At 41.2% G+C, this 72,089-nt stretch overlaps 1 long non-coding RNA gene across 1 annotated transcript; it reads left to right on the top strand.

Moving 5' to 3' along the window:
- The first annotated feature begins 26,126 nt into the window (after positions 1 to 26,126).
- On the top strand, positions 26,127 to 46,546 carry LOC117501207. The gene is made up of 3 exons (XR_004557963.1): positions 26,127 to 26,329; positions 34,285 to 34,290; positions 46,511 to 46,546. It is a non-coding gene; the product is annotated as an uncharacterized LOC117501207 (long non-coding RNA).
- Positions 46,547 to 72,089: the final 25,543 nt, after the last annotated feature.

Here is a 72,089-nt window from a genome sequence, read left to right as displayed (position 1 = left end):
CCAGTGGTGGATCTAGAGGGGGGGGCCTTGAGCCATTGATCAAAGGTGTAATAAAATATGGAAAAAGTATTGCATAAACAAATGCTGATTGATGAACATTGCTGCATGCAGAATTAGTTACTACAGTGCAGATCTCAGCTCATTTTACTGAAATCGCTGCCTCAGAAGATTTTCAGTGTTTAAATAAAAGTTATTATTATAAAAGTAAAAACCACAACGACAGAGTCAGTATTTAGTTTTCCAGATTGCTTTAGAATGCAGAAAAAAGGCAATGGAGTTTTAAAATACTTGGGGAGTGGAGGGGGTTATGTGCACCAAGTTGCCAACCAAGTCATGCCCCTTAACTTACCCCCCCCCCCCCCCACCTCCACACAGACACATGGCTCCGTAGGGTGGTGGATGCGGCACTGTACAGTACAAGTTCAACAAGGGTTATTCTTGGGTGGAGAAAAACCAAATGACATTGTTTGTTAGGATGGACTCCATATTGGAATATGGAGTCCATCCTACATGTTTCAAGAAACAAGTTGATGACAATGAAATTAAATTACAGGTTAAAACCACAGGCTGTATATATTCTGGACAAACCCTGCATGATGTCATCTATAGGTTTTATATACAGATCCAAAGAGCTATGTTGAAGATCCAAAACTTGCTAATCTGGGTGTGACCATGTTGTCAGCACTCACTCTGTCTATGTCACGATCAACCCATAAATGAGTGAAAAGGCTGAGCGTTGAACTGTGAGGATGACTGAAGCCCACACAGGCCCTCGTTTTCCATTCTGGACATGCTAAGCTAACAGGCTAAGGTTGGTTCAGATGTTTAGGAAATTATATTTTTGAGGACTGGGAGGTCCTTCTCATAACTGTTTGCTTTGGTGTGGGCATTAAAAATTTTGACCCGCTTATTTCCTCAATAATCGTGGATTAAGTGGACCTTATGTCACCAAGCTACCGATAGCTGCTAAAAATGCTAACAACATTGGCATACAACATTAAATGACAATTTCATTCAACGTCAATACTGGAGCACAGATGTCTTTGATGATCTGTCAAGAGAATTAACAACACACCTAGCCATATTATTAAAGATATTTGTAAGAACATGCTCAAATAATAATAATTTTAAAAAGACAGACACTGTCCTCCACTGTAGCTAGCAGCCTTAGGTAATTGCTTTGAGTGACTGGCGCTCTGAATCTGAACTCTCACCTCAGTGACAACACACGAACTGTTATTTCAAGTGGACACACCCAAATGTTGCACAACTTTATGGCTTAAAACCAAGCAGCAACACTCGAGCCTGAATTTTGGCCCAAAAGCAGAAGCCATTTTCTTGTAGTTCTTTCACTGGCCACTAAGACGTCCCTGTTGCAATATTGATGCTGCATAAAACTGGTCTTATTTAATGTTATGTGCTAATGGTGTTAGCACTTTTAGCAGCTGTAAAGGGGGGGGGGGGGGGATTTATGAATGAGTATGTTTCATCCATGAAAAGGGGGAGCATGTCCCTGTGTTAGCTTACAGTTTGGACTTTGACACAGAGACTTGTTCAGGCTTTTTTTTGTCACAGACGGATCCACCCATGCTCCGCCCCTTTATGCATGAATGAGTCCACTGTGAATCAGTGTAGGCGGGGCTCTCAACATGGCAATGCCCAGGAAAGGGAGTCATTTGGGCTGCTTCGCATCTCTATAGAAAACCAATGGATGATATCACGCAGGCTTTGTCCAATATATATATATATATATATATATATATATATATATATATATATATATATATATATATATATATATATATATATATATATATATATATATATATATATTTAAAATTATTAAAATTATTAAAATTATTATTATTATTTAAAATTACTGTCATGTCTGAAGTTTTATAAAGTGAAAATATCAGATGTGTTTTCGTTTTAAAGTAATGTAATGTGCTACTTTTTAAGGTTTTGTGAGCACATGCTGTGCCCGGCAGCAATGCATTATAGGTAGCATAGGGTAATCTCAGATGTTCACGACAGGACAAATGCATTTCAGAGTCTGTTCAGGCTCCACGGACAACAGCATTAAACTCTAGTGCCTAAAACTCTTGTGAATATATTCTCTGGGTTTATAGATGTTATTGTATTTGCGTTTAAATTCCACGCATCTTAAATGTAGCAGACGGATTATCTGGAATTTTGTGTGGCAAGTTTTCAAGGCCTCCATTGCCATCTACTGGCCAGTAGTGTTCATGGCAGTATTCGCCCCAAGTACTAAGCACCTGGGCACCAGTAGATGGCAGTGTTCTATTTATTTTGACCTGGTTATATCAGATGGTGGTCAAACCAACTTTTTGGCTTTGCAAATGGCTTTTTTTTTTTTTTTACAAATTAAGTTTAAAAACAAAACAACAACAACAACAACAAAAACATTACAAGACAGCTCTGCGGTTGGATGCATGAAGCTCTTCAGCAGCAGTAGGTGGTTGTGAGATGTTAAAGCTTGTTACTCCACTACACGATGCAGGACGCGCGATTAACCTGAAACTCGGTCCAAAAAATTCTCGCACAAATGAAAAATCATCTGAAAAATGGCCAAAACATGCACAGTGTAAAGCCAACATTTATGTGTCAAGATAAGACTTTTCAGAACTGACCAATTGTTAACATTGTCCTTTGTTTTATCTATGTTTTTATTATTTATTATTGTATTTTAACCTGTGAAGTGCTTTGTGACTTATGTCTGTGAAAGGCACTATATAAATAAATTAACTTACTTACTTACTAATATTGAGTGCACGTTTTACAACATCATAAAACGTGCGCACATCATCAAACATTCTCTCCACATGCAAAACATTTTGCCATGACACTTCCAGGGCTCCGTAAAAATGTTTTTACAAATAAAAATGGAATATTTTACAAAAGCACATTTATCTTTAAACCAACACACGACACACATCACATTAATGTGTTGGTTTACATAATGAATGACTGAACCAATCAATGTTTAGCAGAGGCACTTTTACCCAGAATGCTTTGCAGTCTGTGTTTGTTACAAAACCTCAGAATTAGTGCATTATTCAACATTAAAAGATATATGTTATATTTTAACTTTGTAAAAATGACAGAATTGACATTAATGGAGTTATTCTATCAGTATTTTCACAAAACCATAAGTTAGTATGACTTTATTTTTCAAGACCTCCGCCTGACCGGAACATTATGATTACTAGAGAGCTCATTTTGTGGGTGCTCTCAGGATTCGTCTGTGCAGTTTCCTACAGGGGGCAGCATGGTCAAACATGGAAATACTGGCTCAGTCTTTTGTCACTTTTGATGCTTTCAAAAGCGATTGTGTTAAAAGTCAATTTCAGCTTCTTAGTAAATGCAAATGTACCAGAGCCAATAGTGGAATTTATCGGTTATTGATTATCTGTAACTTCCGATACATTTTTGGGTGGTTTATCGGTTTATCTTTATCAAAGATAACTTTTCAGTTATCTGATTATCTGTTATCAAAGTTAATTTTTTGGTTATCTGTGCCCACCACTGCAGAAAACTGATTCGTCGTGGTGCGCAGTGAAATGTGACGCCGCGTTACAGGTCGCGTCAAACCTTGACAGTTTCGGTGTCACTTCATAATAACGTGTGACAGTTTGGGCTCCAAGAACCATCACAGGAACCACTACGAACGTTGTCACGTTCTATTAAGGATCACTACTCATCAAGACGGATCAATATGCTCAGTTGCAACCTCCACGACGTGAGACGAAATGAGGATGGTGTGTGACATTCGTGGAAGATTTTTTGACAGACAAAAACATGCTCCACGAATATCAAGAATATCACGCACCAACACGCACTATTACGAAACCTATTCAGATGCGTTAAGTCACATTAAGAATGTCAGGAATGTGTCACGAATGACAGAAAAATGACATTCGTAACGCGACTTGCTTAAATATGATCAATCTATCGTTATTAGTTGGCTATGTACCACAGGCTTTTAAGGTGGCGGTAACTAAACCATTACTTAAAAAGCCATCACTTGACCCAGCTATCTTAGCTAATTATAGGCCAATCTCCAACCTTCCTTTTCTCTCAAAAATTCTTGAAAGGGTAGTTGTAAAACAGCTAACTGATCATCTGCAGAGGAATGGTCTATTTGAAGAGTTTCAGTCAGGTTTTAGAATTCATCATAGTACAGAAACAGCATTAGTGAAGGTTACAAATGATCTTCTTATGGCCTCAGACAGTGGACTCATCTCTGTGCTTGTTCTATTAGACCTCAGTGCTGCTTTTGATACTGTTGACCATAAAATTTTATTACAGAGATTAGAGCATGCCATAGGTATTAAAGGCACTGTGCTGCGGTGGTTTGAATCATATTTATCTAATAGATTACAATTTGTTCATGTAAATGGGGAATCTTCTTCACAGACTAAGGTTAATTATGGAGTTCCACAAGGTTCTGTGCTAGGACCAATTTTATTCACTTTATACATGCTTCCCTTTTTTTTTGCCAGCTTGCACTCGACCGAGACGGACGCACTTTTCTCTTCTCCCTCCCTCCTTATCTTTCCTGCTTTTGTGGCATGTTGTCTGTGAGGCTGCAGCTTTGCTCTTCTGGAAACAACAAAAATGGATCTGTTAAAGTGGTCTCTGAACGCAATTGACACTATTTTTTCTACAAAACGTTCGGGAGCGGAGGACCCGACCTGTCCTGCTGGGACGCATGTGATGGGTTACGTGATGGACTCGTGGAGGAGATGGCAGGTCATGTGCCTTTATATGCTTTCTGTGGAGGACGTTGAAGATGTGTACATATTCGGCTTGGCGGTGACCGGCTTTCTGATGTGTGGTGCGGGCACTCTGCTGGTTTACCGGAAAATCAAGAAAGTGGAAGCAGCTTTGATTGGTCGTTCCAAGCTGCCCTATATGATTGATTCGATTGGGAAGGCAGTGGCTGCGCAGTCGGCAGGGGTTAACCACGCGTTGGATGACATCTCGAGGAAGATTGCAGCCCTGGAAACCCGCTATGACCGTCTGTGAAGACCACATTCTACATTTCAGATGCATTGAGAGCCACTCTGTTCTCAGAACTGTGGAATCTTTCAGGCGTTTGTTAATCTGGCTATTCATTTGGCTTCCCCAAATACAGCTGCACTTCAAGGTCGCTGTGATAAGAAACCTCCTCAGAAGATTAACACCTAAGCCTCGCTCCCTGGTCTTCCCCCCTCCCCTCAGCTTCTCCAGCTCTGACGTGAACTGTGAACTGTCCAGGACTTTCTCAGCCTGCGCAGGGCTGTTCCCTTCCCCCCCCCAGACTGTCAGACAAGGCCGTTGACGGCGCCGAACTGGCTGCCTTCCGGTGTGTTCTGATAAATTGGTCCTTTCAAATCTCGGTTGTCGTCCTGTGTCCTTGTTTTGTCTCTGTGATTATTGTTTTTTGTGCTGATGGGATTTTTTTTCCCTCATTGCCGCTGTGTAATGCAGCGGCTACGAGGGTTTTTTTTTCTTCTCCTTTTCCCTAGTGTTTTGCTTTCATATATATGTTTTATGTACTGGGCCGGCCTATGTGTTGTGTGTTATGTGTGTTGTTTGTTATGGGTCGGTGTTGGTTTGCTCAGCCCTGCTGTTGACCAAGGCAGGGATGTACATCTGGAGCTGGTCCCCGGGCGCCTAATGGCGACCTCTGCTCCTACTGGCAAATAGGATGGGTTAAATGCAGTAGCCACATTTCATTGTGCAGGAAAGTTCTTCTGTTCTGTGCATATGACAATAAAATTTCCTTGATTCCTTGATTCCTTAGGCAGTATTATTAGAAAGCATTGCTTAAATTTTCATTGTTACGCAGATGATACCCAGCTTTATCTATCCATGAAGCCAGAGGACACACAACAATTAGCTAAACTGCAGGATTGTCTTACAGACATAAAGACATGGATGACCTCTAATTTCCTGCTTTTAAACTCAGATAAAACTGAAGTTATTGTACTTGGCCCCACAAATCTTAGAAACATGGTGTCTAACCAGATCCTTACTCTGGATGGCATTACCCTGACCTCTAGTAATACTGTGAGAAATCTTGGAGTCATTTTTGATCAGGATATGTCATTCAATGCGCATGTTAAACAAATATGTAAGACTGCTTTTTTGCATTTGTGCAATATCTCTAAAATCAGAAAGGTCTTGTCTCAGAGTGATGCTGAAAAACTAATTCATGCATTTATTTCCTCTAGGCTGGACTATTGTAATTCATTATTATCAGGTTGTCCTAAAAGTTCCCTAAAAAGCCTTCAGTTAATTCAAAATGCTGCAGCTAGAGTACTGACGGGGACTAGAAGGAGAGAGCATATCTCACCCATATTGGCCTCTCTTCACTGGCTTCCTGTTAATTCTAGAATAGAATTTATGACCCTGAACCATCCCTTAGTTATGCTGCTATAGACTTAGACTGCTGGGGGGTTCCCATGATGCACTGAGTGTTTCTTTCTCTTTTTGCTCTGTATGCACCACTCTGCATTTAATCATTAGTGATTGATCTCTGCTCCCCTCCACAGCATGTCTTTTTCCTGGTTCTCTCCCTCAGCCCCAACCAGTCCCAGCAGAAGACTGCCCCTCCCTGAGCCTGGTTCTGCTGGAGGTTTCTTCCTGTTAAAAGGGAGTTTTTCCTTCCCACTGTCGCCAAGTGCTTGCTCACAGGGGGTCGTTTTGACCGTTGGGGTTTTTCTGTAATTATTGTATGGCTTTTGCCTTCCAATATAAAGCGCCTTGGGGCAACTGTTTGTTGTGATTTGGCGCTATATAAATAAAATTGATTATATATATATATATATATATATATATATATATATGGATGGACCTGGACCTAATGTCACCAAGCTACCAATAGCTGCTAAAAATGCTAACAACATTAAATGATAATTTCATTCAGTGTCAACACTGGAGCGCGCGCACACACACACACACACACACACACACACACACACACACACACACACACACACACACACACACACACACACACACACACACATATATAGAGAGAGAGAAAGAGAGAGAGAGAGAGAGGAGAGAGAGAGAGAGAGAGAGAGAGAGAGAGAGAGAGAGAGAGAGAGATGCTTAAAACATCTTAAACTATCAATCAATCAATCAATCAATCAATTTTATTTATATAGCGCCAAATCACAACAAACAGTTGCCCCAAGGCGCTTTATATTGTAAGGCAAGGCCATACAATAATTATGTAAAACCCCAACGGTCAAAACGACCCCCTGTGAGCAAAGCACTTGGCTACAGTGGGAAGGAAAAACTCCCTTTTAACAGGAAGAAACCTCCAGCAGAACCAGGCTCAGGGAGGGGCAGTCTTCTGCTGGGACTGGTTGGGGCTGAGGGAGAGAATCAGGAAAATGACATGCTGTGGAGGGGAGCAGAGATCGATCACTAATGATTAAATGCAGAGTGGTGCATACAGAGCAAAAAGAGAAAGAAACAGTGCATCATGGGAACCCCCCAGCAGTCTAAGTCTATAGCAGCATAACTAAGGGATGGTTCAGGGTCACCTGATCCAGCCCTAACTATAAGCTTTAGCAAAAAGGAAAGTTTTAAGCCTAATCTTAAAAGTAGAGAGGGTGTCTGTCTCCCTGATCTGAATTGGGAGCTGGTTCCACAGGAGAGGAGCCTGAAAGCTGAAGGCTCTGCCTCCCATTCTACTCTTACAAACCCTAGGAACTACAAGTAAGCCTGCAGTCTGAGAGCGAAGCGCTCTATTGGGGGTGATATGGTACTACGAGGTCCCTAAGATAAGATGGGACCTGATTATTCAAAACCTTATAAGTAAGAAGAAGAATTTTAAATTCTATTCTAGAATTAACAGGAAGCCAATGAAGAGAGGCCAATATGGGTGAGATATGCTCTCTCCTTCTAGTCCCCGTCAGTACTCTAGCTGCAGCATTTTGAATTAACTGAAGGCTTTTTAGGGAACTTTTAGGACAACCTGATAATAATGAATTACAATAGTCCAGCCTAGAGGAAATAAATGCATGAATTAGTTTTTCAGCATCACTCTGAGACAAGACCTTTCTGATTTTAGAGATATTGCGTAAATGCAAAAAAGCAGTCCTACATATTTGTTTAATATGCGCTTTGAAGGACATATCCTGATCAAAAATGACTCCAAGATTTCTCACAGTATTACTAGAGGTCAGGGTAATGCCATCCAACTATGGATCTCGAAAAAAAAAAAAAAAGTCATCCCTTTGCAGTTGTCAACAAGGTCTAAACTTGCTATCAAGACCAAAACTTTTTTTTTGGTAACACACTGTAAAAATCTTTATTTCTGCTCTAAAGTTGGGCATTTTAACATGAGTTGCTATGGGAATCTGCTCTTTTCTGGAGCCAGCCTCAAGTGGCCAGTCAAGGAACTGCAACTTTTTCTTATTCCAGGTGTGCTTCATTGAGGACCATTGCCCCTTACAGCTTGGTAGTAACAGCAAACATGCAAAATGTCCAGTACTGGTCCGATTAACTCCGGCAAACCTGGCGGCAAACCTCTGCTTCTTCTTCATCATCGAGATGCTGAAAGGCTGTCAAACTGCAGCTGCTGTTAAGCACATGAAGTGTCTTCTAACAATCCAAGCATGAGACCGTGTGTTGAAAATCATCCAGTGTGATGTGAGAGGGATGTGCGCGTGTGATCTCTGCCGTACTCGAGACGACAGGCTGTGTGAAGTGCGCCGCTGCCTGCTTACACACGGCTTTGATTGCCAGTTTGTTCTGTTCCTCGCCCATAGCTTTGAACTGCACCAGAAGATGAAAGCCAACCTTGTCCACAGTGTGTCCATTGGAGAGCGATGCTGCTTATTTGCTTCAGGCACGATCAAGTGCTTCAGGAGCGACCCCCCCCCCCCACACACACACACTTACAGCAGGGATTAGAATTATGTATAATTTATCCCACAGTGCATTCAGAGAGCTTGCTCCCCAATTGTAACTCCATTTCTAATTAATGCACCTTCTTCTCCTCGTGTCTTTTTTTACTGACTGACCGTGTTTTGACCATGTTCAATGGACCAATAAGGTGCATCTTTGCCATGTCTGGCGGATGGACTTTGATGTTATTTTGTGAGGGTACAATCCCTCTTTGCTCGCTGTACTTGCTCTCCTTTTCCCCTCCTCTCAATCGTTCTTTTCCCTTTCTGGTGCCTGACTCCTTGAGATCAGACGACCTTGTTCTCCACATGCCAGCTGCTCATCTATAAGAAGAAAGTGTGTTATAAAGCAAATAAAAATGCCTTTCCTCCCGACAGCCCCACTGTGAATATATGGCCTCTTATTTCACTGGATATATTGCATAATTATGTATGCTTATGAATATTACATGGAGCCTCACACTGAGTGCATGGTAAAATGCCTAATTGCAGAGTTTAATTATTAAGAAGCAAAGGTCCTCAGCGAGTTTTGTGAGAAGCACTTTTGATCAATTATTTTTTGCATTTTTCTGATGAATTATTTTGGGGGCTTGTGTCTAATCAGCAGGCATAGTGGACGATGTAACTGCTCTTGAGAGAGACTTATCTTCCCATGGAGAGAAATTACTATGCTGATTAAATCCACGGAAATCAACTAATAACTTAATGATATTGGAGTGGATCAGAATGAATCATTCCTGCTTGCAGTGAGGAACACAGGGGCACTGTGATGGGGAGAATGAGGGCTGTCGCTGCTGACCTCAGGGCACAGTTTTAATATTTCTGGACCACAAGGGAGAGAAACATAGAGAGTGCATGTGATGGCAGGTACCACAGCAAAACCAAAGTACCGCATATTAAACACAGTGAAGTGGTGCTTTACTTTATTACACCACCAGTCATGTCAATGCCGTGACATGTGACGGCACACGCTTATTCGGAAAAATGAAAAGTACCCCCTTTGAAGGAGATTTTGCTGAAATATCCCCCTTTTTCACCAAATCAAGAGGATTTTGGGGTCTAAAAACAGCCCCCCCCCCTTTTTTTTTTTGCAAAACAATAAAGTTAACAAACCTTAAAATAACGCAATGCTAAAATACCTTTGGCCATATGGGCATTTTGTTCTTTACAATTTACAGTTGCTTAATTATTAAGATCCTATTGTCCAGTGGTGGCACCAAGGGGGAGCTTGGGGGGGGCTTAAGCCCACCCAATACTGAGCCAAGCTCCCTCAGCTCCCCCCCAATAATTCTGCCAATAATGTGAATAGCGACTGACATATTTGTGGATCTCAACTGCAGTTTTGCGCTGAGAATGTCTCAATATTGCGTAACTGAGCAAAGTGATGAATGTGTGTGTTCAGTGATCCACCAATGCTGAATCACCCTTCACAAACAGAATTTTCAGCTTTGCACATAAACATTTATTTGTAAAAACCCACACACAAGTTCCAAATCAGACATTTGTGTTTGTGGATCACAAAGCACGTGTACAAATCAAAGGATATTTGTAAATCACCCTCTGTGCATTTGCAAGTATTAATGAGACAAATTTAACTCCATACCCCAAAAATTTAGGTTTCCTATATATTTATTACAGCCACTCTTAAAACTTCACTTATCTTTATTTATACCTATGTGCAAGTTTACTGAACTTGCAATCATTCTAAGTGATGTGTGTGTGCATTGATACCACATTTTAGAGGAGCACGGGTGACTAAAACATATACCTTGGTATTTATGAAGCAATTTACTATATATTGTTCATTTCAACGACATTTTGTGAAGCCCCTCCAATGTTTACCCCTGCTCCCTCTCAGCCCCCCCAACAAAAATTTCCTGGCGCTGCCACTGTTATTGTCTTATTTACCATTTGTAAAAGTTAAATAAAGCCCCACTATCAATCAATGAATCAGTCATAAACAATATTTAGGGAATAACCCTGTTATGTCTGATGATTTTCAGACATTCATGCTGGTTATACGGTCACAAATTGAGCTTTACCTTTTTAGCAGAGCCGTAAAACACCTATTTGCGACCCTCCCTGAGGTCAATCATTTGGGTGAAGGCAAGATCATTGTGTTCAAATATCTCTTGCTGCCTTCATGCCCACAGGTACTATTACCTAGTCTGAACAATTCTTCTGTGTTGTCACATCAACGTTTGAGCTCTGGATGTAAGGCAGAAGCATGTCAGGTGTGGTTTAGCTGTTTTGTGTTGTGAGCTCCCCCAGAGGTCGCTGTGTATTTACCACACAGAATCCGGTTGAAAATGACATGAAATGAGCAGGACATCAGTCATCACAGGGTGATTTTTTATCTCTGGAAGAAGGTATTGTGGTGCAGAATAGACAATGATAGCTCAGTTTGGGCACATAGTGGGTGTTGACAGACTTCATACTATAAATGCAGGTTGAATCAAACAAGCGTTGTAAACTGTGGAAGATAATGCCATGCCTTCAGACCTGTACTGGGCCTCTTTGCACAGAAACTGTGGCGGTGATGGTGTGCTGACATCACTCAGAACCACCATGAGGCCACTTTTCCACTGTCTGTGTTCAAGCCTAACAGTTATGCACTACCCAAAGCTAATGGTTGGGTGGAAACACAGCTAAAAGCTCCCAGTGTGATCAGGTATTATGGCGCCAGAGTGAGTGCCACATCAGTGGAGCCGTATATACTGATTACAGTGATGAGGAAATGCTCGACAAATAAATTAAAATGGAACATGCTCGATGATCTCACTGCACCCAGACTGCAGAATGCGGAGCAGCTATATCCAGATGGTTTTGGAGCAAGGCCAATGACGTCCTGCTGTCCTCTCGACCGAGCTTCCTGATGTCAGAGTTAATCAAAGTACACTTTAAAATGAAGTCAGTTCTGTGGTATAGGAGCTGGACTACCAATTTGTACACTGTAAGTTACACATATTGCATTTTCCGGAGAAGAAGCTGCTGTTTTTTTAAGATAAGATAAGATGAGATAAGATCAACGTCATTTATTCTGAAGTACCGAAAGAGTAAACAGTCAACAATGTTTTTTTTGTTTGTTTGTTTGTTTGTTTTTACAGTAAGTACAACAAATTTATATGAAATGAGTGGAAGACCTTTGCGCAAGATGTTCAGTAATATTTCACATAACTCTGAGTAAATGAATAACTGAATAACTCTGTTCATTATGTATTCATCCTGCAGAAGGAGGAGGAGTTATACAGTCTGATTGCCACAGGTAGAAAAGACCTCCGGTGGTGTTCTGTGGTACACCTTTGTGGTCTCAGTCTACGGCTGTAGATGCTGTGAAAGGACGTCAGTGCGGCATGCAGGGAGTGGGAGCTGCCACCCAGGATGCTGAGCAGTTTCCTCAGCATCCTCTTCTCTGACACCTCCACCACAGACTCCAGCTCAACCCCCAGGACAGAGCCAGCTCTCCCCATGAGCTTTACTAGCTTGTGAGGTGCTTTGACTTATCATCCAATGCAACTTATATACCAAAAATAATACGACTATTTATGTTGGGCTTTCCCAGGAAGCAAAATGAGAAACAAAATAAACTCCAATAAAAAAACTAAAATAAATAAATGCCAGCATTAAAACTCTAACCCCAACCATGAACAAAAATCCCAAATTCAAGAGCTAATAATACAGAAAAAAAATGTTTTTCCTCTTCAAGAGGGATTTTTTTTTTTACAGGTGCTACGTATATACCAAAAAACCCAAACAAACAAACAAAAAAAATCATTAATGTAGCACTCATATTTTGAGCAACAACAACAACAACAACAACAAAAAAACAAAGTACTACTTGTAAGGGCCCAGTCACATGGTGATAGCTGAATGAAGGATAAAAAGTCAAAAAGTCACAAATCTTTGAGAAAAGGTGGACGAATGATCCTACACCTTTCCCATCACTGAAAAGCTTGTGAATCAAGAGCGCAAAACGGAATGAAACAAAACCAAAACTAACAGAAGAAAAACTAAGTTTCTGTATGACAATGTTGCTTTTCATCCCAAACATGGATGATTCATTAGCAATACAAGGCTGTTTTGTTCACCTCATTGAAGCTAGTTATTGACCCGTTCAGATATTGTCAATGTTTGTGCATTACTTTGGACTTAGGAGATTGATCGCTGTTGGACAACAGTCAAACAGAACATTGGTGTCATGGAAACTACGCAAATGATAAGAAACCATCAAGACAGAAAGCAAATGAAATACAAATGAATTGAGGTTGTCGTCGGGATTCGTTCACATTTTTCAACAGTTTGAAAATTCTGACATAGCGACAGCTGCAGGAACGAAGCTGGACAACCGTTAAACAATGCCTCTGAACGTCAACGTAAGTCCAGATTTCTTGTTTCATTTGAGCTTCATTGTCCTTCGTTAGCACCGTGTGACTGGGGCTTAAGACGGATACAAACCTGAAACTGAACTTTTATTCTGTTTTCGTCTCATTTTCAACAGTATAGTGATCTCAATATTCAATGGAAGGCATGGAGGGACGGTGTTTATCCCCTCGCATGCACATAATACAGCGCTATATCATATTATGGGACATGTTATCATAACTTCGCTCATTCAATTTGATTAAAACTGATTTACCATTTCATATATGCTTGACATCATCTCTCTAGCTCTATTGGCTACAGAGATATCCTGGAAAATGTTTTATCAGTCACCTTGACTTTTGACTAATTTCCTCGAAAACTATAGGTGGGCAGATCGATCCTAATATCGATAATATCAATACAGAATAATAGTAGTGCTATGTGACTAAAAAGATTAATCCAGGTTTTGAGTATATTTCTTATTGTTACATGGAAAACAAGCAGGGCCACCTTAACCTGCCTAGAGGCCCTGGGGCTGAGTGATGTTTGTAGGCCCCCCTACTGCACATGATGAACATACCACATGGTTATATTAGATTGTATTATTCTCCTAACACATATTTTGCACAAACAATGGTGAAATTTTAACAAACTCACTTTAATAACCAAATACAAGCAAAAGATTACAATCAAACAATCAACATGTACATTTGTTTAGAATATTGCACTTGTGGCCATTAATACTATATATCAAAGTGCCATTTAGCGATGGAATATAGAACTATTAAAATATTACACTCAGTTAAAATAAAAAACCCCAATAGCTAAATATAAATATAAATATTTCTAACCACCAAACTGCAATAGGTGAAATGTAAAGTATTATTCTAATAAGTAAACTTATAGTATTGAAATCAGTTATGAACATTTTAAAGCTACGAACAACACTTAACAACATAAACCAAAGAGCCATTTATAAATAAAATATCCATCCATCCATCCATCCATTTTCTTCCGCTTTATCCGGAGTCGGGTCGCGGGGGCCTGACTCCGGATTTGTAATATAAAACTACAAAAAATTGCACTCAAAAGTAAATACCTCAATAACTATACACAGCATATATTAAAATTGAAATTGATTGTAAACTGTCAAAACTATAAATACTTCAAAATACAAAAGGATTATACAATAAACGAGGAACAGTAGAATTACTTAGATATTGCACTGGTCTACACACCTTAAATCACCAACTATAGATAAAATAAAAACAATTGTCAGAAAAAAACATACTTTTCAAACATAAAATAAAGCAGCCTGAATGAAGAAAAGCAAATGCACAGCAATCACCACCAATCAATAATAATAATTAAAAGCACACACCATATAGGCCTTCTTACTAAGGACCATGGAAAGAGCCACAGCTTCAGCACCATTAGGAGGGACAGCTCTTAATCCTGTTAAATACATAAAAAGACAAAATTGTGCAAACAGCTAAAAATCAGTGATAAAAAAAAATAGATGAGATATTTAAACATTATACAAGAAATAAAAATATTATAAATCAAATCAAATCAAATCATTTTTATTTATATAGCGCCAAATCACAACAAACAATTGCCCCAAGGTGCTTTATATTGTAAGGCAAAGCCATACAATAATTACAGAAAAACCAAAAACGACCCCCTGTGAGCAAGCACTTGGCTACAGTGGGAAGGAAAAACTCCCTTTTAACAGGAAGAAACCTCCAGCAGAACCAGGCTCAGGGAGGGGCAGTCTTCTGCTGGGACTGCTTGGGGCTGAGAGAGAGAACCAGGAAAAAGACATGCTGTGGAAGAGAGCAGAGATCGATCACTAATGATTAAATGCAGAGTGGTGCATACAGAGCAAAAAGAGAAAGAAACACTCAGTGCATCATGGGAACCCCCCAGCAGTCTAAGTCTATAGCAGCATAACTAAGGGATGGTTCAGGGTCACCTGATCCAGCCCTAACTATAAGCTTTAGCAAAAAGGAAAGTTTTAAGCCTAATCTTAAAAGTAGAGAGGGTGTCTGTCTCCCTGATCTGAATTGGGAGCTGGTTCCACAGGAGAGGAGCCTGAAAGCTGAAGGCTCTGCCTCCCATTCTACTCTTACAAACCCTAGGAACTACAAGTAAGCCTGCAGTCTGAGAGCGAAGCGCTCTATTGGGGTGATATGGTACTATGAGGTCCCTAAGATAAGATGGGACCTGATTATTCAAAACCTTATAGGTAAGAAGAAGAATTTTAAATTCTATTCTAGAATTAACAGGAAGCCAATGAAGAGAGGCCAATATGGGTGAGATATGCTCTCTCCTTCTAGTCCCTGTCAGTACTCTAGCTGCAGCATTTTGAATTAACTGAAGGCTTTTTAGGGAACTTTTAGGACAACCTGATAATAATGTTGATGGTATTATAGAGCAAGCAACTATAAAATTGGTTTAAAAGATGCATATACAATCGCAATTTCTATTTAAAACCCAAAATAAACCAGTGGAGTCTTACCTTCTCAGAAATGCCTTTTTCTTGACTTTCTGGTAGAGAAGTCTTTGATGATGTTTTTAAAATCTAGCCTCCAAAGGATGTCGTGCTCTATAGACATGAGTGAAAGATGGCTGAGTCTGTCCTGGTGCATGCTTGATCGTAGCCAGGATTTAACAATGGACAGTTTAGAAAACGAGCGTTCACCAGCAGCATTTGTAACTGGCAGTGTCAAATATAACCTTAATGCAATGTTTGTGTTTGGAAATACTGTCTGGAGTTGTTTTTTCAGAATTTCTTTAAGCAAGTCTATGGCTGAGTTGTTGCTCCCTGTTTGTTTTTTTATGAAATCATGAAAATGTACAACCTCTTCAACAAAGTCAACAAAATCAGTTTTATGTTTGTTCTATAGCTTGGTTGCAGCAATGCGAAGGCTTTCGGATGAAATTGATTTCAAATTATTTAAAAATCCAAAGATTTCACACAGACCGTTGTAGGACTCATACCTTCTGTCAAGCTCTGACACAAGGTGATCAATGACAGTGAGATAAACAAATGTATGGAACCATTGTTGACCCCGTCAGTTGTACATCAGGTTCAGCTGATTCATCCTCATGTCTTTTTCTTTTTCTTTGTCTCTGTGTGTCTGCCCTGTACTCAGCTGACACAGTGGGGGACATGTTTTTAGCAGCAGTTTCAAACAAATGAAATTTGTCCCTCAGTCCAGATACATAGTCCCGTAATGATTTCAATAAATCTACTGCACAGATCTACGTTGACTGCCTGAAGAGCAGTACTGACATTTTGGACCCGTCTTAGAATGGTATTCCACATATTGCGTAGCAGAGCAATTTCGATTCTGTCCATTTTTTGACTTTCATTAGGTTGCAGCACTGCTGTGATTATCTGCCAACGTGAAGTGCTTTTTGAAATAAAGTTGTACAGCGTTTGAACAAAACTAAAAAACTGTTCAATTTCTTCACATCAGTTTACAGTGTTTACCCCCACAAGGTTTAGTGTGTGAGCTGCACATGGTACACATTCAGCCAATGGATTGACCTGCCTTATGTGTTCTTGTACACCTTTATACAACCCCTGGCAGTAATTATGGAATCACCGGCCTCGGAGGATGTTCATTCAGTTGTTTAATTTTGTAGAAAAAAAGCAGATCACAGACATGACACAAAACTAAAGTCATTTCAAATGGCAACTTTCTGGCTTTAAGAAACACTATAACAAATCAGGAAAAAAATTGTGGGAGTCAGTAACGGTTACTTTTTTAGACCAAGCAGAGGAAAAAAATATGGACTCACTCAATTCTGAGGAATAAATTATGGAATCACCCTGTAAATTTTTATCCCCAAAACTAACACCTGCATCAAATCAGATCTGCTCGTTGACATTGACCCTATGTGTCTTTTTGCAAGGAATGTTTTCACAGTTTTTGCTCTATGGCAAGATGCATTATCATCTTGAAAAATGATTTCATCATCCCCAAACATCCTTTCAATTGTCCAAAATATCAACGTAAACTTGTGCATTTATTGATGATGTAATGACAGCCATCTCCCCAGTGCCTTTACCTGACATGCAGCCCCATATCATCAATGACTGTGGAAATTTACATGTTCTCTTCAGGCAGTCATCTTTATAAATCTCATTGGAACGGCACCAAACAAAAGTTCCAGCATCATCACCTTGCCCAATGCAGATTTGAGATTCATCACTGAATATGACTTTCATCCAGTCATCCACAGTCCACGATTGCTTTTCCTTAGCCCATTGTAACCTTGTTTTTTTCTGTTTAGGTGTTAATGATGGCTTTCGTTTAGCTTTTCTGTATGTAAATCCCATTTCCTTTAGGCGGTTTCTTACAGTTCGGTCACAGACGTTGACTCCAGTTTCCTCCCATTCGTTCCTCATTTATTTTGTTGTGCATTTTCGATTTTTGAGACATATTGCTTTAAGTTTCTGTCTTGACGCTTTGATGTCTTCCTTGGTCTACCAGTATGTTTGCCTTTAACAACCTTCCCATGTTGTTTGTATTTGGTCCAGAGTTTAGACACAGCTAACTGTGAACAACCAACATCTTTTGCAACATTGCGTGATGATTTACCCTCTTTTAAGAGTTTGATAATCCTCTCCTTTGTTTTAATTGACATCTCTCGTGTTGGAGCCATGATTCATGTCAGTCCACTTGGTGCAACAGCTCTCCAAGGTGTGATCACTCCTTTTTAGATGCAGACTAACGAGCAGATCTGATTTGATGCAGGTGTTAGTTTTGGGGATGAAAATTTACAGGGTGATTCCATAATTTATTCCTCAGAATTGAGTGATTCCATATTTTTTCCCTCTGCTTGGTCTAAAAAAGTAACCGTTACTGACTGCCACAATTATTTTTCCTGATTTCTTATAGTGTTTCTTAAAGCCAGAAAGTTGTCATTTGAAATGATTTTAGTTTTGTGTCATGTCTGTGATCTGCTTTTTTCCTACAAAATTAAACAACTGAATGAACATCCTCCGAGGCCGGTGATTCCATAATTATTGCCAGGGGTTGTATGTCCCAGACATGTTGCTTGCATTATCATAGCACAGCCCCCTGCCGTTGTTGATGTCTATTCCCATGTCCTCTAATGCCTTGGTAACTGTTTGGAATAGTGTATCTCCACTGTGGCTAGAAATGGGTATAAATTTCACAAAGCGCTCTTCAATATCTCCTTCTGGTGAAACATATCTGAGTATAAATGTAAGCTGATCGACATGAGTAATGTCTGGGGTTGAGTCTACACTAACAGAAAAATATTTGGCTATTTTTACCCTGCTTATGATTTCACTGAGCACTCTTTCTCCCATTAAGTGAATGAACTCGTCTCAAATGTTTAATGACAGATATGAGGGTGTTCCTTTTCCTGCATTCCCATATTTCTCAATGTGAGCTTTTAAAAAGGGGTCAAACTGGCTGATAAGTTCCATACATCCCAGGTAGTTCCCATTGTCTTTATCACCAAATCTGTGACTGCTTCCTCTACAAGCCAGCCCTCGCTCTGATAAAAATGCCACAACACTCACTACTCTTTGTAGAACATTTGTCCAATATTCACATTCCTCATTGAATTGTTTAATGAGCTCTGTGTCCACAGTCCCACGTTCAGCTGATTGATTAATGTATGCTGCCATGGCTGTTCTCATGCTCTACAATTCTTTCTGTGGCATGCTTCCAATGTGAGAAGCTCAAGTTGGAAAAGGGGGACAGTTCTCTGCTCGTACTAAATATTTTGCATGCAAAGCAAAATACATTTCCCTGTCGTGGTGAGTAACACAGCCAATCTCTGTGCACATTTTCTCCATTGACCAATTTGCAATTAAAATGGGCTTTGGAAAAAAATCTACGCTGGTGCTTGTATGTGCGTTTAGAGGCAGACACATCAGACTCTCTATTTTGACACGAAGTGGGTCCCATTTTAGCCCAATAGGTGCGTACCTGTTCATCTGCAGGCAGTCCCCATAGAGCAGGATCAGTGCTGTAAGGGTCGTGCCCCCTTGTCTGTCCTCCTGCTCTGGCACCGCTGGCGCTGCTGCTTGCCTCAGTAGCAGCAGGTGTTGTTGATGACTCCTCCTGATGTAAAGTTGCTAAAGTCCCAGGACATCATGAGGCCTCTTCTTCCTCTCCTTCGCTCAGTTCACTGAGACCCCCGTCCTCCTCCTCCGCTCCACAACCGTCGCAGGTTCCAGTCTGACCGCCGACACCATCCCCGCCATTATCAGCAGTGACAGCGGCGGGAGAAACACCTTCATCTTCGCTTGTGGCATTTGCGCTTACAGGTTTAAAATACCCGGTTAACTTGGGCATCTGCTTTAATAGCTCTTTGCCACGGGCCTTCTTTTCTTTAAGGGCCTTTCTTTTCAGCGCCCCACTCTCAGACTTTCTCTTCCCTGGAGCCTGCTGTCCCGACATGTTGTTCTTGCAGGGTCGCATTCAGCGTATTGACACACACCTGCCATTCACGAGTGAACGTTCTCCAATACGATTCGCTGTTGCTTGGCAACCTAATGGGTGGGCAGTTTTTTTGTCATGGGTTCAACCGGACGCCACAATTTAAAGTGACTGACAGATTAATCAACAAATTACATATTAACTGCACATTTTTTCGCATCGTGATAGGCCCCTGGGCTTCAGCCCAGCCTAGCCTCTGCGTTAAGGCGACTATGGTCACATAGCACTACTATTATTCTGAACACTACTGTACCTGTTAAAAGCTGCAACTAATCAGTGCTGGTGAAAGTGTGCCCTTTTTATTTTCTGCTCTCTACTCAACCTCTTGGATCCATCACACAACCCCCTTCCATTTCACCTAGCTTACATTTTCTTTTCTTTTTCTGTTCGCAGACTTGCCGTGCTTAGTAAGATGGATGTTTGTGTTCCCAGGGCAAATGGTCATGTTGTTACTTTGTGTACTCGGCTCACACTTTAACACCCGGCATGCTTGTCTGGTGTGATGGGCCATTGCCTGGGGAAAGGGCTCGACAACATTGTGCAGCAAACCTGTGTTGTGCAGCAAACCTGTGTTGTGCAGCTAACCGCATGGGTTCTCACACCTTTTTAGTGAGGGGCTACACACTTTGTGCCAAACAAACAGATGGTTTCAGGTTTTGTTGCAGGGAAGCAGTCATATAAAGTGACATTTTTAGCACTTATTTATGCAATGAATATTGATTCATTGGTAACACTTTCTTTCTTTTATACAATAAATGTATTTAACTAAAACTGTAGTTCCATGCAGGATGTTTAATGAATCATAGCAGGTGTTTACTTCCATTTTGCAGACAAGACATTCTCTAAACAATCAAGTTAATGAGAGAACAGAATCTCCTTGATGTGCAGATGATTTTCAGTGCTGGCATCACAACATGACTGATGGCCATTTTGGGCCCTGAGGCCCATTGGTGCGAATGCTTACCTTTGGATACCACAGTGGAAAGCAGATGAGAGTGTGCGACTTCACACAACGTGCATGACCCTGAAATGAACCCAGGTCCAAGTCCTATCCAACTAATCTCCTTGCTCTGCATTATACAACCTAACTGCTAACATTTCATATTACGCAATAACAAATAGCAACTGACTACAGCGGAAATGGCTGATGTAGACCAAGATCCTGGTTTTGTGTTTTGATTGCCAACCTTACAGGCATAGTTAGTTTTACTTGCATATATGCCATGATGACACATGACTACAATGGAAAAATTGTTGTGTGGGCCGCTGAAGAGGAGGTACTGCTGGCCCACCACCACCAGATGGCGTCCTGCTTGGAGTGCGGGCTTCAAGCACGAGAGGGCGCCGGAGCCACTGGGAGTGACAGCTGTCACTCTTCATCAGCACCAGCTGTCACTCAGTCAACTCATCACCATCTCCATAAAGGCCGGACTGCGACTCCACCTCCTCGCCGAGAAATCAGCTACCATTCAGGTAATTTTCTCTGCTGACTTAAAACATTGAGTAATAATCTGAACTTCTTTGCAGCCGTTTTCCTGGTGTTTGCCTTATCTGTGGGATTGGTGTTTGGTGTGATCAGCGACGGCTTCGCTTCACACTCCAACCAGATAAGTGGTTAGACAGGAGCTGCACGAGTGTGTGATTGGAGGTGAAGGTTCTCCCTCTTTATTGTATACAGACTGTGGGATTACTGAGTGTGCGAACTCACACTCATCAGGACTGTTTCTGTTCTCTGCCAGCAGTACCGGGTCTGACTGCTGAAGACAGCGGCCACCTGGGGCGCAGGGCTTGGCGGCTCCGGTGTTCTTCAGCTCCGTTGGCGGTGGAAGCTGTGTGGGATCCGGCTCTTCTCTCGCCAGGCGTCTTCTATCGTCGAGCCTGCCCACATGTCACCTGGTGTATGATTGACAGTCACCATATTGTTATTGTCTGTACGTCGTTGTGCGATTCACAACATTAAATTGTTACTTTTGGCTTATCCATTGTCCGTTCATTAACGCCCCCTGTTGTGGGTCCGTGTCACGACACTTTCACAACAAAAATGGTGTTTTGTGAGCTAGTCTGATACAATGAGACATTCTAAGTTTTTCGGATGTTAATTGTCCCTTTTTACTTTTCTATATTTATAGACCATCAAAATGTCACTGTTTTCAAAACTGAGGAGTGACAGTTACTACGTGCCAAACCAACGTGCTAACAAAAACGAAATAAAGTTGAGTAGAATAAATTTATAATGACAATTCTCAAGGTTGGCATAACAATGAGACTTGTGACCATTTCAGATCCTATGGAGGTCCTGAGGTTCATTGGTGCCAGTGCTTATCCTTGGATTCTGTAGAGTGAAATGAATGAGGGTTTATGACTGGTAACTTCCCGGTTGGTCTATTCCCATTTCATCTACTTCCAATTTGGTCTACTCCCAGTTCGTCTACTCTCAGAAATGTAGAGTAGTGCCATTTCATCTACTCTCGTATTTTCCTGATTTATCTTAATTATTTACAAGATTTTGACTTATAAGAGGTTGTAATGGTTAGATAAATGAAAAATACACCCAATTTTCAATTTTTTTCAGCATTTTTTATTCAGGGTTAGGGTTAGGTGTTAGGGTTAGGGGTTAGGGTTCAGGTTAGCTTGGAGTTTCTTTTGTATTTGTATCTTTTGTATTTGTATTGTATTTAAAGACAAAAATAAGTCATTAATATTACTCTTTTAGTTTAGTTTAGTTAATTTCCTTAATTTCATGCAAAAAATAAGAACTATCAACTAAAAGTTGAATTTTAAGTTTCGTTTGCATAAAAATCCAAAACGAAATGGGAGTAGAAAAAATGGGACTTATGTACTTTCCTAAGAGTAGACCAAATGGGAGTAGACCAATCGGGAATAAACCCTACAACTCCCCATGAATGGAACGCCGCTCCATCGCAGATTACTTCCCCAACAAGTGCCACATTTACTGCTGGGTGGACTGGGAATCGAACCCTGGTCAACACATTGCTAGTCCAATGTCTATCCCACTAGGTGTGAGATAATCAAATTATTATTTTGATTAAATTTATATTCCACTTCAGTGCTGTGGCAAACATTTCCTTAAAAAAAACCCTGAAAACAAACAAACAAACAAACAGGTATCATGTATAGGCAGCATTTGTGGTCCATTTTCAAAGACCTGTGCTATAGTGTAGGATCTAGCTAGAGGCAAAGAGGGTGGAGGTGGTTGGGTGTGCCAATTAAACATCTGTAGCATTTTTCTTGTATGCATTCTGGGAAGCTTGTCATCAGTTTTGACACAGTTTTTATTTGAAACACTGAACACCTTCCAAGTCTGTATGCCTCACCAATCAGCCTTTGTTTATGCAAGAACTTTTCCACATCATATCACATGATTGGTCACTAACTCAGGGGTTTTGTGTGTGTGTGTGTGTGTGGGGGGGGGGGGGGGGGTGCATCCCCTCCAAACTCTCTCTGGATCCGCCACGGTCAAAGAATGCTAATCACCCATAAAGCAGTACTATAGCCTTCTTGTGTCTGTCTACGCAAATTCGCAAATACGCAAATTCCTCCTCAAAGTTCAGAGGGGTCACATTCCAGGCGTTGTCTACCCTCCAACTATACTATATACTACAAACTCAGTATGCAATCAGAATATTGTCCTTTCACTGCTTCTGTGAATGTGCTGCCCCAAAGGTGAGAGCTTTAACTGATTAAAAACCATAATGTTGGACCACACCTCAGCGGAACTTTGCTCTCTGATGCGTCTTGGTCCTGTATGTTGTAACCGTTAAGTCTGTGCAGACCGGACATTAATGCACAGTGGGGTTTTATCTCACTGAGCCCCGTGAAGAAGGCGAGCTTCTGGGTCACAGTGGGTAAGTGCACGGCAACGGTCACTTGAAAGCGGAGATAATGACGGATTAAGCCTAATTCATGGCCGTGCTTTCATTGCTGTCTCACCATCTATGCATGTCGCTTTCCATTTTAACAAATCATCGCAATAGGATCTGGTTAAAACGTGTCCGCTTTAATTTTCCTCGTCCATCTCGTTGCACACAAATCATCCACGTCCAGATTAGTGGCTCGTGGTGGGCCTTTCATAAACCCTTGATGGTGGTGAAATCTCCTTCATTAGCATCCATATATTCATATTTTAATGCACTGTTCTGCAGTTCTTTATTGCTTTGTGTTGTGTCCGTGACAGTGATACAGCTTTTCATTTATGGCAGCCCCATAGATTATGGTTACATATTACGTCCTTGCCTAGTGCTATTCTGCATTCCAAATGAACTCACGCAGCCCGTGGCCTTCGCTGTCAGTAGATGAACATGTGAAATATCTCAGCATAAAGAGGTGTGCAGGTGTCATAACACTCCAACCAACCAAACGTATGAGAACGACAAATGGCTTTGAGAAGGATGATGCTCAAAGATTATCGAGCTGTTAGCACTCGCGTATAGAGGTTGGGACATGTATATACTGTTTCTGTACCTTTGTACCAGTGCAGAATCCTCCCAATCTTTGACCTCTGACCTGCTGATCCTGCAGGTTACAGTTATATAGGAAGCACTCAGGAGGTCTAATTGCTGCCAGATTGATTTATCCTCATGCAGGCTCTCCACTAGTACTCAATACTCAAATCCCCTCATCACATCTGAGCAATTGCAATCAAGAACAGCCACGGCAGGAACCCGCAAGGCTTGTTTACGATTTAGAGGTGCAGTGTCTTGCAGTATTTGATCAATTTTATTGATAATGGCATGGTAATGCTCAAGGTCTAAGTGTGCCGTATTCCAAGGTCAAGATCTTTGGGGCTTTCTCTTCCACCCAGTTGCAACACTAACACAAATGTCATTTGTAGCTTCCAAGAGAGGCATTAGGGTTTTTCATGCCCACAGCCCACGTTGTGCAAATCACAAGTATGATTGTGTCCCCATGGGTGTGTTGTTGGAAAATGAGGTATGGTTAGGTGCGGTGCTGGTGCACTGGTACCATCTGGCCACAAAATGCAATAGCGTCATAGACTGACACAAATTTGGTCAAAAGTTGAGTGAAGTGTATCTGTAGCATCAACACAGACATGCCATGCATATGTGGGTTCACACAATGCGTACACCCTGCTTGGATACACAATTAAACAACTATATATTGAAAACAATCATTAAACAAGACAAAAGTAAGGCAATTTGGTGGCAATTGTGCACTGGCACATTCTGACTAGTTGGCGCAGGTCTCTAAGCTCGCCAGAAAACCTCTCAATTGAGTGCACTCACTCTCAATAGCAGCAGGCTGGCCTAAAGAGGATGATAGATGACACTGTGATTGGTCATTTGGAATGAGATTTGGTGGAGGGGGGTGTGTGATGGAGTCGCTGTGCATGTGGTACACTGCAAAAACTGATATCTAAGAAAGTAAAAAAAAAGACTTGTTTAAAGAGAATTTGACTTAATTTTGGTCTAAATAGAAAAATAATCTTGTCAAGCATTTTTTACATAAGAAAAAAATTACTTTTTTGGGGGGGAAAATGTATCTCACTCTGTCTGAATACATTTTCCAGCTGATACCACGCTGTATTTAACCAGTAACAAGGAAAGGCAATGGATTTCAAATCATCCAAGCAAAGGAAAACGATTGTTTTCCGTATTTTAATACAGAGGCTAATCTTAAAATAAGAATTCTGTCTAGTTTTAATGCACATTTTGATTATTCGATGCCTCAACATTTCGCTAGTTTTGAGAATTCTAACCAAGTAAATTTTCTTACCCCACTGGCAGAATTTTTTTGCTTAATACAAGACAGTCTGGCTAGATTTTGAATTATTTGGCTTATTTTGAGATGGACAGTTTTTGCAGTGTAGTCAAAAGACCCTCACTCTCCTCAACAGCTAACAGATACTCCGGTCACTCAGGCCAGAACCCCAGTGTTATGTGGGCCGCCCGAAGAGGAGGTACTGCTGGCCAACGCCAGAGGGCGCCCTGCCTATTGTCGGGTTTCAGGCACCAGAGGGCGCAGTCACCACCCAGGAGCCAGGACTAACAGCTGTCGGAAATCATCTCATCACCATCCCATCCCATAAAAGACTAGAGGAGACACCACATCTCTGCCGAGATATCAGCTTAGCTCTCAGGTAAACTCTCAGCCGTTTGACTGTGCCGTACGCACGTGATCTTTTTCTGAGTGTTTGCAGGAGATCCTGTTGACTGCTTTCAGCTGGTGCTGAGTTTTGTGGTCCGTGTAGGAGTGACGTTCTTCACCCCTCATGCCAAAACGGATAAGTAGCTCTCAGGCTCTGCACAACTGTGTTACTGTGTTTGAAGTGGAGGTGTTTTTTCCCACCTGGAGAAAAACTGCTTACTGGGTGTCCACACACCCACCCTTAACCTGTTTTTGTTCCTGCCAGCAGTACCGGATCTGACAGCTGGAAGCAGAGACCACCTGGGGATTTGGGACTTGGTGGCTTCAGTATACTGGAGGTCTTCGTTGGCGGCGGAACCTGGTGGGCCCCAGCTCTTCTCTGGATAGGCGTCTCCTACCCTTGGGCCTGCCCACACGTCAGTCATTGTATCTTGTGATTGACTAATTGATACTAAAACAGTATCTGACCTGTTGTGCACTTTTGCTGCAATAAACTGTATTTATTGGATTATCTATTGACCGTTCATTTGCGCCCCCTTGTTGTGGGTCCGTGCATTACACTTTCCCCAACACCAGGTTTTAGTCGACTGGTCAGAGCGTCTGCTTCCCATGCTGGAGATCATGAGTTTGCGTCCAAGGGCAGTGAGTGGGAAGGAGTCAAAAACACAACACAGAGCAAGCCACTACACCTATGACACTAACAGGTTTCTACTGGTCTGAAGTAAAGTTGTTGTAGTTGCTTTAATCCCATTTTAATTAAAGTTGTTGTTGATTTTGACATCACACAAGCCAAGAGCTCCAAACGTGCATCAACCGTCCTCGAGCAACAACCAACGTAGTACAACTGACCACCCTCGCAAGAAGGGTAAGCCACAGAAGGTCATTGCTAATAGTACTGGCTGCTCAGAGAGCTGGATCAAAGCATATCCATGCAAAGTTGACTGGAAGGAAAAAATCTGGTAGGAAAAGAAGTACAAGCAACAGGGATGACTGCAGTATTGAAAAGATTGTCAAGCAAAGCCGATTCATTTATATCATTTATATTTTTAAAAAGTAGTTTCTGGCCTGAGTATCTAGAGGAGTGCGGTAGCTGTGATGCTGGGCTCACATGTGGGATGCCTCCCTCGTGAAGATGGTGTACACGCTACTACCTGTTAATAAGATGTGCAGCCACCCACACACCCGCAGCACTGTGATATATATACGCAGAACAAAATTTAAATGCAACACTTTTGTTGCAACATTTTAGAGTGGCCTTTTATTGTGGCCAGCCTAAGGCACACCTGTGCAATAATCATACTGTCAAATCAGCATCTTGATATGGCACACCTGTGAGGTGGTATGGATTATCTCAGCAAACGAGAAGTGCTCACTAACGCAGATTTAGACAGATTTTTGAACAATGTTTGAGAGAAATAGGTCTTTAAGTTGAGCTTGTGAAAATGGGAGCAAAACAAAAGTGTTGCGTTTATATTTTTGTAATATGCTAAATAAAGTACAGCTACTGCCAAAGTCTTCCCTCACCACCCCAAAGTCTGCATTTTTCTGTCATTATCAACAGCTCTGTATTGCAATATTGTGTTTTCAGTACCCCTCGTCATTTAGGTGAGATATTCCTGATCAGTGTTCACTCTGGCTTTCTTGTTGCTTTAAAATAATTATATCGCCAGAAGAGGTACAAGAAATGCTTACCGACCTGACTTTTTATCATTTTTCTTGCAAACTCTTAAGTTCAGTCTAAAACCTGACTATCAATCAGACCCACTTCCTAATAAGACTTGCAGGGAATACTTACACAGTGGAGGATTACTGGAGCCTAGACCAGCTGAAACCATCTACTCCCTGAGAATCAGTGGAGCTGCCACAGAGCGTCCAACAAATGAGGCTCTGTGGCAGCTCCCATTTCACCTGGGTTCTCCTATGTTTAATTGGCCTCATTATGTGATTAACTTCGCAAATTTACCTCTTACCCTCAAGGCAGAGCTTTGAACACTGGCAGACCGCAGACCTTCTCAAAGTCACTCCATCACTGAAACCACAATGTCAGCATTCAGGCTGGTCATCAAATTCCTCTGGGAAGTTTGCTTTTCCAGCAGAGATGCCGATCTGATTACATTAACCTCTACCCCATTTCAAACTGTAATTTCCTCATGGGATGGTAGCATGGTGAGACAGTGGGCAGAACCCATGTCTCTCTGCAAAAAGGTCTTGGGTTTGATTTCCGACCTAAGCAATGTTCTTTTCTGTGTCTAGTTTATACATTTTCATGTTTCAGGGTTTCTTGGCACAGTGTCCCAATATTAAAAGATACACATTAGGTTCATGCTCTTTTTCTTTATCTCTCAACACTGCAATGTGACCACTGCTCCCTGTGGTTGGAGTGTGCCTCCTTTGGGATTAAGATTAGTTCATTGCACAAGACAAATCTTCCAGTGGTAGAGATTGCCTACCTTGCTCCTGGAGATCACCTTCCCTGCATGTTTTTCACATACTAGGTAATAGTATATGTGGGCATGAAGGCAGTGAGGGCTATAGAAATCTACCCATTTAACCCCAATGGCCTTGACCTTCGCCCAAATGATTGTCCTCTAGTTGACCTGGGTAGAATATTAATGATAATAATAATAATATATTAAGAAACATGATTCATGTCTGGTCACTTTATTTACATATTTTGTTTCATTAAATAAAAAATTGGAGGGGATGGCTTGAAAATATCTACTGGGGGGACAGAATAAGTTTTGGGATCCATTGCCTTATCTGATCAGCGTGCTTGTTTTGTATATTGGTTAGCAGATTGCATATTCTTATGATTATGCCCCAGTCTGTGCTGCTATATCAGAGTTACAGTGGTGGTGATGGAAGTGTCACAGTAAAGTGGTTTTATTTCAGCATAAAGAAACCTTTTTATCTTCAGGGCATTCGGTCTTGATTTTTCCTCCGAATCCAACCCAACGATGATTTATTGAAAAGACACAGTCGGCTACCCAATTCAACACACAAAATCTAATATTTGGAAAGCTCCAGCTATTTGTGTATAGGTTCCTAGATATTGGTTTCATTTTTTTTTTTTTTTTTTTTTTTGATGTCCACAGAGAACACTACGGAAAATGAAAGCAAGATGAAAACAAAAGTCCGTGATCTAATATATCCTATCATCCTGGAAGTCCCTGAGCCGTCTCCAGGTTCCCCGACAGTCAGACGAAATGACCAGTGAAGTGCCAGTTCCACCAGATCTGCAGTGACTGGCCGGCGAAGTCATAGATTTTCTTCCCTTGCTTAATAACCAGAGGTAGAGGAGGTGATGAAAGGGAGTGGGGTGGGAAGGGGGTGTTGCATGTATCTATGTGCAGGGGTGTAGATGACGAGAGGAGGGGCGGCTTGGTAGCAGAGTTTACAAACGGGATCCATCATTTTTGTTGTGCAGGGGTGACATCTCTCCTTCAGCCACTTTCACTCTGATAGGACGGCCCCTTAGATCATTGATATCTACATTAGGGACCTTTGTTAAAGGTCTCATCTAAATGCATTGAAAAACGGCTGGCTCCTACTGTTGACAGCGTGCATGTGAATGCTGCATGCTGCATGCTGACTTGGCTTTGTCTACATTATTAGGTGTAGTCTTTCAAACAAAGTGGCACTCACAGGCCCTATTGTGTTTTCTAAGAAAAGCCGAAATAAGAGGCAGGCAAATCAAACCAAACAACCCCTACACACTTGGGTACAAGCATTTTCCACTTTTTAGTCATTGAGAAACTCTTCGGTGACTATTTACATTCGTTATGTAATAGCTTTAATAAATCTAGCACAAATATTGCGGCCTGTGCACTTGTTTCAAGAACAGGGCAGAAGGCACTATGAAGGATGTTGTTCAAATTAATAGAAATACAGCAATGCCTTCTCGATGACTTTGGTTGAGTACGACTATTAACCAAACACTTCAGAAGCACTTCATTTTAATCCCCTACAACCCCCACAACCCACATGCTTTGCTGGAACAGTTTTGTTGTTCAAAGTGACCGGCCTCTGCTCTGCATCCATACGTTAGAACAGTTTCATTTGCCTTTCCGTTGGAGTTTCAAGCGGTCTCATCGCATACTCAAATCAGAATTGCGCCAACCGCTCGCGTTCCAGTAATTACACAACACCTTGGTTGTAAAGCACAGTGTTGCACTTGGATATGAGCCAAATCATGAACCTTTCAGAAAAAGGTGATCTGCACACGCAGCCAGTCTAGCACTTCATTATCGTATCAGATACAAATGTATGCTATGTAGTTCACTCGCTGCCTTTGGCTAGTTGGGCTATATTTCCCCAAACTCTTCTAAGATATATTAAGAATTACAATTAATACATTTGATCATCTGACATGGGCTAATTATTTGCTTCTTCAGGACATCCCTGCAGCATGGGTGCACTGGGATTCCATTAAAAGACCTGCCGACTCCAATATGACGTTCTGATGGTTAAACATGTTGCCCTTGCAACAATACTTAAATACACATTCAACTGACTTTGGAATGTTTCATTTACAGACTTTGGCGAACATGCATGAATGGCAGCGTCGTCAAGATGTTTATGAGGCACTGGAACATCAGTAATGTCTGTCACGAGTTTGAAGAGAAATGACAGCGTTTAACACGTAATTACTGTTTTGTTGCCATCCCATCTTCAGATGTGGTCAAAGGAAGTGTGGGCTACTTGCTTCTTTAATCAGATTAAATGGGTAAAAGGACTGTTTAAAGCAGTGGTTCCCAACCTTTTTTCTTCAGAGCCCCCTATACCTGTACCAAAGGAAGGCTTGAGAAAAATGGAATTAATCACTTTATTCTTTTTTGAGTGGTGGTGGTGGTGCTGTGTGTGTGTGTGTGTGTGTGTGTGTGTGTGTGTGTGTGTGTGTGGTGTGTGTGTGTGTGTGTGTGTGTGTGTGTGTGTGTGTGGTGTGTGTGTTGTGTGTGTGTTGGGGGGTCACTTTGATTCAACCCCCCAAAAAGACGAAAACAAAAATAATCTTTTTAGGGCTTGGACCCCAAAGTGGGAACCAGGGGGTTTAAAGTATCATTCTAATCCCAATTACATTTTTTCCACGAATCTGATTGGTTATTGCATGAGATTTCAGACTGTATAATATCGTGGTAACGGTGGCAAAATATTCGACCATTTCACGTTTGGATGTATTACTCCGTGACTTGACCAGTGTTCTGATGAGATGTCATTCCTGTCAAATATCATTCCTGTCTTCTGCGCAACTGCATGTTCAGTTGCATGGAGAACGCAACTGCGCACACATGTGCATGCTTACTCAATATTGTCGGGACGTGGAACTGTTTATTTATGTGACGAGACACATAATTTGACAGAACACCAGCCGGGTGTGTGCTGCCAGCTGTTAGCACTGTTAGCTGAGAGCGAGGAGAGAAGTCGCATACCGCCGCCGAAATGGGTGAATTTAAGCTACCATACGAAGTATCAATGTGGATTCTGATACAGAATTCCCGTTTCATATTTGACTTGACATTGGACTTTCACGTTTGATGGATTACTTTTACGCGTTGCCATAAAAGTTCAATTTGCAACTGTATACCCAGAATGAACATCCACAAATCATCAGACACAACAGAGTTATTCCCTAATTAATGTGCCATCAATAATGTTGACTACAATCTCAATGAGCGTCGTGATGTTTCTAGTGGTTGAGCGTGGGGCTTGAGACCAGAGGATCCTCGGTTCAAACTCCAGTCTGACTGGAAAATCACTAAGGGTCCTTGGGCAAGGTCCTTAATCCCCAAGTTGCTCCCAGTGTGTAGTGAGCACCTTGCATGGCAACACACTGACGTCGGTGTGCGAGTGTGTCTGTGTGAATGGGTGAATGTGAGGCATAATTGTAAAGTGCTTGAGCGTCTGATGCAGATGAAAAAGCGCTATATAAATGCAATCATTTACCATTTTAGCCATGCCAAATCTTCGTGCTCATTGTTGTGGGGTGCCATTTGTAAATGAACACATATTGAAATTGCTATTTCAGGTTTTTCCCGTTTTGACATTGTGACAGTGAAAACATATTTTTTAATCAATATTTACTGCAGTTTGAAAACTGAAAACCTTCATCCAAAAATATGGAAGTTAATGCATCTAAATATGTACAAGTGCAAACAGTGACAGTGCTCCTTTGCAGCTTATGTTAATTTTCACAAAGCATTTGACTCTATCATCTGCGCTGTTGTCTAGACAGGTCTGACAACATGCAACGCAACATGTAGTGGTGCCGTGCGGTCACTACCTTGCATCCTGGTTGGCAACTACCCAAGCGAACAACGGGTCCATCCCCACCTCTCAATAGTAGCTATCTATTTGTTGCACCAGGTGAAACGTTGCCGTCCCATTGGCCTTCTTCAGCCACTACGGTCCTCAACTCTGGGGCACTTGCATCCTGGATCATGCACAGAGAAATTTGCCATGTGGTCCAAAAGTTGTAAAAGACTTTCCCTCACAACACAAATGATACTCTTCATCTGAATAAACCTGAGTAACTGTTTGACTCACAGTCTTTCCAGCAATACCCAAGGATCCTGCAAAGAGACCTAGTCCCAAAGACATCCCATCATCACCTTAGGTTACTGGTTAGCATCCAAGTCTCACAAACATAAAGCAAAACAGGTAGCACCAGGACCCTAAACACTGGAACCTTCATTCTGCTGCAAAGGTATCAGCATCACCAAACACCTCTGTCCAGTGATCTAAAGCTCTTCCCAGGCATCTCCCGATTTCAATGGCCAAAGACACTCTGATTCTTCACTCAGCTTCTTAAGTGCTGCAATCAGACCATCTATTGATTCTGCAAAGATCACAGCATTGGTCAAGGTCAATAAACATTTCCACCACCAAAGACACCTAAGTGGCCAGTCACACAGAGACAAGAATGTCGGCAATTTGGGAGCATCACCGACGGTCTCCATTACGGTGCATCCAGAAAGTATTCACAGCACTTCACTTTCCATATTTTGTTATGTTGCAGCCTTATTCCAGAATGGATGAAATTCATTTCTTTCTCTCAAAATTCTACACACAATGCCCCATAATGACAATGTGAAAAAAGTGTTTTTTTTTTTAGATTTTTGCAAGTTTTATAAAAACAAACAACAAACAAACAAGGAAATCACATGGACATAAGTATTTACAGCCCTCAAAATTGAGCTTTAGATCCCACAGTTGACAGTGCATGTCAAAGCAGAAACCAAGCATGAAGTCAAAGGAATTGTCTGTAGACCTCCAAGACAGGATTGTCTCAAGGCACAAATCTGGAGAAAGGTACAGAAACATTTCTGCTTCTTTGAAAGTTCCAATGAGCACAGTGGCCTCCATCATCCATAAATAGAAAAAGTTTGGATCCACCAGGACTCTTCCTTTAGCTGGCAGGTCTAAACTGAGCATCATTGGAGAAGGGCCTTAGTCAGGGAGGTGACCAAGAACCCAATGGTCACTCTGTCAGAACTCCAGCATTCCTCTGTGGAGAGAGGAGAACCTTCCAGAAGGACGACCATCTCTGCAGCAATCCACCAATCAGGCCTGTATGATAGAGTGGCCAGACAGAAGCCACTCCTTAGTAAAAGGCACATGGCAGCCCACCTGGAGTTTGACAAACGGCACCCGAAAGACTCTCAGACCATGAAAAACAAAATTCTCTGGTCTGATGAGACAAAGATTGAACTCTGGCATGAATGCCAGGCGTGATGTTTGGAGGAAACCAGGTTACCATCCCTGCAGCGAAGCATGGTGGTTGGCAGCATCATGCTGTGGGGATGTTTTGCAGTGGCAGGAATTGTGAGACGAGTCAGGATTGAGGGAAAGCTGAATGCAGCAATGTACAGAGACATCCTGGTTGAAAACCTGCTCCAGAGTGCCCTTGACCTCAGACTGTGGCGACAGTTCATCTTTCAGCAGGAGAATGACCCTAAGCACACAGCCAAGGTATCAAAGGAGTGGCTTCAGGACAACTCTGTGAATGGCCCAGCCAGAGCCCAGATCTGAATCCTTTATTCATGTTGTCATTATAGGGTTTTGTGAGGAGAAGTTTGAGGGAAAAAAATTAATTTGTTCCATTTTGGAATAAGACTGTAACAAAACAAAATGTGGAAAAAGTGAAGTGCTGTGAAAACTTTCTGGATGCACTTTATAGCCTCCTCATGAATATGCTTGCCAATCTTTTGGCCAAAAAGTAAAGTTCCAGTGTCATATATAAGACTGTTTGGAGATGACTGCAAAGGCACTGTGCCACAATATATGCACAAAATTGTTGTGGGATGGGCGTGTGTATGTGGCATCAATATATGAGACTATTTTCTTAAATCATATGACTGTGTTAGGACTGTGGCAAGACTGTTGTGCACATTATGTATATGTTGCAAAACTGTTTTTCCCTTCAAAGTCATTGCGACAGTTGGGGACGTATACAGGTTTGCCTCTACTGGTGGTTGGCTCTCACTGCGGTATTGTATCACTTCCTGTTCTGGAGCACAGCGGTGTTTTGCTGTATCTGTTAGCTGTTTAATCTGCGCAGTTAGATTGATCTAGTTACCTAGATAATGATTTGTTTCACAGTGTAATCTTCACGTGCCTTAACTAAAGCACTCCCTCTGCTGAATCACCTCTAAATTATTACACATTATTCACTTTGTGTGTTTTTAGGAATCCGCTAGCTTAGCACAGCTACTAGCTCTTAGCCGGTTTAGCATGGCGGCTTCTCCTGTCTCTCCCGCACTTTTCTGCTCTGGGTGTGAAATGTTTAGTTATTCCTCGGCCTCCTTTAGCAGTAACGGTACTTGTAATAAGTGTAGATTATTCGTAGCTTTGGAGGCCAGGCTGGGCGAATTGGAGCCTCGGCTCCGCACCGTGGAAAATTCTACAGCTAGCCAGGCCCCTGTAGTCGGTGCGGACCAAGGTAGTTTAGCCGCCGTTAGTTTCCCTCTGGCAGATCCCGAGCAGCCGGGAAAGCAGGCCGACTGGGTGACTGTGAGGAGGAAGCGTAGTTCTAAACAGAAGCCCCGTGTACACCGCCAACCCGTTCACATTTCTAACCGTTTTTCCCCACTCGACGACACACCCACTGAGGATCAAACTCTGGTTATTGGCGACTCTGTTTTGAGAAATGTGAAGTTAGCGACACCAGCAACCATAGTCAATTGTCTTCCAGGGGCCAGAGCAGGCGACATTGAAGGAAATTTGAAACTGCTGGCTAAGGCTAAGCGTAAATTTGGTAAGATTGTAATTCACGTCGGCAGTAATGACACCCGGTTACACCAATCAGAGGTCACTAAAATTAACATTGAATTGGTGTGTAACTTTGCAAAAACAATGTCGGACTCTGTAGTTTTCTCTGGGCCCCTCCCCAATCGGACCAGGAGTGACATGTTTAGCCGCATGTTCTCCTTGAATTGCTAGCTGTCTGAGTGGTGTCCAAAAAATGAGGTGGGCTTCATAGATAATTGGCAAAGCTTCTGGAGAAAACCTGGTCTTGTTAGGAGAGACGGCATCCATCCCACTTTGGATGGAGCAGCTCTCATTTCTAGAAATCTGGCCAATTTTCTTAAATCCTCCAAACCGTGACTATCCAGGGTTGGGACCAGGAAGCAGAGTTGTAGTCTACACACCTCTCTGCAGCTTCTCTCCCCCTGCCATCCCCTCATTACCCCATCCCCGTAGAGACGGTGCCTGCTCCCAGACTACCAATAACCAGCAAAAATCTATTTAAGCATAAAAATTCAAAAAGAAAAAATAATATAGCACCTTCAACTGCACCACAGACTAAACAGTTAAATGTGGTCTATTAAACATTAGGTCTCTCTCTTCTAAGTCCCTGTTAGTAAATGATATAATAATTGATCAACATATTGATTTATTCTGCCTTACAGAAACCTGGTTACAGCAGGATGAATATGTTAGTTTAAATGAGTCAACACCCCCGAGTCACACTAACTGTCAGAATGCTCGTAGCACGGGCCGAGGCGGAGGATTAGCAGCAATCTTCCATTCCAGCTTATTAAATCAAAAACCCAGACAGAGCTTTAATTCATTTGAAAGCTTGACTCTTAGTCTTGTCCATCCAAATTGGAAGTCCCAAAATCCAGTTTTATTTGTTATTATCTATCGTCCACCTGGTCGTTACTGTGAGTTTCTCTGTGAATTTTCAGACCTTTTGTCTGACTTAGTGCTTAGCTCAGATAAGATAATTATAGTGGGCGATTTTAACATCCACACTGATGCTGAGAATGACAGCCTCAACACTGCATTTAATCTATTATTAGACTCTATTGGCTTTGCTCAAAATGTAAATGAGTCCACCCACCACTTTAATCATACTTTAGATCTTGTTCTGACTTATGGTATGGAAATTGAAGACTTAACAGTATTCCCTGAAAACTCCCTTCTGTCTGATCATTTCTTAATAACATTTACATTTACTCTGATGGACTACCCAGCAGTGGGGAATAAGTTTCATTACACTAGAAGTCTTTCAGAAAGCGCTGTAACTAGGTTTAAGGATATGATTCCTTCTTTATGTTCTCTAATGCCATATACCAACACAGTGCAGAGTAGCTACCTAAACTCTGTAAGTGAGATAGAGTATCTCGTCAATAGTTTTACATCCTCATTGAAGACAACTTTGGATGCTGTAGCTCCTCTGAAAAAGAGAGCTTTAAATCAGAAGTGCCTGACTCCGTGGTATAACTCACAAACTCGCAGCTTAAAGCAGATAACCCGTAAGTTGGAGAGGAAATGGCATGTCACTAATTTAAAAGATCTTCACTTAGCCTGGAAAAAGAGTCTGTTGCTCTATAAAAAAGCCCTCCGTAAAGCTAGGACATCTTACTACTCATCACTAATTGAAGAAAATAAGAACCCCAGGTTTCTTTTCAGCACTGTAGCCAGGCTGACAAAGAGTCAGAGCTCTATTGAGCCAAGTATTCCTTTAACTTTAACTAGTAATGACTTCATGACTTTCTTTGCTAATAAAATTTTAACAGAGAAAAAAATACTCAGAACCATCCCAAAGACGTATCGTTATCTTTGGCTGCTTTCAGTGATGCCGGTATTTGGTTAGACTCTTTCTCTCAGATTATTCTGTCTGAGTTATTTTCATTAGTTACTTCATCCAAACCATCAACATGTCTATTAGACCCCATTCCTACCAGGCTGCTCAAGGAAGCCCTACCATTATTTAATGCTTTGATCTTAAATATGATCAATCTATCTTTATTAGTTGGCTATGTACCACAGGCTTTTAAGGTGGCAGTAATTAAATCATTACTTAAAAAGCCATCACTTGACCCAGCTATCTTAGCTAATTATAGGCCAATCTCCAACCTTCCTTTTCTCTCAAAAATTCTTGAAAGGGTAGTTGTAAAACAGCTAACTGGTCATCTGCAGAGGAATGGTCTATTTGAAGAGTTTCAGTCAGGTTTTAGAATTCATCATAGTACAGAAACAGCATTAGTGAAGGTTACAAATGATCTTCTTATGGCCTCGGACAGTGGACTCATCTCTGTGCTTGTTCTGTTAGACCTCACTGCAGCTTTTGATACTGTTGACCATAAAATTTTATTACAGAGATTAGAGCATGTCATAGGTATTAAAGGCACTGTGCTGCAGTGGTTTGAATCATATTTATCCAATAGATTACAATTTGTTCATGTAAATGGGGAATCTTCTTCACAGACTAAGGTTAATTATGGAGATCCACAAGGTTCTGTGCTAGGACCAATTTTATTCACTTTATACATGTTTCCCTTAGGCAGTATTATTAGACGGTATTGCTTAAATTTTCATTGTTACGCAGATGATGCCCAGCTTTATCTATCCATGAAGCCAGAGGACACACACCAATTAGCTAAACTGCAGGATTGTCTTACAGACATAAAGACATGGATGACCTCTAATTTCCTGCTTTTAAACTCAGATAAAACTGAAGTTATTGTACTTGGCCCCACAAATCTTAGAAGCATGGTGTCTAACCAGATTGTTACTCTGGATGGCATTACCCTGACCTCTAGTAATACTGTGAGAAATCTTGGAGTCATTTTTGATCAGGATATGTCCTTCAATGCGCATATTAAACAAATATGTAGGACTGCTTTTTTGCATTTACGCAATATCTCTAAAATTAGAAAGGTCTTGTCTCAGAGTGATGCTGAAAAACTAATTCATGCATTTATTTCCTCTAGGCTGGACTATTGTAATTCATTATTATCAGGTTGTCCTAAAAGTTCCCTAAAAAGCCTTCAGTTAATTCACAATGCTGCAGCTAGAGTACTGACGGGGACTAGAAGGAGAGAGCATATCTAACCCATATTGGCCTCTCTTCATTGGCTTCCTGTTAATTCTAGAATAGAATTTAAAATTCTTCTTCTTACTTATAAGGTTTTGAATAATCAGGTCCCATCTTATCTTAGTGACCTCATAGTACCATATCACCCCAATAGAGCGCTTCGCTCTCAGACTGCAGGCTTACTTGTAGTTCCTAGGGTTTGTAAGAGTAGAATGGGAGGCACAGCCTTCAGCTTTCAGGCTCCTCTCCTGTGGAACCAGCTCCCAATTCAGATCAGGGAGACAGACACCCTCTCTACTTTTAAGATTAGGCTTAAAACTTTCCTTTTTGCTAAAGCTTATAGTTAGGGCTGGATCAGGTGACCCTGAACCATGCCTTAGTTATGCTGCTATAGACTTAGACTGCTGGGGGGTTCCCATGATGCACCCAGTGTTTCTTTCTCTTTTTGCTCTTTATGCACCACTCTGCATTTAATCATTAGTGATTGATCTCTGCTCCCCTCCACAGCATGTCTTTTTCCTGGTTCTCTCCCTCAGCCCCAACCAGTCCAGCAGAAGACTGCCCCTCCCTGAGCCTGGTTCTGCTGGAGGTTTCTTCCTGTTAAAAGGGAGTTTTTCCTTCCCACTGTCGCCAAGTGCTTGCTCACAGGGGGTCGTTTTGACCGTTGGGGTTTTTCTGTAATTATTGTATGGCCTTGCCTTACAATATAAAGCGCCTTGGGGCAACTGTTTGTTGTGATTTGGCGCTATATAAATAAAATTGATTGATTGATTGATTGATTGGTTTGTGGCCCACAGTGGCGCCACTGTGGTAGATGTCTTAAAAACAAGTTGCTGCATTTTAGATTGACAAAACCCAAGTCTACAAGCATGTGCTGGTGCTGGACTTAGCTGCATCTGCGGCACCATGGAACAGCCTTGGGTCCTGCATGGGAAACACCAAAGGACCCAACCAGTCCAGGAGTCACGGATGGTGTTGTCAACATGTTTAATTTACGCTTTGTGATTGATTTTGTATGAAAGTCCAAAGAATGTGGCTGTCCATCTGTGACATTTTGTTTTGAACCTGTGGCAGGGTGGTCGAAATCCCCCGGTGTGACTGGGTCCTCAGTTGCTGGTTTTCACACGACTACTAATTCTGGCTCCTATTTTTTACCATACTTGCACATGCTGGGTGTTGTGCAGAGTCTATATATGTATAGGTCAGTTTTTCATGACTTAAATGTCATGAAAATTTGAGGGTATATAGGGAGAAGGATGCTGAGGATGGAACCACTAGACAGGACAAGACAAGTGAGACCAAGGAGGAGGTGTATGGATGCAGGACATGCAGGTGGTTGGTAAGACAGAACAAAGATGCAGAGGACAGGGTGACATGGAGACGAATGATCTGTGGTGGCGCCCCCTAATGGGAGCAGCTGAGAGAAGAACAAGATGAAGAAAAAAATAATTTTGAGTCCCATTATGAATACATGTGAATAAAGTAAACAGTTAATTGAGAGATGCATGTTTACGAGCTGCACATGGTGGTGTGCTGTTAAATTATTTATACTACAGTCATACCAAGTGATGTAGAAATGGCAGAGCCGCCTCCAAGAGGGCGGAGTTAAATCTTTGCAGACATGGTGAGATTGGATTTGAAATCAGCACAAAGGTTGCTGACAAAAGGAATTGGGGTTTATGCAGAGTGTGTCTCAATACACAAGACTCCAAAAGCAAAGGAAAAATCAAAGGCCTAACCGACTATTTCTGACCCATCATTATTTCTCATAAATCCCAAACTGGCCGAGACCATTGCCTTTGACAGCATGACTGATGAGTTTTCCATCATGAATGTCAAGAGAAATGGTCTCCTGCACCTTATCTCCCTTATTTCTCTTTGTGAGTGAGACTTAGGGGTTTTTATGGAGAAAAGGCACAGCCATTGTGATGAACATTACTGGGTGATAATGAAGGGCACGCCGATGTACTGTCAACCCCCAGACAGGCAGGGAAGCAAACCTGGAGAGACATGTCCATTCATGCATTTATGTGCCCTTATTTTATACATAGCAGGAGAAATGAGTTTATTTCTTTATTTCCCTGATGTCAGTGTACTGATTGCCTTATCTACTGCAGCCTTCATACAAGAAGGAAAATGTCAAGAGGTAATCAAATCAAATATGCCTTTTGTTGTGCCATTTATGGACTTCATATTACATAGAGAAGGATTTGGAGCTCTAGGTTACTGTGGCTGTAAAATATTTTTTCCTAAAACATATTTATTTCAATTGTTGACACTTTCATGTAGTTTTGTTATTCATAACAACACATATAGATGTGCCTATTTAAAGGTGCACTTCCTTTCACCTTTTTACCATTTAAGTCATAAAAAGGGTTTTATTTGACACCACTATAATTCAGTTACTTAGTAGTCAAATAAAGGATTCACGGGCTTAACTGGTCAATATTATCAAAATTGGCTTTTTCTGGGGGTGAATTTACAATTTTGACCCACCTGGATTAAAATATGGCTCCATGACACACTGGGAATTCTCAGCATGTTGAAGGTCAAATGGCAATGCTATGCTACATATGCTAGTGTTAGCACTAGCATTTTTTGTCACTGAAAGTGTCAAAAACTGACAGAAAATGGGAACAGTTTCTCAAAATTACAGCTAATTTCATGGTCATTAAAGTATTTAATTTGGGGGCATTCTACGTTAAATATAGTGAGTTTGCTCCATGAGACATTTCAGACAAGACAAAGGAGGAAGTGTACAGACAAGTTTCAAATTTCAAGCTACAGTCACTGAAAACTGGAAACCAAGAAAACACATATAACCTATTTTCTGGAGTGTAAGTCAACTTTTTTTTTACTCACCTGGGAGATCCTGTGACTTATTTTCCATGTGACTTATACGAGGTCTATTAGAAAAGTATCCGACCTTATTATTTTTTTCAAAAACCATATGGATTTGAATCACGTGTGATTACATCAGACATGCTTGAACCCTCGTGGGCATGCGAGAGTTTTTTCACGCCTGTCGGTTACGTCATTCGCCTGTGGGCAGTCTTTGAGTGAGGAGTCGTCCACCCGCTCGTCGATTTTTTTCATTGTTTAGGAATGGCTCAGAGACTGTTGCTTTGTTTGATAAAAAATTTTTCAAAACTGTAAGGCACAACTGAGTGGACACCATTCAATAAATTCAGCTGGTTTTCGGTAAAAATTTTAACGGCTGATGAGAGATTTTGGTCTGGTAGTGTCGCTTTAAGGACGGTCCACGGCGCCTGACGGCGATCTGCGCTTCGAGGCGGCAGCGTCTCGCCGTTTCAAGTTGAAAACTTCCACATTTCAGGCTCTGTTGACGCAGTAAGTCGTCAGAGAACAGAGAACTTTCAGAAGAAGTCGGCATGAGGAGTTTATTCGGACATTCCATTGTTAACGGTCATTTTGTAATGAAAGAACGTGCGGGCAGAGTCGCATGTCGGGCTGGACCCGACCGCAGGGGGTCGCGGCAGGAAAAACACCTCCGTTGGAAATCTTAACGGGCAAGTTGGAACATGCCCAAGCTGTTAAACAATTTCTCAGTTACTCACTTGTTGAAAGCCATTAAAAGCCACCTGAATTCTACAAATGGTTTTCAACACGGAGGTGTTTTTCCTGTCGCGGCGCACACAGATTTGCCGAGTCGTCACGGAAACGACTCGGCGAATTTGCGCGTACGTCTTTCATTAAAAAAATGTCCTTAAACAGTGGAATGTCCGCATAAATTCCTCATGCCGGCCTCTTCTGAATCTTCTCTGTTCTCTCACGATGTCCTGGGTGAATTAAGCCTTAAATTAGGATGTTTTCAGCTCGAAACAGGCCGACGACAGCGCCTGGAAGCGCTGCAGGACGTCCCGCTCCGTGGGAAGTCCTTACACCGACAGAAACACCCCATAATCTCTCATCAGCCGTTAAACTTTTCACAGAAAACCAGCTTAATTTCTCGAATAGTGTCCACTCGGATATTCCTCACAGGTCCAGAAAAAATTTTGATAAAGCAACGCGCGCCGTCTCGAGCAGCGTGTGAAACAAAGGAATTCAGCCGAGAGGGCAGGACCACATCTCACTCAAGGCCTGCCCACAGGGAAATGACGTCACCGACACGCGTGAAAAAACTCACGCATGCGCACGAGGGTTCAAGCATGATTGGTGTAATCGCATGTCATTCAAATCCATATAGTTAAAAAAAAAATAAAAGGGTCGGTTTATTATCTAAGAGACCTCGTATAGTGAAAATTATAATGACCATTTATATAGAAATTTCACAGGAATCAAACCACAAAACAAAATAAACTCTAATAATCAATGAATAAATGCCAATAATAAAAAGTACACAACAACAATGCACAAAATTCTGAAATTAATACGCTGATGTACATACAAATACAGAAAAAAGTGTGACTTATATTCTGGTGCGACTTATACTCCAGTGCAACTAATATGGGTAGTTCCTCTTCAAGAGGCATTTTTTCTTAACAGGTGCGACTTATACTCTGGAAAATGCAGTAATAAAATGTTAGCGATGCCGCTAACACATTTTGGAACACCAAGCAAAACCATTGTAATGGTAACTAACCTTAGCATGAACATTTCCATTTAATGCCATTTTATTTTAGCTTTGTTATCATGGTGTCTTGATAGTGTTTGATCACACTGGAAATATAGTATCATTAATCCTGTATCTGAATATTATTGAATAAAATTGTAGTTTGATAAAGAAAATTATTTTCATGATTAAAAATGTAAAAAAAATAAATAAATGAAACTGAGTAAGTGAGTCCCTTTTGGGTTACTGTGTCAACATGGCAGTGCAACATGGAGGCCGCCATGAGGGGGCACACTTCCATGTAGCTGTGCAAGACTCATTCTAGCCTTATGAAAACACATTTATTGCATTACACGCTGATGAACAGATGATTGTGAATGCTATACTCCATGTCTGCTAATAAACACTGAAATCCTACACACTGTAGCTTTAAATCCATCAGAAATGTTGTGATATTACAACCTTGACTCGCTCTCACCTGCTCTCCTCTTATGTATTTGCAGAGCGACTTGTGTGTGAGCAGTATGACTCTTTCATGAGCTCAGTGGTGGCTGGCCTTTCACAGACGTGCACTCAGTGAGCACTTAATCAATACCTGTCATCTTGATCTCATCCTCTAAAGTGGGTCCGTGTTCTTACCCGGCGCTATAATCCATCTCCATACAGCTGTTTAAATTTGTATTACACACTAAGCAGGCCGTCTTCACTATCAGCAGACTTAACAGATTGTTTAAATACCCTTAGTACATATTTTCATAAGCACGATTCCTGATTTTAAAACTCTATAGGAGATGCTCAGGGCACTGTAGCGAGCAGGGTAAGCCGGGAATGTGTGGAGAATTTTACATTCGGAGGAAAAGCAATTTCAGTGTCTCGCCTTTTCTGATTGTTTTGTTAAAGCTGGTTTTATTGCTGATGCTCAGCTCTTCTGTTTGGCTGTTTGCTCTGGGTTTAAGGAGTCACCAAAGGTAATTTATGGTACTTCCCCCTGCAGGAGAGTATTTCAACCGGCTAAATAAATAAATAAATAAATAAATAAGAGACTTGTTTTTCGATTTGCGTGGTTTCTGAATCACTGCCATCATCCCGTGATTGTGCATTTGCGAGAGTCCTCCTATGGTAAAACATGATCGTCGTGGGACTTTACCCAAACAGCGATGGTATTCAAAGCACAGACGCAAGTACATACATTGAACTTTGCTTCTGCGTTCCAACCCAGCGGTCCCGGCTTTCTCAGAAACCAATGCACGGCTCATAATGGAGTTAAGATAGTAGTTTTAGAAAATTGGAGCTTGAAGAATTCGCACTTGGTGAGTAATTGGAGGTCAATAAAAAGCAATGCCCATGACAGACTTGAACCCGCAGAGGGAACAGAGCCAGAAGAGCGTCAATCAGCCTGCATTTTACTCGCGTGGCCCCTTCATTTAATCACTGTTTAATTACTGCTGCCCCTTGAAGGGCGCTCTACTTCGTTTAGTTACTGAGCTCTTTCGGCGCTTCCTCTTGCTCGAGCGCCAGATGTGTATTTAGCTGTTGGTCACTCGCTTTAAAGCGGATTGCTCTCAGAAGCCTCAGCACTATTTCAACCTTACCTCAGGGGCCCTCATTCATATCTGCTGGTGGTAATGTCAAGGGCACCCACGACGAACAATGTCGGACTCTGTAGTTTTCTCTGGGCCCCTCCCCAATCGGACCGGGAGTGAAATGTTTAGCCACATGTTCTCCTTGAATTGCTGGCTGTCTGAGTGGTGTCCAAAAAATGAGGTGGGCTTCATAGATAATTGGCAAAGCTTCTGGGGAAAACCTGGTCTTGTTAGGAGAGACGGCATCCATCCCACTTTGGATGGAGCAGCTCTCATTTCTAGAAATCTGGCCAATTTTCTTAAATCCTCCAAACCGTGACTATCCAGGGTTGGGACCAGGAAGCAGAGTTGTAGTCTTACACACCTCTCTGCAGCTTCTCTCCCCCTGCCATCCCCTCATTACCCCATCCCCGTAGAGACGGTGCCTGCTCCCAGACTACCAATAACCAGCAAAAATCTATTTAAGCATAAAAATTCAAAAAGAAAAATAATATAGCACCTTCAACTGCACCACAGACTAAAACAGTTAAATGTGGTCTATTAAACATTAGGTCTCTCTCTTCTAAGTCCCTGTTGGTAAATGATATAATAATTGATCAACATATTGATTTATTCTGCCTAACAGAAACCTGGTTACAGCAGGATGAATATGTTAGTTTAAATGAGTCAACACCCCCGAGTCACACTAACTGTCAGAATGCTCGTAGCATGGGCCGGGGCGGAGGATTAGCAGCAATCTTCCATTCCAGCTTATTAATTAATCAAAAACCCAGACAGAGCTTTAATTCGTTTGAAAGCTTGTCTCTTAGTCTTGTCCATCCAAATTGGAAGTCCCAAAAACCAGTTTTATTTGTTATTATCTATCGTCCACCTGGTCGTTACTGTGAGTTTCTCTGTGAATTTTCAGACCTTTTGTCTGACTTAGTGCTTAGCTCAGATAAGATAATTATAGTGGGCGATTTTAACATCCACACAGATGCTGAGAATGACAGCCTCAACACTGCATTTAATCTATTATTAGACTCTATTGGCTTTGCTCAAAAAGTAAATGAGTCCACCCACCACTTTAATCATATCTTAGATCTTGTTCTGACTTATGGTATGGAAATAGAAGACTTAACAGTATTCCCTGAAAACTCCCTTCTGTCTGATCATTTCTTAATAACATTTACATTTACTCTGATGGACTACCCAGCAGTAGGGAATAAGTTTCATTACACTAGAAGTCTTTCAGAAAGCGCTGTAACTAGGTTTAAGGATATGATTCCTTCTTTATGTTCTCTAATGCCATATATCAACACAGGGCAGAGTAGCTACCTAAACTCTGTAAGGGAGATAGAGTATCTCGTCAATAGTTTTACATCCTCATTGAAGACAACTTTGGATGCTGTAGCTCCTCTGAAAAAGAGAGCTTTAAATCAGAAGTGTCTGACTCCGTGGTATAACTCACAAACTCGTAGCTTAAAGCAGATAACCCGTAAGTTGGAGAGGAAATGGCGTCACACTAATTTAGAAGATCTTCACTTAGCCTGGAAAAAGAGTCTGTTGCTCTATAAAAAAAGCCCTCTGTAAAGCTAGGACATCTTTCTACTCATCACTAATTGAAGAAAATAAGAACAACCCCAGGTTTCTTTTCAGCACTGTAGCCAGGCTGACAAAGAGTCAGAGCTCTATTGAGCTGAGTATTCCATTAACTTTAACTAGTAATGACTTCATGACTTTCTTTGCTAACAAAATTTTAACTATTAGAGAAAAAATTACTCATAACCATCCCAAAGACGTATCGTTATCTTTGGCTGCTTTCAGTGATGCCGGTATTTGGTTAGACTCTTTCTCTCCGATTGTTCTGTCTGAGTTATTTTCATTAGTTACTTCATCCAAACCATCAACATGTTTATTAGACCCCATTCCTACCAGGCTGCTCAAGGAAGCACTACCATTATTTAATGCTTCGATCTTAAATATGATCAATCTATCTTTGTTAGTTGGCTATGTACCACAGGCTTTTAAGGTGGCAGTAATTAAACCATTACTTAAAAAGCCATCACTTGACCCAGCTATCTTAGCTAATTATAGGCCAATCTCCAACCTTCCTTTTCTCTCAAAAATTCTTGAAAGGGTAGTTGTTATGTGTCGGACGCAGCTCGGAGAACCGACCAGCGTTTGAAGGACCCAGTATGAAATAAGCAGAGCACGGTACAAAGGCTAACTGAATTTAATACATAACAGTGATACAAAATACAACAAAAGAAAGTGCGGTCTGGCATGGTGCGCTCCCAGCAGTGCTAACGGTCCGGAGCCAGAAGCTGTTCAGACCCAAGGACCCCGCCGACACCCTCCAGGTGGCCGCAATAAACCGAGTCTGTGAAAGAAGGAACCATTATGTGAGTCCACACTCTACACACAGAGAGAACACTTAAAGGTGTACATAAACAGCAAACACTTCCTGGCTTGATTACTAATCAGCTTCCCAACCTGCAGGCATGGAACATCCAGTTCACAAAACTCCACTGCAGTGGAAGCCGATACATGACTAACATACAGCTCAATATAATAAAGGTGTGAGGGACACCACATTTACTGACTGTATAAATGTTAGTCACAAAATCTAACGTACCTCAGGAAGTGTGCTGACGAGCGTGATACCTCACCCCCTCCTCTTTCACAGACCGTGCATCAAACCCTGGACGTTCTCTGCATCCACTGATGATGAGATGGCTCCCGAGACGACGATCTCACCCGTCTGGTCACAAGGTCGAGTCTCCGGCAAACACACACTGCATACTCCAGTCCCAAATGCCACCATGCTCCAATCCATACAGACGCACCCCAGCTGTGAGTCCTGACGAGCCGCAGGTGACCAGGGCGAGGTCCCGACAACCCCAGCAACACAGCCACTCAGTCCCAAATGCAAGCCACCTGGAAGGAAAAACAAAAGACAGAAACAAAAAGGCAGCCAGGCCCCCCAGCCATACAACAGTAGTTGTAAAACAGCTAACTGATCATCTGCAGAGGAATGGTCTATTTGAAGAGTTTCAGTCAGGTTTTAGAATTCATCATAGTACAGAAACAGCATTAGTGAAGGTTACAAATGATCTTCTTATGGCCTCAGACAGTGGACTCATCTCTGTGCTTGTTCTGTTAGACCTCAGTGCTGCTTTTGATACTGTTGACCATAAAATTTTATTACAGAGATTAGAGCATGCCATAGGTATTAAAGGCACTGCGCTGCGGTGGTTTGAATCATATTTGTCTAATAGATTACAATTTGTTCATGTAAATGGGGAATCTTCTTCACAGACTAAAGTTAATTATGGAGTTCCACAAGGTTCTGTGCTAGGACCAATTTTATTCACTTTATACATGCTTCGCTTAGGCAGTATTATTAGACGGTATTGCTTAAATTTTCATTGTTACGCAGATGATACCCAGCTTTATCTATCTATGAAGCCAGAGGACACACACCAATTAGCTAAACTGCAGGATTGTCTTACAGACATAAAGACATGGATGACCTCTAATTTCCTGCTTTTAAACTCAGATAAAACTGAAGTTATTGTACTTGGCCCCACAAATCTTAGAAACATGGTGTCTAACCAGATCCTTACTCTGGATGGCATTACCCTGACCTCTAGTAATACTGTGAGAAATCTTGGAGTCATTTTTGATCAGGATATGTCATTCAAAGCGCATATTAAACAAATATGTAGGACTGCTTTTTTGCATTTACGCAATATCTCTAAAATTAGAAAGGTCTTGTCTCAGAGTGATGCTGAAAAACTAATTCATGCATTTATTTCCTCTTGGCTGGACTATTGTAATTCATTATTATCAGGTTGTCCTAAAAGTTCCCTGAAAAGCCTTCAGTTAATTCAAAATGCTGCAGCTAGAGTACTGACGGGGACTAGAAGGAGAGGGCATATCTCACCCATATTGGCCTCTCTTCATTGGCTTCCTGTTAATTCTAGAATAGAATTTAAAATTCTTCTTCTTACTTATAAGGTTTTGAATAATCAGGTCCCTTCTTATCTTAGGGACCTCATAGTACCATATCACCCCAATAGAGCGCTTCGCTCTCAGACTGCAGGCTTACTTGTAGTTCCTAGGGTTTGTAAGAGTAGAATGGGAGGCAGAGCCTTCAGCTTTCAGGCTCCTCTCCTGAGGAACCAGCTCCCAATTCAGATCAGGGAGACAGACACCCGCTCTACTTTTAAGATTAGGCTTAAAACTTTCCTTTTCGCTAAGGCTTATAGTTAGGGCTGGATCAGGTGACCCTGAACCATCCCTTAGTTATGCTGCTATAGACGTAGACTGCTGGGGGGTTCCCATGATGCACTGTTTCTTTCTCTTTTTGCTCTGTATGCACCACTCTGCATTTAATCATTAGTGATTGATCTCTGCTCCCCTCCACAGCATGTCTTTTTCCTGGTTCTCTCCCTCAGCCCCAACCAGTCTCAGCAGAAGACTGCCCCTCCCTGAGCCTGGTTCTGCTGGAGGTTTCTTCCTGTTAAAAGGGAGTTTTTCCTTCCCACTGTAGCCAAGTGCTTGCTCACAGGGGGTCGTTTTGACCGTTGGGGTTTTTCCATAATTATTGTATGGCCTTGCCTTACAATATAAAGCGCCTTGGGGCAACTGTTTGTTGTGATTTGGCGCTATATAAAAAAAAAATTGATTGATTGATTGATTGATACGCATACGTGCAATGAGAGCTGCCTGCAGACACGACAGATACACAACTTTATTACACACTGCAAGGGTGGGAAATTCTGGGAACATCTAATGGTGGACCATCACATCTACAGCTGACTACCCACTCAACCAGGGGAGCTACGACCACTAACTTTGCACTCCCCCCACCCCCAGGACTAAACCAAATCAACGTTTTTAGGTTTCTTAGATGATCTCAAAACACAATCAGGATGTTCCCAAAAATAAAGACTGGCCTCAAGCTAGCCATCCAAGATGGTGTCCAAAATGGCCACCAAAATAGGGTTTTTCACTAAAACACCTTTAAACAACATAAAAACAACTTAAATATTACATAGATTCAATGGGAAGACCATTGCAGGTCACAGCAAACTCATTTGAGCCTAAACTAAATTCAGTCATGGTTATGTTGTTTAACCCCTTAAGCCTCAGAGCCTATTTCATCAAAAATCACATACTCATACATTATGATTTATTTCTCAGCTTGTACAAGGTCAAAAATGCAAAAGTTTGGATCAGCTGAAATACAGGTCCTAGGGGATGTTGTGGATGCAAAAAAAAATGAAAGTAAATAATACTTGGTAGGAGTAAATGAGTTTTTTCCCCCCCAAAAAATGAATTCTGAGTTATGTCTTTATTTGCTTGGCATTTCAGCTGTTCTTAGTTGATATGTGATTGGATAACTGGCTTGAGGCCAGTTTTTATTTTTGGGAACATCCTGATTGTGTTTTGGGGTCATTTAATGGAACCTAAAAAAGTTGGTTTGGTTTAGTCCTGGGGGGGGGGGGGGGGGGGGCTGTAGCTTTTGTCCATGTTGTTCCAGCATGTCGGTGCTTCACACTGCAAAAACTGATATTTAAGAAAAAAAGGACTTGTTTAAAGAAAATATTACTTAATTTTTGTCTGAATAGAAAAATAATCTTGTCAAGCATTTTTAACTAAGAAAGAATGTCTTATTTTGGGAAAATGTATCTCACTTTTTCTTCATGAGTTTTTCCAGTTGATATCAAGCTGTATTTAACCAGTAACAAGAAAAGCAATGGATTTCAAATCATCCAATCAAAGGAACAAGATTGTTTTCCTTATTTTAAGACAGAAGCTAATCTTAAAATAAGAATTCTGTCTAGTTTTAAGGCACATTTTGATTATTCAGTGCCGAGACATTTTGCTAGTTTTGGGAATTCTAACCAAGTACATTTTTCTTACCCCACTGGCAGATTTTTTTTTTTGCTTAATACAAGACAATTTGATTATTTGGCTTATTTTGAGAGGGACAGTTTTTGCCGTGCAGTGTTGAGCACCTCAGCAACCACAGAAGGCCAAGGACACATTCACATACCTGACTGTGACAGGTAGGCGTTAATTTCGAGATTTAGGGATGGACCGACTGAATGCCTGGGTGATTGCCATCCAGGGCCCAAGGCGGTTCCGTGGTGTGGCAGATGCAGTTATGAGTGATCCCAGTGCGTGTTCCCAGTCCTGACCTGGCAGCTTTGTCTTGGGTCAAGGAAAATGCGATTCAGTTTTGGTTCCGATACCTTTTATCACTGAGCTTTGATCCTACTTCTTCTGACCCTGAATTGCCTTTTTATCTGTGATCCTCAATCCTTTCCTGTTCCTTTGATCTTATAATGAGGATTAACTGATCCAGATCAAGGGGTAGATCCTGTCTTTGATCTTTGATTTGTGATCCCTATACCACCTTGTAATCAGGATTGCTGATTTGTTCAGAGATCAGGATCAATGGTCAGGATCCACCCTTTCAGCCTGTTATCAAGATTGAAGATGAATGATAAAGAACAAGTACATCAAAAGTGCTCAGAAAGCACTCACATTTCAAAGGGTGAGGTGTGTAGAGAAAATGTAACACTGATTTTTAAATAGTCAAGTTCACAAATAATAAAATGTCTGAAATGATCTGCATAAAATTAGCCATATTCTGATATACTGACCTTTAACCATGATAGCTGACTCATGCACACCAAATCGAATCACTTTTTCCACACGCATAGGGTCAATGAATTTGCCAAGTTTGATTTAAAAAGGATTTGGTATTCTTGAGATATCTTGTCAACATTCATACAAACCTTTTTTGGACTATATTTTGATGACGCTAACATTTCACCATTCTACTCCAGAAATCTGGGCATACTCCTAATAATTTTGGTGAACATTTGCTCACCTACTTCTGAGTGATTTTGAACACAGCCACATACTGTATTGGCACTAATATCAGACAGCTCCTCCCCACAGGAAATACATCTGAAAAATAGGGTCATCTTACAATCACAGATTGATTAGTCTTAGTTGCTGACAGAAACCCTTGAAAAAAAGTGTCTCCCTTTCTCTTGCACTCTTTTTAAAATAACCATTTACAGCCACAAGGAACAGGAACAAAAATCATGATATAGCACAACACCACAATCAACACCGCAATCACTTATAGACACAACTTTAACAAGATCACCACAAGAACCAGCATCGTTAAGTAACACAATGAATCACAATTATTTACCATAATTCACAGTTCTCCCAGGAGCCCTTGTGCTTCTGTTCTCAATTCAGCGTGAACCCCTCCCTCTGAGGGACATTGTCTTATATTTAGCCTGATACACTAATTACTGTCCACACCAAAGATCTGAGCTCAAGAGCTGGATTTATGTGTTGGCTTGCCAGCTCTGTCAGTATTACTGGTGTTGATGTGTAGATTATCAAAAGCTTTGGTGAAAACATTTTGGATGTTAGATGTTGGAATAAACATCATGCAAAGAAGCTACTTTCAGCATTTGCTGCTTTTGGGGACTGGGAAACCTAAGCCACATGTTCATTCAGCATCATACCCACGATATTTAATGATAGTGATGTAATACAAAAATAGAACATTGTATATCATTTTACACTGACTTTCATTCAGCTAAACAGCATATAGGAGAAATTATTTTCCCTCTTATTAAAGAGGGTTAACATCACACAAGTCTGGACTCAAGAGTTGTCCACATTGTTGACTGGTACGTGTGGCTGCTCTAGTTTACCAGCAGCCCATCACCACAGAATCCATAGAGAAACGGCATCGGGGGAATAACTCACATTTAGCTCTCAAGCTATAGCAATCAATATAAATTGAGCATGGTAATGATCAGGTGCAAGTACCGGGTGCTTTTCTCGCTTTTCCTGCTGCACACCACAACACTCCACAGTTGGGGTTTCACTTCTCACCTCAAACCTCATCTGAGATTTTCAGCGAGGAAACAAACAAGGATGTGTTCAAGCCACAGGGACAGCCAAAGGCAAAATCACCTGCACTAGTAATGAAGCCGCTGATGGTGCTCACTTATGCATCAACCTCAACGCGCCTCTGTCCTCTCCAAGAAGGAACAGAAGTATTTTAGATGGTGTTAAAGATATAATGGGACAAATGGGGACCAAGTGATGACAGTGCTTGTCTATGAGTGTGTGTGTGGCTGACAGATAGAAGAGATGTTGCATTTCAGGAGAATGTGAAGATGATGATCAGCACGAGTGGCGATTTGAGGCAGGTGCGCCTCCTGGGTAATAAGATTGGAGTGTTGACAGGTGTATTATTTACACGGGATGTGTCGAGCCAGAGTGTTAATAGGTAAGTTCCTTGTACATCAGTGCACAGAGCAGGTACAGCTCAGTGGGATAAGGAGTTGGGTTACTAATATGACCCTGTGGGTGTGTCTGTGTTTGTTTGTCTATTTGTGGCCCTGCGACAGACTGGCGTCCTGTCCTGGGTGTACCCCGCCTCGCGCCCTATGACTGCTGGGATAGGCTCCAGCCCCTCGCGACCCTTAATTGGACTAAGTGGTAGAAGATGAATGACTGAATGAATGCTTAGAGTCCACCATCTTGCATGCACAGTTTTGTGGGTGTCACCACTGGGTGGTCGCTACTGTCTTTTTATAAAAATAGGGACAGTCAGTTTCACAGGATAAGACTCGCAGGCACGAAAGGTGCACATACGGCCAGCCCAGCTATGGAAACAAGTAATAGAAAAGCTCAGATTACAACACATCCAGAGGGGGTGTTTCTTCATTGTCTGTATACGATGCTGTTACACCACCACGTCTTTACACAGAAAATAATTGCTGGCTGCAATATTAATGTTCTAAATGTCATTTTTAGGACCTTTAACACGGTTCAGCTGGAACTATTAATCTATATTTGTTTAAATGTAGATGTTCCACAATCATATGTGGTCCCCTTGATGCATAGTTGACTTCCAAATGCAAACACTTTTTCAATTTAAATTGCATATTAAAGTATAAAAAAGAAATAAAAGGCTAACTAAATAATCAGCTGCACAGAAACACATTAGAAATGATGATTAAAAGCAAAATTGGACACAACGGAGTTCAGACACATGGATAAACTGAACACTACATTTTAATACAATAATTAAGTTAATGTAACTCATAACAACTCATTTCCTTTAAGTGCATTTAAAGTTTTGGGGCATTTAAGTGTTGGTGATGTATTTCCAGTGCATTCCATTCACTCATTTTAATTGAGTTTATGTAATGGAGGCCAGCAGGTGTCGCTGTGCAGATGTGGTTAGTAAACCTCACTCCCAACAGCTCAAAAGAATTCCCTGGTCACAAGGCCAGAGCCCTGGGTTACCCTGGGTTTTAGCCTACTGGTTAGAGAGTCCGACTCACATGCCAGAGATCGTGAGTTCGCGTCCCAAGGGGAGCGAATAGATGGAGTTATAACAACACAACACACAGTCAACAAGTAAACCAAAGAATACATCAGAAAATGTAATGCAAATGTTTTAGGCAGAAATTTGACACGTTTATATTGAAAAACATAAACTAGATTTACATATGTTTAATTAACTGTAAATTCTTAAGTTAATAAAACTTTAACAATTAAATTTTTTTAAATTATTTTGTTTGAGTTGGCAAACTCAAATGGCTTAAGGCAGTCGGTTGCCTCAAATGGTTTGAGTTCAGCTAACTCATTGAGTTTTACAGTGCATATACATCCCCACTCGACACACTAAGATGTTTTTTTTTAGCGTGGTACAAACAGGAACAGGATCTAATCTGGAATGGTATCCAAGTCTAGTCTCTGCAGCTAATCACAGCGTCTCCCCGCTATGCATGGGAGCCATTATGACTCCCATCAGCACGCTCACTGAGATATCAATGACATAAATTAATTAAATGCATAGCTCTGAATGTTTTGCAATCTATTTTTTTTATGCATTACGTTGTTAAGCCGTCCACACAGTGAGATACCTATAGCCTGTACAACACAGTATTAATGCCAAATCCAAATCAGAATTGGCTGGAGGATTGTGCCAACTGTAATCCCCCTCTAAGCTGGCTCGCCGGCCTCATTTGCGTTAAGCGGTACGCCCAGCCGGACACTGACGCCCTGTAACGTAATTGACGGCCTGCTGCCTTTGACATTAATAAAGATGGACCACGTGGAGGAAATTAAAGCCTCGCTTTCCTCTTGTAACAAGATCTTATCCATCATGACGCTGTTTGCCTCACGATCGGACGAAGTCATCAGATTGAAGCTCAGTGGAGGTTTGGCTCAGCGTGACTTGGCCGCATTAGTCTTTTAAATGGGTGGAAAAGTGAAAGAAAGGTTTAAAATAAAGGTTTTATATGTTAATGGGCGGGGCTTAGCTCCTCCTGGTGCTCCTCGGAGAAGAGAAGACAAGGAGGAGGAGCAGGAAGGGGAGAGGATGAATGTCTCATTTCTGATTTCCATCTTTCTTTTAAACGCGTGCACGTCTCGCTGTGTCCTTTTTGGCCACAAGAGGGGAGTAGCTGACTGCGGAGACATGAGGCCACAAGGAAGCCTTTGAGTTTACATTCACTGACGGCATTATCAGCTGTTTTGACTTTATCACTCCCTTTCTTTCATTATGTGAGCCTGTGATCTTTGATGTAGTTGAGGAAAAAGAACGAGGGATGAGGGGATGAGGCAAAGCAAAGTGTAACGGGGTTGGCTTTTATATGTAATAAGGCAGGCGCTGATCAAAGGTTTGCAATACTGAGATGCAGCTCGGTGGCACTCAGGAGGAGAACAAGTGCTCTTCAACCTCGCCCAGTAAATTACCGGATCGGCTAATCGAAATTCGACTGGATGGTGGAAGATAGTGGAGACTAATTGAAGACAGATTTAAAGGACATCCATCTGGATCTGGAACTCTTTCCTTTTTCCTGACTAATTTCTAGTGAATATTAAGTGTTTTTATATAATAGGCTGTGTCTGGAGTGGTGGGGGTGGTGGGGGTGGTGGGGGTTCCCCAAATGAAGGTCCCAAAGGCCTCACACACGTGTGGCAAATTCACCCAGAGGACAGCTCAAGCAGACTTTCCATTTACACACCCTCTTCACTTCTCGAAAGGGATGATGGAGGAGCCGTGCGCTCATGAAACATGGCGCGCGTGACGCGTTAGCATACAAAGTCTATGAGGCGTTTAAACAAATGTGGGTGTTTGTTTGTTGTATTCGATGTGATGAGAATCAAAATGTCTCGCCTGAGCGGCTCCACGTCGCTTCATGAACATATCAAGTCAGTCACAGATGGAGATACACTGGAAAACCACATGAGTTAGTTCAAATAAATTGGTCTGAGGAAACCAAGTGTCTTAAAGCAAATTAGTTTAGTTTACTGAGCAAATTTAGTCAGTATGGGAAGGTTACTTCAGGTAATAACTGTTACTGAGATCGAGACAATAATTAATTCAATTCTCGTGGTTGTAGCTCCTGTTTGACCCTGAGCAAACCAGGATATATATATATATAAAACAGATTCAACTTTATATTGGGATTTATTGCACAATTGTCCACATTTATCTCATGATTAATTGCACATTTTTTACCATAATGTTTTCATTTTCAATCCAAGTAAACAGATTTTTTTTTGTGTCTCATCCATTCAACTTAGTGCAGAACTGTAGTAGTAAAACTACGACACTCGGAGGAATAGTAACTGAATTATGTTTTAGTTGTTAAAATATATTCAATAACAAAATGCAATACCACTAACTGAAGCAATATTAAACATTAATAAATTAAATAATGAATAAAAATCCATGAAACAGGATTTCAACACCACAATAAAATATTGCCAGCAATGATTATAAGAAGCTGTTTTAAGTTTACATTTAAAAATGTGAATTGAACTCATTTCTGTACCTGTTTACTTCAGTTAAGGGTCACGGGGTGGTGGAGTCTGTCCCAGCAGTTACAGGACATGAGGCCGGTTACAGCCTGCACAGGACGCCAGTGTGTCACAGGGCCACATATAGACAAACAAACACAACCACACCTGGACACACTCTTACTGCCAAGGTCGTGGGAAACAATCCCACAACCTTCTTGCTGTGAGGCATCAGTGCTAACTCCTAAGCCACTGTGCTGCCTAGTCATAAGTAATATAATAATAAAAAAAAATCAATGTCAGTTTTCCCTAAATATTATTCCCTTCCTCAAATTTCCCTTTAAATAATATTTATTGCAAGTGTTTGAGTTAAACCAACTCTTAAGGTTTTACAGGGTATATGGGTGGACTGACAATACATAAGGCTGTTTGTTCGTTTATTGGATTGTTTGTTTGATTTTTAGTAGGATTACATACAAAATAATGACCTGATTTTTATAGTAATTAAAACTAGTGGAAAGGCGAGCAATCGGCCAAGAAAATCATATCAAATCAATTTTATTTATATAGCGCCAAATCACAACAAACAGTTGCCCCAAGGCGCTTTATATTGTAAGGCAAAAGCCATACAATAATTACGTAAAAACCCCAACGGTCAAAACAACCCCCTGTGAGCAAGCACTTGGCGACAGTGGGAAGGAAAAACTCCCTTTTAACAGGAAGAAACCTCCAGCAGAACCAGGCTCAGGGAGGGGCAGTCTTCTGCTGGGACTGGTTGGGGCTGAGGGAGAGAACCAGGAAAAAGACATGCTGTGGAAGAAAGAATTCTAAAGGTTTTTTTGTAGGTCCAGATCAAGGGGTGGATGTCAGTATTACAATGAGGATCAAAGTTAAGACATCAGAATCAAAGATTAGCAATCAGGGTCATAGTTCAGAAATCACAGTTATTGGGATCAAAGTTCCGTGATCAGGATCGAATAATATCTGTGACCAGGATCAAAGTTCAGCAATCAGAACAAAAGGTGCAGAATGAGTTTTCTGAGTGCCACTGTAGTTTATATATATATATATATATATATATATATATATATATATATATAAACAATAAATGGAGTGTACATATGCCTGCAGCAGTTTGCAAATCCCAATTGCCAAAATTGTAACAATGCACACAAAGAGTCCACATCATCTTTTGACAAGTTAACATGAACTGTGCTTTTGGTACATTCATAAAATTTGAGCACTATTGCTGAATTTCTTCACGTAATCTCCACCTCTTCTGTATTCTTACGGGCTGCTCTGCTGTGTGACAGCTCATCGTTCTTTTCTTCAGCGTCAGATGACAGACCTAATCTGACAGTGAAAACAGCCGCCTGAATAACATCATCATATTGGCATGCTGTTATTTCCCCAAAGTCACAGAACATCACATCTGACGCCAGAGACTCCAGGGATGTGTTCAGAAAACAGACCTAAAAATAGAAGAAAGAACATTTATAGCACTCAGCTTTGGACATGTTTTTGATCATTACTTGTTTAGGGATGTGGTGCAACATCGTAATTAACAAAAAGCTACAGTGGATATCGCAAAAAACCACAACACAATCATCCTGTAATTGAATATTTTCATTGTGAATGTGTCATATATCCAGTGATGCCGGTAACGCGTTACTCTAATCTGACCACTTTTTTTTAGTAACGAGTAATCTAACGCGTTAATCTTTCCAAATCAGTAATCAGATTAAAGTTACTTCTCCATGTCACTGTGCGTTACTATTATTTTTTATTGTGGGTCGATAGCAGCATTAAAACTTGGTCTGTGGGCAGGAGGTCGGGGTTCGACTGAACTGCCCACTTTAAGTGAGCTGTGAACTTTTCATCCGCGGTTTTTTGCAGCTGCTCGACTCGTCCTCACCTCTTAAAGCGCGGTGATCAGCACACCTGCACTGAGCTTTACAAAGACATTTTTATACTTTTTCCCCTCCTTTATTTAGAATTCTGATCTGAGCTGCTCCGTATCGTCTCGTTAAAAACAGCTGATCCTCCGCGACGCGTCAACAACTAACACTATTTTCCACTCAAATGCACCAAAACTCTTTCTGAGGACCACATGATGTGAAAACACAATAAAACTTTCTTACCTGTAAATCTGGTCCTGTTTTCTGCATAAATAAATGTTATCCATTCTTTGTGCTCAAACGCCAAAGCAGGGGCGAATCCAGATGGAATGGGGGCGTGGGGGAGGGATGTGCCCCCCCCCCACAACACCCCTAGATTAAAGGTCTAGTTTTGAAGCCGTTTTTTACTACAACTACTAATATTGCTTAAAATAATAATAATTTCGACAAGTAAAATGTTTAGAGAGTTAGAATTTAATAGTTACATTTCTAAACAATGTAGGTTTGAAATTGCAAGTTTTACTGTTACAGTGCTGTCAACAGTTAAATATGAGGTCAAGAAAGAGGTCTTTATTTTACTTTTTATAAAACAAGTATTTATTTTCATTGAAGTCAAGAAAGGGTGACTATAAAGTGAGTTGTTGTCGGCAGCTGGGGAAAGTAACTAAAAAAGTAACTAGTAATCTAACTTAGTTACTTTTACAATTGAGTAATCAGTAAAGTAACTAAGTTACTTTTTCAAGGAGTAATCAGTAATCAGTAATTGGATTACTTTTTCAAAGTAACTGTGGCAACACTGGTCATGTGGCTTCATATTTAACGTAACCACAGGTGTATCTTCAGCTAAATGCTCACAATGTTCCAGGTGCCCCATTTGTTCAGGGTCACTATAGCAGAGCCAAGACAGGTCCAAATTGGGATTTGGCCCAAGGTTTACACCGGATGCCCTTCCTGACACAACTCCAGTTGTATCTGGAGAAATACACACAGCCCCTGGTCTTGCCATCCAAGTCCTAATCAGGACTTACCCTACGCTCAGCTTCTGAGATCCAAACAAGACTACACAAAGCAGAGTAGCTGCAAACAAATGCTCAAATTTGTCATTCTCAGTGAGTTTGGCCTTTCAAGATAACCCAAGTTCAAAGGTGCTGTGACCAATAGAAAGGTGATAGCTGACATATTAATGATTAATAGTGACCATAGGCCTATCTTGAACCAGTTTCTTGTAACTATTCTCAATATCCTCTTTATTTAAGAAGTCAGAAGTAAGTACTATATAGGTTCTGAGGCCCATTGGTGATGGTGCTTATCACCAGGTTCTGTAGCATGAATAGGTGAGAGTCTATAACTCCCCTTGGATGGACACCAGTTCAACACAGGTTGCTTCCCCAGGCAAGGTTGGTACCCATTTACATCAAGGGGACTCTGACAATGCAGATGAAGTGTCTTGTCCAAAGACACAGAAACCCAAATTATGCTACTCTATCATATCTGCAACTCTGTAGCCATGCAGAGCCCTTTGCATTGTTACAAACCCTGTCTGAGCCCTTCCCCATAGCCTGATGTGGAACCTCCCAAAAATTGTAACTACACCTCGAGACACTGGAGACAGTACAGACTGTGATTGGTCTACTAACTACATCATTTCCACAATTTCACTTTTCTGGTTTTACAATCAAAGACTTTCATGGGATTGTAGGCCAGTTTTCATGAAAAACATCATGCCCCCTACTGTTCTGGTGTTGAATTGTACTGTGGCATTGTGGAGAACTTTGAAAGGTTCACAACTGGGTTGAAGCAATTGTGTGGTCACTGAGTTACAGAGTAGAAGGTTCATTCTCAAAAAGGCCTTGAGAATGAACCTCAGGTCTACATATCGATAGCCCGACTCCTTTTCTGACTAAGTTACCAGCTACCAGAGTTGGGATGAAGTCGCCATCAAGTCACTCTCAAGTTGTGAATCAGCAAGTCAAGTCTCAAGTCATAATGACCACCAGTTGTTTGCAAGCTGACTTGAGACTTGACTTGGGACTTGCAGATTGATGACTTGGGAATGACTTGACAGTGACTTCATCCCACCTCTGGTAGCTAGTATATAGACAAGCATGAGGTCAAAATTCGATCTTGCCCTGTGCCCTGTACTTGAAACCAGTTTTTCCTCAAAACTCACCAATTTAGCCTTGGTTGACCGTCATACATTCCATCACATTTTGTCTGAATTGGATCAAAAGACTTTGGGGTATTTGGTTCCCACAAGGGTCAAAACAGAGGACTGAAAACAATACCCCTGCATGTAGGTGCTAAAAATAAAATAAAAAAAAAGACAAAAACATTGTGCTGGTGAAGAAAAAGTGAGCTTGAAAGAAAAAAGAAATGCAAAAAAAATTGGAGTCTTCACAAAGGTGCTCAGAATTTGTATTTTTTCTTGAAGCCTAGGACTATTTTTTCAGTGACACCACAGTTGCAGTCATCTGTAAACTGACAGAGTATTATAGCAGGTATTTAGAGGAAATGATAAGTCTTAAAAGCCGTCATCATCACGGTGAAGCCGTGAAAGGTGTGATTGCTGTCCCAGATGTCAGCGATGATGGAGGCAACGAGAAGCAGCGTTATATTAGTCCCCGTTGGCCGGCAACGATAATACCGCTCCTATTTTACAGCCTAACTTTATCTTACTCCACAAGGAGACATCTACTCTGCCGTTTCGGTATGCCTGGCTGCTGATGTAGACTTAAAAAAAACTCCCACCACAACGACAGTGTCTGATTTCTATTCCCGTGGCAAACGCACGGCGCCGAGAGATGCAGATTGCCTGTGGAGATCGGTGTTCCTGCAAAATAACTGCTACTGGAAATACTGACCTTCAGACATTTTTTCAGGCCGTTAGATAAGATACGTGTTTGAGGAAAAAAAAGATATTGCAGCGAGGTGGTGATTGCTGTAATGATAGCTCTCTACCTAGACATTTTTCATAAATGGAAACTCGGATTTGAGTCTGAAAGAATCAATGGTCGGAGACAATTTTGCCAAAAAAATGTTTCGTGCAAAATTGTAGCATCACAGATGTTTTAAGATAATAGAGTTCACGTCGAGTGAGAATCTATGCGTTAAAAGTTTGAAAAGACCCATGTCCGCCTTTTTTTAATGGTTATTCTCAAATATTTATTTGATTGAGGGGTAATGAGAGTGTGTAAATTAAATTCTTTAGTATGTAAAACGGAAGGTCTAACCTCAGGGTATGACGACGTGATTAGAATAGGAATTCGCTCTTGCTTTATCGTTCTGACCACCATGGAAAAAAAAAGTATATAAGAATGTGATTAAAGGAGAAGAAAAAAGCTTCAGTTCATTTATATTTCATTGTGTATGAAAAAATAATCTGACCTATAGACACTGAGGCTCATCAAGTAAGGAAGGTTACATCTGTATGATACTTAAAGACTGCTTCGTTTCAAAGGAACACCTGCATTATTTACACCAGTTTCCTGTCTGAGACGCATTCACGGGACAAGTGCACTTGCAGATGAAAATAAAGTGACAGCGTGTGTGCACTTTCCACAGGATCTGCCATATGTAAAATCTGCCTGATGGCACCAGTGTAATATGATGGGTTTTACATTTAGGCTTTACACAGAATCACATCAAACGTAGCCCGAGGCTTTAACAGAGACACTGTTGGACTCCATAAATTATTGGCACACCAATAGACCAAGGTGGTAGATTTGTAATTGCTCAGGTTTTTCCTCGAATTTGACAATGCCTAGAAAACATCTAGACTGATCTAGTGCTTTAATAGATAGATAGATAGATGTTTGTCCATCTATTCCAGTTGGTTTTCCAAGTTAAAAGGCCATAGTTTGCATGTTCTCCCTGTAGTAGAGAAGCTTGAATCTTCGACTGGACTGGGTTGCTTGACGCGAGGACGTTTCGCTTCAAATCGCAGAAGCTTCCTCAGTTAAAATTCTTGCTCTGGTGGTCTGACTTCTGTCTTGACTCTTGTGATGTTGGTTGGTTCGCCAAATTAAAAGGCCATATAATAAGGATGGAGCAACACGTTACATTAGTGGATAGTACTGTTGCCTCACAGCAAGAAGATCATGGGATCAATTCTCACCTGTGGCTTTTCTGTGTGGAGTTTGCATGTTCTCCCTGTGTTTGTGTGGGTGTCCTCTCACATTTAAAGACATGCAGGTTAGATGATTTGGAAACTTTATAATTGTCCAGGTCTCCCTTGCAGAAGAGATCTTGATCTCAATGGGACTAACCTGGTTAAATAAAGGTTAAATTAAATTAAATTAAATATGTGGCCCTGAGACAGACTAGTATCCTGTCCAGGGTGTACCCTGCCTCATGCCCTAGGACTGTGGGGGTAGGCTCCCCCAATTTTAGGTAAAAACATGATGCAAAGTATTGGTTGAGTTAGAATTTTAAAAAGGAATAGTTTGCACCATCTGTCATGCTTAGTTATCATGTTATGGGGTAACATGACATGAGACATATGTCATAGAATGGACATATGTCCATGTCATAGATGGACATTGTTTGACCTTTACTTTGGAGACCAAGCATTCAACACAGTCAAAACTATTCTATTTTTCAATCATTTTATTTCAGCCAATAATTTGCATCATTTTTACCAATATTGGAGCAACATGAACTTTTGACCCCTGTACAAACTGAAACTGACCTTTGTCACCATCTTTGCTGTTTTGACCCCATAACTCCAGCACATTCATTCATAGATAGTCCAAACTATACCTTTTTGGAATCTTTATGATCAGACAAATAACGTGGTATAGTTTTCAACATGATTGGAGTATTTTTAAAGTTTGACCCCTGTGTAATTCTTTATTGACCCCTGTAGCTCATTAGAGGTCACCTCCAGGATGGCTCCATATCTGAAAATAAACATTCGTTAATTTAGAATATGTGTGCCAAATTTGATGCTTTTATCCAACAATTCACAATTGTTTTGCTGTGCCGCCCCACTAAAAGTACATTGTTACTGTTTAAAGTTTTAAGAGATCTGCAAGCAAAAGCATGTTTTTTGTTTTATACCACATGGGCATGCACGGTTGAATTTTAAGCGATGCTCTGCACACACATCGAGCTGTTCCTCACGCATCCAAGGTGAAGCGTGATACTGACAGTGTTTACATACACAAACCACATCTCATGACCCTATAAACATGACATGGATGTGATGGGTTCTGTCGCAGTGACAAAGCTTGGACATCAACACGTGCTCGCTCTTTAGTTTTGGCCCATGTAACAGCGTGGTTGGGATTCTGCCACCTCGCGTTGAAACCTATCGGTCCGTTTCCATCCTGTGGGTCAGCTGGGGTTTAATCATCAGACTTAAATATTCATGGGCACATTGAGCAGATAAATGAAAGTATAAGCACACTGTAAAATTTTCAATAGGTCAGGTGTCACCGACTACACCGGATATAATTTACTGTATGATCCAACATTTGCCGTAATGTCAATTAATATGTTCCGAGCTTGAAGAGAAACTCTAATGGAATTTCCCATTTATGCATTATGAAGTAATATGCAGTGAGATGGATAGATGAAAAGACAGTCAGCTTTATGAGGATGTGTTATATTGGCATGAATCTATATAATTCAGACAAAGTCTCTCACCTTTGATGCTTCTGCTCCTCACCTTTTACTTAAAAGTCTGTTCCCTCTTGATAAGCTGTGAATATCGATCAAAATATTTGATATTATATAACGGCTGAGTGGATCCTCATCATTTGATTGGTGGCTTGTATGTCACGTCATGTGACATAGAGTATTCGTACCATCTGCCGTTGTGTTTTATTTACCGTGCAATAGTTATTTTTAGCATGCAGTTTTGGTGCTATATGAAATATGCTATTGCACACCACGATCACCGCGCATGCGTACACGGTGTACGGTGTATGAGTACGCGGCGTTTAGCTAAACATGGCAGACTTTGTTTTGCTGTCAGACGATGATTTTAAAGAGCTAACTGACGCTGCTAATTCTTCTAACACAAAAGAAATACACAACACTGTGAGCCGTCTGGAGGCTTGAAGAGTTGTCAGGATGTAAAGCTGGATAAATTTCTGATGAGATTTTTTTTGCTGGACTGAGGAACTACAAGAAGTTGCAGCCAGACTTTTGATAGGAAGCAGAAAGTTTGACCACATTACACCCATTTTGGCGTCTCTTCACTGGCTTCCTGTCCCAGTGAGATCAGATTTTAAGGTTCTGCTACTAACCTATAAAATTATTCATGGACTGGCCCCTCCCTACCTAGCTGACCTAATTAAACCTTACGTACCGGCCTGGGCTTTATGTTCTCAGGGTGCAGGACTACTTTGTGTCCCTAAGGTGAATAAGAAGTCTGCGGGTCACAGAGCTTTCTCTTATCGTGCCCCTGTTCTGTGGAATGATCTCCCTGCGTCAATAAAACAGTCAGATTCTGTGGAGACTTTCAAGTCCAGACTTAAGACGCACTTATTTTCCCTTTCATATGGCAGCATACTGGTACAGTTTTGTTTTACGCTTTTTACTCTTTTAATTCACTTTATTAGTAAACGGAGCGTGCTGCGGCCTCAGCTTTACCTAAATTCTGGGTCTTTTAGTGAAGTTTAGGGCTAGTGGCCGGCGATCACTTTAGTATTTCTCTGTTTTTCTTGTTGATTAATGCTGACAAATTATGCAGTATTTTTTGTCTTTCTGATGCCTGATTCTGTTTTTTCTCTGTTTAAGGTGCAGCTCCATCCAGAGATGGGAGTTGTATTTGTGCTGGAGACCCTCCTGTCCTGTGCGCCAATTGCATTTCTTGTATATTTGTCCGTGAATTGTTCTGTGAATTGTTTCTGTAATTTATGTTTGTATCATGACCCAAGCAGAGGGTCACCCCTTTGAGTCTGGTCTGCTTGAGGTTTCTTCCGCAGAGGGCGTTTTTTCTTACCACTGTTACTCTGGGGGTTGGTAAGGTTAGACCTTACCTGTGTGAAGTGCTTTGAGGCAACTCTGTTGTGATTTGGTGCTATATAAATGAAATAAATTGAAATTGAAATTGAAATGAAAGTGAAGTCTTTTTTTTTTTGGAAATACACAAAGTCAGTACACGGCATCACGGACTAACTGTTTTTCCAAGTTGATTGAGAACAATTTTGGACTCAAATTTAAAGTTCATGTTGGACTGTGAAAGATAGAATGTTGCATTCAATTCTGCTTCGCCTTGTTGAATGCAACATTCCATCTTTCACCTCATGAAATATTCGTACCTTTGAACTCATAAACATACATCATTTCAATATTATGCCACCTCTATATAGTGGGATTTCTCCTGTTTAAATTTTGAGTCATTATCTAGTGATCCATCAGCAGGGGTGGTGGCCAAGTGGTTAGTGTGCTTGGTTTCAGTGTGGAAGGTTCCTGGTTTAAACCCCACCCCTGCCACATTTCTCCATGGTAAATTTTCACAGGTGCTTTAATTTTGATGGTTCTTGCACGTTGCTTGACTTCCTGTTTGTGGCCTTGGAGAGTTGCCTGAGGAAGGGTATCCGGTGTAAAACTTGTGACAAATCAACATTCAGATCCACTGTGGCGACCACAAGGGAGCAGCCAAAGGGACCTACTTGTGTAGCAATTTTTTTTTGTTAGATTTGCTTTTAGTGTCCCTGACTTTGTTTGTGGTCTGTTGTTGCTCTTAATGCTTGTATTTTATTGTGTATTATTGTTTTAATTTATTGACAACTCTGCTGCAGACATATGCACTTGTGATCACCTTGTTCTCTAAGTAACTGAGTGATTGTTCACAAGATATCTTTAGAACACCTATGTAATGTTTGCAGAAGACCCCTATGCAGAGAACAACAGTGGAAGGCAGGTTTATTGTCCCACACAGACAATAGGCACAGTTGTTCAGACATGGTTGTGACACAGGCAGAGTCACAGCACATGGGTGATCAGTCCAACACAGGTGATGTGTCCAACAGCCTAGAGTCTTTGTGAGGGAAACAACAGAAGGATGATCTAAAACACAGGCAGTATGTCAGTCCACAGAGAGTTATATCAAGTGAAACAAATCCAAGACGGCAAGCAAAACTCTGGAACAGCAGCAAAAGGTCTGTAACAGGAGGAAAAACACTGGTAATCAGACCGTGGAAAAGCAGGACAAACCTAACAATCTGGTGGCCATGGAACACTATCAGCCATTGTACAGATGAGTAAACAAACATAGAAGTGCAAAGACCCATGAACCTGCAAGGCCACAAACAGGAAGTCAAGGTACATGAAACAAACATGGAAGAACCATCAAAATAAAAGCACCCATGAATATTTAACATGGAGAATTAGCCAGATAACATGGAGATTAATAATAATAATACCATGACCCTTCATTGGAGTAAGCTGATATAGAAAATGAATGAATGAATGAATGAATAATAATAATAGGTGCAGAATAATGCCAGAAACAGAATAGTGCAGAGATCCAATTCAAAACCAAAATGATAGTCTGGTGCTATGTTGACCAAACATGACGGTCACATTGGTCTTAAAGATGGAAAGGTCATTTTATTGTAGGATTGGTCCGTGGTCAAGATCAGAGGTCAAGTCCAACTTCTGGCAAGTTAAGTCAAGTCAAGTCTGGATCACTGCACCCACCATGACACAGAACTGGCTTGTGTCCTGGACGGCATCTACCCAGGCAGACAACTGGTCCATGTCCAACCATCTATCTCCTGCAGCAAGGTGAAACATGGGCATCCTCTGGGCTTCCTCTACTCACTGGGATCTTCCCAGGAATCCTCTGAAGAGACCAAGCACAAAAGACCTCCAGTTGTCACCTTAAGCCAATGGTTAGTGTTCAAGTCTCATAATCTTCACAATCACCAAACACCTTTGTCCAGCATCCTCATGACTCCATGAGCTCTTACCAGACATCTCCTGATCTTTTAGGCTGAGGACCCCGAGACATGAATCCCACCGCTGACATAGCACATATCAAACACAGAGTTTGCATCTCTACAAGTTCAAACTTATGGCCAAATCTACCCCAAAGTGATACTGCTGAACAACGATGGACAATCCCAAATTGTTCTTCTGTTCCCAGATTTATCAGGTTATTTAAATCTGACAACAAAATGTAAATGTACTTGTTCCAAGATTTAATTTCTTACACAAGCATTAACTGAAAATTCACAAGTTACTCTCTCTGTACCTTAGCAACGTAGTCAATGTTAGAGTAACTCGGCTACCCAGCTGTCCCCTTCTCGCCAAGGTTAGCATCCTTTCATCGTCTGTGCCTCCATCTTTCTCCTTAATGGCTTATTTGACGATAATTAACCCTGAATCCTACAGAGACGGGCCGGTGAGAGACTGATGGCCCCTTCGGTCTGCAACACCTGTTCTGCTACAAGGCTCACAGTTACCAAACTGTGGCCAAATACGAGTGCCCCGGAGCCCTGCATGTTAATGTCAAAGACAAACACAGATCCTCCCCAGCGTCCTGGGTGTTCTGTATAGGCCAACATCGTGACCACAACCTCTGATTACTGTCATTATTCCGCTCAGGCCTGTCTGCGCTAAAGGGCCGTCCTGCAGTCCCTTTTGTCCCAATTAGCCGCACTGTCCAGAAAAATGTCTATTCATCTGCGGCTACACAACTACTGTAAATGGATAGAGATACTATGGCCTGGTGGAACGCAAGTTTCTTTAGGCCAGTTCAATTTAGGGAGGGAAAGAGATTATTTTGAACCACAGTTTCTTGAACTTTTTCAGAGCAAGGAGTACTCAAAAAAATCACACAGCTATCTAACTCTCCAAATAACCAAAATCCACAGGTCTGCTTACCACTCTGACAGCATATTGCAAATTACAACCTAAACTGTCATAAAACAGTCAGCCATACCAGCATCACAAAAGAGACCATTCAAATTCAAATTTTGAAAATGAAGATAGTACATACAAGTATGTGCGACTATTTATTACACTTTGCAATCTGTTTAAAAGAGTTTAAGAAACACTTTTATATTAGAATATAATGTTAATTTAAAATGTAATATTTTATCAGTATACTAATGGACCACCAGGTGTCACTCATGGAACACCTGGGAACTGCTCTTGGAATAAGATCTTGAAATTAGCTTAGAAAACAAATTTTGAGCTACATTGTATGAGGTTTAGGAAATGTTTTAATCTTCTATAAATAACATTCATTCATTCATTTTTTTACTCACTCACTCACTCATCTTCAACCGTTTACTCCAATCAAGGGTCATGAGAAAGCGGGGGTGGGTGGGTGGGGGGTTGGCTGGAGCCTATCCCAACAGTCACAGGGTATGAAGCAGGTTATACCTTGGACAGGACGTTTCCAATCCACCTAACCTGCGTGTCTTTGAATGTGAGAGGAAGCCGGAGCATTCAGAGGGAACTCACGCAAACATGGGGAGAACATGCAAACTCTACACAGAAAGGAATCAATCCCACAGCCTTCTTGATGTGAAGCAACAGTGCTAACCATTAATCCACAGTACCACCCCTACAAATAACAGCAGTTGTTATTAAGATGGTTTCACTTAAAGCTACAGTGTGTAGAATTTAGGAGTTTATTTTATTTTTTTTTTTTAGCAGAAATATAACATAGCATTCATGACTGTCTGTTCTTGGGTGCAAAATTACCTGAAACAACGAAACAATGTGTTTTCATGAGCTTTAAAGACGTTATACATATCTACATGAGAGTGGGTGCCCTGCTGGAGGCTGCCATGTTGGTACAGTAACAACAAACAAACACACTAACTTAGACTTTTGCATTTTGCAGCATGGCTAGAAGACTGAAGAAATAAATAAGAGGAACCAGGGTTACTCTTCTATACACAGTCTGCTGGTTGCTAGTGCAGGATAATGAATCTGAGAACTATCATTTTTGTGAAACAGTGAAATGGAGGATCATACATATTATCACAAGAGAAAGCAATGGAGCACCTGTTACCAAAAAAGTAAAAAGCATGAAAAAAAACAGAATTGTGCAATCTGGAGCCTTACCACTAGATGGCACTATCCCCTACAGACTGTAGCTTTAACAGATGCTAATTCGGCTACTTTTTAAAATCCCTCTCACCCACATGTGGATGCCCTGGTGGTCTTTTCGCCATGTTACGGTGGAGCATGGGTCTCTGTCATGTTTTCTGCAGAGGGGCTTTTGGGAGTTGGGGAATAATCAAATGCAGAATAGTGTTTAATTTTTCATAAACAGAGGAATCAGTGAATGCTCACAACTAACAATGTACCCCAAAGCAGATGTAGAGCGTTTTTAATTTATGGAGAACTGAGCAAAATGGGCAGATGGAGCAAGAGGAGGTGGAGGCATGCTGAGGGACCCCACTTTTCTCTCTTCTCACATCACAAACAAGAGAAGCCTGTGCAGAATGTGTGTGTGTGTGTGTGTGTGTGTGTGTGTGTGTGTGTGTGTGTGTGTGTGTGTGTGTGTGTGTGTGTGTGCCACAATGCACAAACACACTCCCACACAATCCTTAAAGACACCAGCACATGCACACAAATGCATACCCCCCCTCTGAACAACACATCTCCTCCTAGCCACAACATAACACACACACAACCAAAAAAAAAAAAAAAGAATTTGCCTCAACCCCGTGCAAATCCTCGGGGTTCAACTAGATCCAATTGAGAACAGGCAGTAATGAACTGCTCGGTGTGCTCAGCAGTCTGCAGCACGTCGACGGGCTTCGTTCTTGTGAGCCATATGCAGGTATGAATATGCATGGGAATCTGTCATACAGGCAACAAGCAGCACATATATATATATATATATATATATGATGCCAAAGGTCACCAGTGTGAGCGGCGAAATTAGGTCTCTGTTGGGAGTTTGGAGATGTGTAATAGTACGTTTGGATGGCGTGGGTGCACTGTGAAACATACAAATGTGTGACTGTAGTCCTTCACTCACTTTTAGAGGACAACATTGATTCAGATGTTCAGTGATTTGTTGGTATCTAAAAAAATATATAGTTCTAGAGACAATATCTGCCATAAAAAAAAAACCCATCAAGACAAAGTTTGCTTAATGCATCAGCATGACTGGCTTATTAATGTCCTTTGTAAAAAATTTTCCTTACTTTTGATTTTCAGTTTTTCTAGTACATAATGGTGCTATCTATATACAACCCCTGGCAAAAATGATGGAATCACCGGCCTCAGAGGATGTTCATTCTGTTGTTTAATTTTGTAGAAAAAAAGCAGATCAGACATGACACAAAACTAAAGTCATTTCAAATGGCAACTTTCTGGCTTTAAGAAACACTATAAGAAATCAAGAAAAAAAGATTGTGGCAGTCAGTAACGGTTACTTTTTTAGACCAAGCAGAGGGAAAAAAATATGGAATCACTCAATTCTGAGGAAAAAATGATGGAATCATGAAAAACAAAAGAACGCTCCAACACATCACTAGTATTTTGTTGCACCACCTCTGGCTTTTATAACAGCTTGCAGTCTCTGAGGCATGGACTTAATGAGTGACAAACAGTACTCTTCATCAATCTGGCTCCAACTTTCTCTGATTGCTGTTGCCAGATCAGTTTTGCAGGTTGGAGCCTTGTCATGGACCATTTTCTTCAACTTCCACCAAAGATTTTCAATTGGATTAAGATCCGGACTATTTGCAGGCCATGACATTGACCCTATGTGTCTTTTTGCAAGGAATGTTTTCACAGTTTTTGCTCTATGGCAAGATGCATTATCATCTTGAAAAATGATTTCATCATCCCCAAACATCCTTTCAATTGATGGGATAAGAAAAGTGTCCAAAATATCAACATAAACTTGTGCATTTATTGATGATGTAATGACAGCCATCTCCCCAGTGCCTTTACCTGACATGCAGCCCCATATCATCAATGACTGTGGAAATTTACATGTTCTCTTCAGGCAGTCATCTTTATAAATCTCATTGGAACGGCACCAAACAAAAGTTCCAGCATCATCACCTTGCCCAATGCAGATTTGAGATTCATCACTGAATATGACTTTCATCCAGTCATCCACAGTCCACGATTGCTTTTCCTTAGCCCATTGTAACCTTGTTTTTTTCTGTTTAGTTGTTAATGATGGCTTTCGTTTATCTTTTCTGTATGTAAATCCCATTTCCTTTAGGCGGTTTCTTACAGTTCGGTCACAGACGTTGACTCCAGTTTCCTCCCATTCGTTCCTCATTTGTTTTGTTGTACATTTTTCGATTTTTGAGACATATTGCTTTAAGTTTTCTGTCTTGACACTTTGATGTCTTCCTTTTTCTACCAGTATGTTTGCCTTTAACAACCTTCCCATGATGTCTGTATTTGGTCCAGAGTTTAGACACAGCTGACTGTGAACAACCAACATCTTTTACAACATTGCGTGATGATTTACCGTCTTTTAAGAGTTTGATAATCCTCTCCTTTGTTTCAACTGACATCTCTCGTGTTGGAGCCATGATTCATGTCAGTCCACTTGGTGCAACAGCTCTCCAAGGTGTGATCACTCCTTTTTAGATGCAGACTAACGAGCAGATCTGATTTGATGCAGGTGTTAGTTTTGGGGATGAAAATTTACAGGGTGATTCCATAATTTATTCCTCAGAATTGAGTGATTCCATATTTTTTTCCCTCTGCTTGGTCTAAAAAAGTAACTGTTACTGACTGCCACAATCTTTTTTTCTTGATTTCTTATAGTGTTTCTTAAAGCCAGAAAGTTGCCATTTGAAATGACTTTAGTTTTGTGTCATGTCTGTGATCTGCTTTTTTTCTACAAAATTAAACAACTGAATGAACATCCTCCGAGGCTGGTGATTCCATCATTTTTGCCAGGGGTTGTACTAGGAGTGAGCTGTGTGTATGTATGTGTCCCTCTTCTCTCCAAACAACACCTCGGAATTGAGCCAAACTTGGCACATGTATACGT

The sequence above is a fragment of the Thalassophryne amazonica genome, chromosome 19 (assembly GCF_902500255.1).
Source record: "Thalassophryne amazonica chromosome 19, fThaAma1.1, whole genome shotgun sequence".
NCBI classification, from domain to species: Eukaryota; Metazoa; Chordata; class Actinopteri; order Batrachoidiformes; family Batrachoididae; genus Thalassophryne; species Thalassophryne amazonica.
Note: the sequence above shows the minus strand (reverse complement) of the source record. Positions and strands in the feature narration are given on the sequence as shown.